Source organism: Lissotriton helveticus, chromosome 2_1 (genome assembly GCF_964261635.1).
Source record: "Lissotriton helveticus chromosome 2_1, aLisHel1.1, whole genome shotgun sequence".
Taxonomy (NCBI): Eukaryota; Metazoa; Chordata; class Amphibia; order Caudata; family Salamandridae; genus Lissotriton; species Lissotriton helveticus.
Genome location: NC_136059.1, coordinates 623,591,239 through 623,663,327, shown reverse-complemented (window position 1 = coordinate 623,663,327; position 72,089 = coordinate 623,591,239).

Sequence of the window (72,089 nt, the reverse complement as noted above, 5' to 3'; positions counted from 1 at the left end):
TCCTTTTTTTATTGTTCGCTTTCAATTTGTCAGAAGTACTACCTCGCCTTCTCTGAAGGTGTACAGCTCATATATTAGTATGCTAATCTAAATCATTTGGTTGTGTGTGATAGGTTGCACTTACAGTACGTTCTATTTGTAAAACCTTAGATAACTCTCAATTAACCTAAACAAATAGGTATAATTATATTTGGCAAGCAAAATAGGAAATAGCATTGCATTATACAAATGTTAGGCCGACATTGGTCACTCACTTCATTCACAAACTCCTTGCCTTGATCTGTGAGGAACCCATTTTAGACGTTTGGACTTCAATGATCTAGAAATTGAGAAATATTCATGAAGGAAAATTAAAAGACATGTCTTCAAATAGAAATATTCAAAACCACATTTTCACTTTGTATCTAAAGTGCAGGCTGAAAACGTGTAACGAGCATTTAAATGAGAAACATATAGGTTTCAGAAACAAACGTCTATAAGACTATCACAATGGAGATTTACATTTTATAAAATTATTTATAGAAGCAAGAAAAATTATAACTCCCATTGTTCAATTTCAAATGACATATTTGGCCAATAAAATCGGGAGGACATGCTTTTTTTTTGTTTTGTTGATACTAGAATGACAACTAATTCTACAAAACATGACAACAGCACAGTTATCTGTCTGGAAACACTTGAAATACACAAATGCTCATCTCAGAATGCTTTTCTATCATGAAATGTTTAAATCAAACCTGATAACTCCATTAGGTCCATTGCAATTTCCGGCTGATAGCATATGGAGAACAGTCAGTGGATCTGGTGTGTTGATTTGTTGACCACCACCTGGGATAGTGCATGGGCAGGAATAAACAGCTTGTGGCGAGCAGTACGTCCCATGGTTGAGACATCTGTATGATGAGCTAGAACAGGGGGCAAATCAAGTTTAACGTTATTAAAAAACATGGAGAGCGTGCTAAAATACAACATTTACCAATCGATTACATGTGCACTGCATGGAGAGGAAGCAACACGTGGCGCACTACTTAAAAAATGTAAGGCGGCAGGATTAAGTGATTTGCCCAGAAACATCGGCTACCAATGCAAGTTATTCGACGTATAACAGTTGGAAACCATGCTAAAATACACTCTTGCCGAAAACATTACTTTTGCAATGCATGGAGCATGTGACGCACTGCTTACACAAGAAAAACTACATCGCATTAACTTGATTAGCGCGTAGCACACTGCTGTGGGAGTGGCCACGTGGCGCTTGGCAAATTAAAGAAACGCAGCAGGATTAAGTGATTTGCGCAGAACAAAGGATAGCAAATTATTAAAAAACATGGAGAGCGTGCTAAAATACAACATTGGCCAATCGATTACATGTGCACTGCATGGGTAGGAAAGAGCACGTGGCACACTAGTTAAATAATGAAAGGCTGCAGGATAAACTGATTTGGCCTGAAACAACAGCTACCAAGGAATGTTATTCGACATATAAGAGCTGCAAACCGTGCTAAAATACACTATTGCCAAAAACATTACTTTTGCAATGCTTGGGGCACGTGACGCACTACTTACATGAGAAAAACTACATTGCATTAACTTGAACAGCACGTAGCACACTGCTGCGGGAGCGTCCCGCGGCACTTGGCAAATTAAAGAAACGCAGCAGGTTTAAGTGATTTGCACAGAAACAAAGTTTACAAAGTCAACTTTAACGATATAAAAAAGCAGGAAAGCGTGCTTAAAAACAACATTGCCATATCGAACAAAAATTTGCATTCACGCGGTACTTAAAGATTGTTCAGATAATCAATTTAATTATCCTTTAAAAAAGTGCTCACCTACGAAGATCTGGATACGAACACTATCAATGGCTGTGACTGCGGAATAGGAAAAGTTCGAGAAAGTTGGAAGGTTAAAAATGCTTTGCAGAACGATTATTGGTTGAGCATGATGTCACTGGGTGTGAGAGCTGTGATTGGGCATGTTGTAATTGAGCATGCGCAAATAAAATGAAATACGTTAGGGGTACACGGCCAGGTGGTGGGACGTATTGTGCGCATGCACAATATTAACACGCATGTGCATGGGATTGGAGACCCCCCGCGGTCCCCAATGGTGAGGGACAGCCCCAGGGGATGGGTTCCCCGGGACTACAAGTGGCGTGGGAGGAGGGCCAGGAGGCCCCATTAACAAAAATACATTTAAAAACAGGCCGGCCCCAGGGAATGGGATCTCTGGGGCCTTGAAGAGGCCTCAGAAGGGGGCTATGCAGCCCTCCTCCATAAAAAACAAAAAAAAAATTTGCCCATGCCCCGGTGGATGGGGTTTCCGGTGCCAGGAATTGGCCACAGGAGGGGGGCTACTCGAGTTTCTTCCCATAAAAAAATGAATACGGATACTGCGCGCATTCTCATCGTACCATAAGCGCACCCTTCCGATCATGCGCTGAATGCTAATTGGCTGTCAAGTGGTTATCAACATTTGAAACTAGAAACTGTTGGCAGTCATTTTATGCCTCGGTAGAAGGGAGGCTGAAGAAGTCTGTGAAATGTGTGTTTAAAACGTGAAAAGGGGAAGGGTAGGCACACCCTGACCCTCTAGGTCTCCTCGGGGGTCCCAAAATTATTATTTTTTGGGAGGACAAATAGTGGGGAGTGCGTATGATCCGCACATTCTAGCGATATTAAAAAAAAGAAACTTGGGCTTCCGCGCGTCTTTCCTAATTTGCATTCATTCAACTGTTTAGAGGAAATGCAGCAGTGCTGAATCCAGGATCCACCACTGAGTAAGAAAAGGTAACGATAACACTACTTACCTGCTAAGTGAATTTCCTTCCCTAGGCTAACATTGACTGGTTTCACCTAGAAATTCTTCTAAGTGTGGAGTTTTGCACCTTTAAAATATTCACCTAAAAATATCCGAACAACGAATTCCAATTTACTCACTTGTTATCAGGAGAGAAACCAGTGCTGCATCTTTTAGCCCAGCACTGACCCAGAAAAGTAATTCTAAGCATACGTACAAGTAACTTCTATTTCCTTCCATAGGAATCCCCTTCCTATGAAAAAAAAATTAATACATTTAGATTTGCGGGTGAGGCCCTGTGGGATGGGGTCCCCAGGGACCAAAAAAATTAAATGGAAGGGGGGCGACACAATGTAATGTAATTTAAAAAATAAAATATCTAAAAATAAATAGTTGCACTTTGAAATGCGGGGGGTATCATACCGGAGTCTCAGGGCGCCCGCAATGGGCCCCCGCAGGGAGTCTCCGAATGAAAGGCATTCCTCAAAGCCCATCCTAATATGGCTGGCGGTGTCTGATAGACACCGCCACCATATTAGACCTTTTCCACCGCGGTCGAAGCGGCGGACGGTCTTTCCATCCGCCGCGGTCACCTCGCCATACTAATATGGCGGAGGGAAATGGGTGGCAGCTGGGTGGCGGGCGGGAAAGGATGTCGGGCGGATCGCCACCGCCCGCATGGCGGTGGCGATCCGCCTGACATCCTAATGGGCCCCATTGTTAAATGTACTCACTATATCTGGTGCCCCCGCAATCCACTGCTGATGATGTCACATATTACATCATTCATGACATGGTCAGTGACATCACTGATGACATCTCAAATTACATCACTCATGACATCACTGATGACATCATCCAGTGAATGTGGTTGCTTCGTTATTTAAGTATGTATTACATGTAGCAATTTGCATTGAAGAATGAGTGGATATATAAATATAAATATCTGGATGGAGGATTTAGTAGCAGTGTGATTGACTGTTTACTTGACTAATTTAAAGTGTCCCACTAAATATATTGGATAGTGACTAAACTGTGTGAAAATCTGTATCACTCTGTCAGTTGTTGTGTAAACTGCTTCTCCAGTTGGTTACTAGCTTTTTGATAGTCTATATTAGTTATTGATTAGTTAACTGAGTATTTGCATGGGAGAGTGAATGTGTCGTGGTTCTTTGGGGTATGTGTGACTGCACAAAGATGTGTGAATATTCGATTCAGTAGGTATATGCAGTTAAAACTACATGTTATAACAGTTGTTTGGGTGAGTGAATATCTTTATGGGTGTGGTGATAAGCAAATATCTCTCTCAATGGTACATGTCCAACAAAGTAGAAAAATAAAAGGCAGTATATGTGTCAGTTGTTGTTTATAAATAAGCATACATAACACTCAGTGAATGTATGCGTGACTGTACGGATAACTGTATACTTGTAATATTGATTTTATAACACTCTAAGTATAGGTTACTATCTATATGAATAGATATAGTAGTGTTTGTAAAAGTGTATAGCAAAGTAAATGAAAGTATGATCCATCGTTTGCATAAGTGAATAGGATGACTTCATAAGTGAATAGGATGTGTGCTGGTGTGTAATGTCGATATAGTTGTATAAGTATATTTGATAGTGTTCTATTGATCATTGACTGCATGTCTGAGTGAATCTGTAGGTAAGTGATTAGATGTGTGTATAGATCTAGGAATCACGTAGTAGGTTTTTAGAAACTTGTATTTCTGTGTCAATTGATTCAAATATGGTATTTTGTACTTTACAGTGAGGGCTGATAAGTTATACTAGTGTATGATGAGGTGTATCTGATTGTCACGTGGATAATGTCATCAGTGATGTCATCATTGATGTCATTTGAGATGTCATCAGTGATGTCACTGACCATGTCATGAATGATCTAATATGTGACATCTTACAAATAAACAGAAGAGGGGAGGTAGAGTTATAGAGCAGGATTCTTACTTCACAAACTTAATTGTATAAACAAAAAGAATCCTACTGGGGTGTCAGGGAAGTGTTCACCACAGTGATATGGGAGCACTAGGGGCCAGATGTAGGAGCCAAAATACCAGTCGGTAACGGCCGATTGCGGCCGTTACCGACCGGTATTCAAGAATTGGCATGTAGGGGCCCTATTTTACCGATTCGGTAAATTTACCGAATCGGTAAAATACCGAATCGGTATTTTTACCGATTCGGTAACTGCAAGATGCAGGTGGGACTCTTCTGAGTCCCACAGGCCTTACAGATTCGGTATTTTACCACCCAATCCAATTGAGTGGTAAGATACCAAATCCAGGTGTGCATGCACATGTGTGCATGCACACCTATGCCATGTGACAGACAGACATGCCCTTAGGGCATGTCTGTGTGCCACATGGCACACATGCCTGTATTCGGGGTGCTAGAGGGTGTCAAAGTGACACCCCATGCACCCTTGCAAAAATCGGTATTTACCGAATCGGTAAATACCGATTCGGTATTGCCAATTGATTCCTATGGGCTTCAAGGCCCATAGGAATTAATGGGCAATGCCGAATCGGTATTTACCGATTCAGTAAATACCGATTTTTACAGATTTGGTAATTCAATTACCGAATCTTCCTGAATCTCCTACCTTCATATTTACCGATTCATAAATACCGAATCGGTAAAATTTGGTATTTATGAATCGGTAAATACGCTTTTCCTACATCTGGCCCTTAGTATTTTATAAAATACCCCTCACACACCAAAAGGCCCCTTGATGTCATGCTTCATCATAGGGGTCGTCGCACCCCTCTAACGGGATGCGGCGTGCTTCGACCTACGACTACGCGGGAGCACTTATAGTAATGACTATGTGTGGTGCATGTGATGCATGTGATTAGGGATATTTTATGTGAGTGGTGGGATTTAGTGAAGGATTAAAAAATACCTGGCTCGTGGGTATGTTAGAATTTTTTTTTTGTTCATAACCCCGGGCTGGTACTATTAAAAGAAGTGAAGTGCGAGGATGAACCTGTCGTGTTAATGGACAGTACCTCTCGTGTGCGTCGACATGTTTCGGAGACAGAGCTCCTTCTTCAGGACGGGGGCACAACTTCCCCACCTTACTCACGTTTCACTAGTTTCGTCACAAAATTGTGTTGTATGTTAATTAATAAAAAGTGACAGAAATATGTGTGTAAAAATAATAAAGGCTACAATGTGCCTACAGCGGTATGGCTCAAGTTCAATGCAAATTGCATGACCTGAGAAAAGAAAAAGGAAAAAAGATATAATGGTCACCCTGGTATCGTTTAGCTCAGACAGGTGCAATCACCTGGAACAAACCATGCGCTCAATTGGCCCTGTAAAAGAAAACTAACAAGACATACAACACAGACACATAAACACTCCAAAGTTACAAAAGATGCTATGGTCATACTTGTCAAGTATTGCTTGCATTCAGAAACGTCTGGGGGGTGATTGCTATTGTGCAATCTAAGTAAAAAACAATATAGGTTTTAGTATGGTTCCTTACTTACTTAGTTTGTTTTAGAAATGCTTGTATTGCACACTCTATACTCACGAACTCGGGATGAGTTGTCCTCCGTCTTACCCCACACGCTACTCCGCCGAACTGAATTGGAAAGCTCGGGGTGTGTGGTATTTATACCCGGTTCTGTGTTAGTGGCTTAGCCTCATTGGTGTGAAAACCGGATATGAGTATGTGCCCATAAAATGGTAATCCGCCTTTAATTGGGTGTTTCTAGTTAAAATAGGTTAATTGCAAGTCCTTATTTGGCAGATCCGGCAAGACTCTGCAAATTTTCAGCCCCGTAGTTCTGTGTGCGAGGTGTGCGCATGCGCATGGTGCGCCCGCTATGTCGCGCATGCTCAGAACAGAGCCTCGGTATTGCACATGTGCGAGGGATGGCAGAATCTCCCAGCGCATGCGTATTGCGTGTCCAGCGCTCCTTAATCCTCTCAAAAACGGAGACTGGACCGATTTAACTTAAATTTCATCCTATACTGGGAAAGAAACTCTTGTAATTATACAGTCACTGCTTAGTAAGCTCGAGAATTCATCTATCGTTTCCTAAAATATCAAAATGCAGTGATAAGAGCAATCATGATGGATGCAGAAAGTGTATTATTATGCATGTGCACACATTGTCATCCTATCCACGTCAGTAAGTTCCTTAATCATGAGGAGGGTAACGAGGTTGGTTAATTAGATAGCTGTCCCCAAGGGACCTCATCATTAAGTCCCTTAATGTGGGTGCCCAGACGGAACACCCATCTTTGTTCCTTCTGGAAAAGACCCACCTCTGATGGCAGTTGCTTGATAATTGTCCACCTTAAGTCATTGACAGTGTTGAGCATTAAGGTAGTGTGTTGCCATCTTTGTTGTGCTCTTTTTGCAACGCACATTGCTCTTTTGCTTGTTCATGCGCATTTTTACAGCCCTCGTGGTCATCCCCACGTATCCTAAACTTCATGGACACGTGATCAGATAGACCACGTTTTTGGTATTACAGTTCGTCATTTTGCGCTGCTCCCACGTAGTGCCGTTCCTGAATGTTAATGTAGTGCTTTTTTGTGTCAAATGACAACTGCTGCAGTTTTCACATGGGAAATGACCTTGTATTCCTAGGGCCGATTGTCTTGTTTCAAGGATAGGTTTGGGTCGTGTGTGTACTAATATGTCCTTTAGATTCCTACCCCTACGGTGTGCGAACATCGGTTTTTCCAGATTTAAGGTACCACATGTGAGAATACCCCAATGTTTGTTAATGATCTTGGAGACTTCATTGGACATGGTATTGTAGGTCGTGACACATAATGGTCGTCTGACTCCTGGTTTTGCTGCAATAAAATATTTGTCTGAGATCACACAATTTAAGTGGGGAAACCACAATTTACCAAAAAACAAACATTTAGAAAGAGGGTCCAGAGGCTAGATTAACGACCCTGTCAGACATATGCCCCAATAATATGCATGAACAACAAACAGAATGTCTGAGGGTCAACGTGAAATACTAATGTGTGTAATGGAAGGTACAATAAAACAGGTTGGGTGAAAGTGCAAAATGTGATACACAACACAATCCCACAATTGGGAAAAAGTGCCCATCAGTTCCCAAACGGTTCCGCCCTAGTCATCATCTGGGCTCTCCTTACCCAGGAGAAAGTTGTTCAATGTATGTAAAAGTCAAATAATGTTGAAATGACTTTTATTAACTAAATGTAAATAATACATAAAATATGTGATGGGTGGAACCAAAATATATTATGTTTGTAGTAAATATGGGTAACTGTTTTGCAGTGCTCAAATGTGAATAACAAACGTGTGGTGTAATAAAATTAGGTAGAGATTGAGTCAAAGGGAATCAATTTTAATAGTTTCTCTCAACTCTCCCAATGTTAAAAATTATAGAAATATGAATTAACTGGCAGATTTAACAAAATATCCGCCTGCAAGTAGGGTCAACATGTTTCAGCATCGGTGACTATGAATGTGTCACTGCTTTCATCAGGACCTAGGTATATACAGCTACTGCAATAAAGTAAAAAGAATACCTTAATGATTTCGGGATATTCCTTATTCTTCTCCAACCTGTTAGAAATCAAAATTGTACCAAACACAAACATCACATCAGCGTGACACGGAAATGAACAATATTAGTTTGTCCAAATCTTTTTAGCAAATTAAGTGCGATCTTAAGTGAATATGGTGAAAATTCCATTATCCCACGTCACACCCGCTTACCTAATTGGTAGGAGGAAGGGTCATCACCCCACCTGGCAGCTGCTCAGGTGTGTGGAGCACCGCTCTGGTAAGAAGACAAAACATAAACAGGACTCACACAGACATTCCACAGGTAAAGACCAAGTCATGGTCAACATATATCTCGATATGAATTATTGTAATGCATTGACCTGTCAGATGTTGAAGAATGGACTTGGTCAGCAAGTGCTGGTCATGCGAACTGCTAATAAACTGTTAAGTACACTGACGGGGTATTTCTTTAGTAAACTGCCGCAGTATTTCAGCTGTTTTCAGAAAGCCCACAGATCGTGTTAAGCCAAATAATTATACTGTTTGGCAACGAGTCTCAGGCTAAAGCGATACATCATACTTAAAAAATGATCACTGTTACTCGCTCCGGTCTTTGTGAGAAAAACGCTCTGGAAACCCCATTACCCAAATGTTGCAACTGACTGTTAAAGTAAACTGAAAGCGGTATGCCTTTATTAGACTGCCGCTGTTCGTAAAAGCCTCCTGATCGTGCAAAGCCGAGTAGTTGTGCTGCCCTGAAATCCAGCATCTTGTTCTTAAAAGCGATCGTTGTTCCTACCCCGATCCTTGCTCGGGTAAAGCTCAAAACAACTCTTACCCCATTGGTGTAGATACTCGAAAATAAGGTGACAGGAAAGGACTAACCTTTCCGTCGGTACACCGGGCGTCCCTCTGTGCTCGCTGGGGGGGCGCCGGTGTTCGCGTGTCAGGCATCTTTATTGTTTTCACAGATCACAGCGGTCCCACGTGACTCACAGTACCACGTGGGAACGCGGACTACAAAACCCCAAAAAGTTTGGGAATTGTAGTTTATTAAAGGAAAAAGGTCAGTTTTTTGCTGAAAAACGACAAATCCTACTCGGACTTGTAACAGCATTCACTGTAAGATCGGTTTTGTTTTTAGAGATGATTAACTGTTGGACAGGTCTGTCTGGTAGTGCACCCATTATAAAATATTTTTAACATGATTCTGGTAAATGACATCTTACTCAATGGTCACATGGCCCTAAAACTACAAACTGCTAAGTTGATGGGAACTGTAGTTTTTCCTTTGTGAATGAGAATATTTATATTAGAGCACTACTGAACATAGGAAAAATCTTACATTTATTACATGTGAAGGAAATCTTTTTAGAAGTGCCAGGTCGCATATTTTAGGACCTTTATAGAATGAAATGCGGTTATTTGCATCAGTTGTACCTCACTTCTAGTTGGGCAGTATCAGATGTAGGATGAATTCCATGTTTCATGATAGGTACTCAGATCTCCTGGATATTTACATATTTTTGAATAGGGGAGTGACCTGCAATAAACTCATTGTAGCCTACAAATGTATTATGAGTCTTGCTGCATTCTATATCTTATAGGAGTGCTGTATAGTCATTCTGATGGGGAGATTCCTTTTGTACCTAATTAGAGAGACATCCACGGAATATCCTCATTCAGGCCCCCTTTATCACTATTCATTTTGTAAATCCATTTTTGTTCTTTTTTAAATAAGTACCTTGTGATGTCTGCTTCATGTTCCGGAATGGTAGGTTGTTCAACAGTCCATTTGAAATCGTTAGGGCCATGACCAACCTCCAGAAAATGCGCTGTCAGTCGAGCTGCCTGCTTACGGCAACGTATTGTGCTTTTATGCTCAGATATTCTTAGTTTTATCTTCCGAGTGGTCATGCCAACATAGTACAGCTGGCAAGGGCAGGTGATCAGGTAGATGACATTGTCACTATTACAATTTGTGAATTTCCGCTGCTGCCATGCTCTGTTAGTACCGATTTCCACAGACAGAGATTTAGAAGTCTGTGGACATGCCGCACATGTCCCACAAGGATGGTGGCCTGTCACTGCAGGCAGATCCCATAGAGTCCCAATCTGACGAGGAGTCTTGTTTCTGGGTCGCGTATGAACCAACTTGTCTCTCAAGTTTGGACCTCTTTTAAAGGAAAATAAAGGACGTTGTATCAAATCACCCCCAGTATTCAGGATGGACCAGTGTTTTAGGACGATCTTCTGTACTGAGTTGGATTTAGTGTTAAAAGTGTTAACACAAGTGATCCGGTCCTGCTTTTCTTTTCCAAAACGTAATTCCAAAAGAGCCTCACGATTGTTATTTGAGGCACGTTTTTTGGCCTGTCGAATGGTCTTTTTGGGGAATCCTCTATTCTGCAGTTGTTGTTCGAGATTAGAGGCATGTTTTTCAAAAGTTCTTTTTTGCGAGCAATTCCGTTGGATCCTAAGGAATTGGCCAAAGGGTAAGTTGTTTCTTAATGACCGCGGATGGCAACTCTCATAACTGAGAAGTGAGTTACGGGCCATTGGCTTCGTGTACAGTTCAGACTCAAGCCCAGTGGATGTTGCCAGAATAAAAAGGTCAAGAAAGGGCAATTGGATCTTGCTGTAGTCAATGGTGAACCGTAGAAATTGATTCTGTCTGTTTAGCCATTGATGAAAAAGATGAAGGTCCTCCGCTGTGCCACGCCATACTACCAGGACATCATCGATGTAGCGCTTCCAAATACGAAGCGAATGATGAAAGGGGTTCCCAGGTGTTAGAACTATTTGCTGTTCGAAGTGGTGTACATATAAATTCGCTAAACTTGGCGCAAACACGCTGCCCATGCTGGTCCCGGCAATTTGGAGATATAGCGTATCTTCGAACTTAAAATAGTTCGCTTTCATGGCAATCTCTGCCAAGTTCATGATGAAAGACACTGGAGTGATGGATTCTAATTCATTATGTTCAAGAAGTGCTCTCACTACTTCCAAGGTTTTGTCTTGTGGAATAGATGTGTATAATGATTCCACATCAAAGGAAACCAAGATGTCTGTGGCAAGATCGAATTCTACTTCAGGCAAGAGTCTGAGGACATCTTTGGTGTCCTGCAAAAACGTAGGCATCTTTTTGACCATTGGATTGAGGAAATAATCCACGAAAGTCGAGAGGGGTTCTAAAAGAGACCCAATTCCCGATATTATCGGGCATCCAGGTGGTGGTCTTTGGGGTTTATGTACCTTTGGTAAGGTGTAAAAGTAAAGTATAGTGGGATGGGTATTTCTTAGAAACAATGCTTCTTGTGGAGTTATCCAGCCTTCCGTCGCTACCTCCTCAACCAGATGGCCAATCATAGTTATTAGTCTCTCAGTTGGATCGATTAGTAAGGGAACATAGGAATTAGTATCTTGCAATTGACGCGTGCATTCTTTACGATACGCGATGTTGTCCTGCAAGACAATGGCCCCACCTTTATCCGCCGGTTTTATTATAATTCCCTCATTAGAGGTAAGGCTGCGAAGAGCATCTTGCTCAATCTTTGGTAAATTGACAAAAGAGTTTGTCTGTGACCGAAAGAGGAGACGCATGTCATTTTCAACAGAATTTTCAAAAGTGATGACTTTCGCTGGAATGCCGGCGAGTGGTGGAGAAAAAGTGGAAGGTTTCCATAGTCCCGTATTTTTATCCGCAAACCACAATTTATCCAGGTTCTCTGGTTTCACTTTGTACAAATGAACCACAATATCTACCTATTTGCCTTTCCTTATGTTAAGGATTTATTTGTACCTTAATGTGTACTTTTCTGTAGTTTTTATATAGCACAAACTTGACCCAAATATATTGTAGAGTTTTACATGAGCACCAGGTACATTTCACAAGGTCACCATTAATTGCTTGTAGCATTGTGGAGATTAAGGCCCTTATTACTAGTTCAACCACTGCTGCACCAGCGATTTACTACCAGTGTATCACAAGTTGTGCTGTCTGAAACGCCGACCGCGGCCAGGCCAGTCTACCCAGCAGGATCGTGGCAGTCAGTAATGAGGGCAGTGCGTCCAACGACTACGCCTGGTCCATGGTCCACCTGCCAAGCATTTTATGACTACACAGTCATACTTGCGGTCTCACAACGGTGCTCAACAAACAGTGGTTATCCAACAGCAGTTGACCACCGCAGTATGCTTCAAAAAGAAAATACAAAACAGTGACTATTAGATGGATTGAAAATCTAAAAAACTACAGACCTGATGTGCTTTAGGAAGTGGTCACATCTGCAGATCACACTATAGAAGACACCCCCATCCCTGACCAGCATCCTTTACTTCCTAACTACAGCACATCAAGGCAGACCAATAGCCAGTCATTTTCACTGCTACATATTTTCATCTTTCCATTTCGCACTCTCCACCACCTCGAACCTTTTCTTTTGGCACCTTTTTACCTCTATCACTTGTTTGTTTTTCAGTCCCATACTCACTCACATTTTTGTATTCTTCACATGCCTGCTAAAACCCCAGCGTCACTGAGCAAGAGTTGACAGGCTTGAATGCAACCATTAGAGTAGAGCAACATAGTTTTGGGTCCCAAGCCAGCAGATTCCTCTCAGTAGGAAAACAGAAATGTGGGATGGGTTAGCCAACAGAATAGATGCTACTGGTAACACCCTGTGCCCACACGGAGACATTAGGAAGAGGTGGCTGAATGGGCCAAGTACAACACCATCAACTGGAGGCTTAGAGGACTGGCAGTGGCCCTCCCAGCACAGCACAACAGCTCTTACCCTGGGAGGAGAAGGTCTTGGCCAATCTGCATACTGAGGGCTTGTCTGGAACTGTGTGGGGTGTGGACTCTGGTAAGTTACACTTTAATAACTGCCACAATATCACAGAGGCCTGTTTGCTTTCAACTCTGCTGCATTTCCTATTCTGTTCTCCATCTACTTTCCTAACATGCAATACTCAATGTTTCTGAGATGTTGGTCTGTCTGTGACAAAGTGTATTGTTGCATAAAAGATCACATGTATCCAAATTCAGGATATGCCACATGTGGCAATGCTGTCAGTTAGTGCATTTATATCAAAATATCTATACAGTACCCATTAAATGTGTGAAAATGTATGGTCCATCCAAAAGGCATGTTGTCAACAGCTATGGTATACTGTCAAGTGTTGCTAAAGTGGCATTGAACTGACTACAACAACCATGAGGCCTTGGCACTCTAACTATAACACAGATGCTACACTCCATTTGCCCCTTCTCACTTGTCAGCCATGTTATTACTGATCTTCACTAGTCAAGCATGTTACCATTACTCAAGTGTTGCTGAAGTTATATTAAACTGACTACAACTACCATGAGGCCTTGTCACTCTAACTCTAACTAAGATGCTACACTCCTTTTGCCCCTTCTCCCTTGTCTGCCACGTTACTACGGATGTTACCTAGTCAGGCAGCTTACCATTGCTCAAGTGTTGCTAAAGTGACATTGAACTGACTACAACTACCACAAGGCCTTGTCACTCCAACTATAACCAAGAGTCTACACCCCTTTTGCCCCTTCTCTCGTCTGCCATGTTACTACTGATCTTCACTAGCCAGGCAAGTTACCATTACTCAAGTGTTGCTAAACTGACATTGCACTGGCTACAACTACTATGAGGCCGTTTCAGCTTGGCCTGGCCACTGCCACATCATTTAGATTGCACTTCTGCCTATGATGTAGGTTGTATATGTGTTTGATGTTTTGAAGTTGGATATTTGTTTCTCCACATATGGAGAGTGTCAAATTGTCATACATTTTTGTATAGTTCTGCATGGCCATATGTCCATTTAGCAGTGTGTCCCCTACTGCTACCTTATCAAGATGTTTGCCATATGCTGGTAGTGCTGTGTTTGATTTCCTAAGTTGCAACCTAACCATTGCCTACACATGCATGTTACTTGGTTCTGCTATTGTTTCTCCCTGATATACTTCAGTTCCCAGGTCCAGTGCACATGGAGTTTGTCAGGCATGTGCAAACCTGTACTGTGCCCCAGGGTCTCAACCTTTCAGAGTTCCCCCTGTTTGAGGCATGGCTATCCTGCAGAGAGTGTTTCCAATATGCCTTTAAAATGTTTCTCACACTGATTCTATGCTCTCCCATTGACTGACCGTGCCTTTTCATGAGGGGTGTGTGCGAAGGTCTAATACAGCAATGTTGTAGCAGATAAGGTGTGTGATGTTACTGACACATCTACACAGATGTTTCTTTTGTATCACAACAGAACATGAGATGAGATGTGTGCAATCATGTGAATGTGTCACATTTAATATTGCATTGTGGTCATAGTTGGAGTGACAAGGCCTCATGGCAGTTGTAGTCAGTTCAATGTCACTTGAGCAACACTTGAGTAATGGTAACCTGCATTATTTTAAGTGTAGATCAGAAGTGACATGGGAGACAACTTAGAAGAGGCAATGGAGTGTAGCATCTGGGTTCTAGTTGGAGAGACAAGGCCACATGGTAGATTTAGTCAGTTCAATGTCACTTGTGTATTAGTAACCTGCATTATAAGTGTAGATCAGTAGTGACATAGGAGACAAGTGAGAAGGGGCAACTGGAGTGAAGAATCTCGGTTATAGTTGGAATGACAAGGCCTCATGGTAGGTGCAGTCAGTTCAATGTCACTTGAGTGACACTTGAGTAATGGTAACCTCCATGAGTAGTGAACTTCAGGGGTGACATGGGAGACTAGTGTGAAGGGGTAAATGGAGTTTAACATCTGGGCTATAGTTGGAGTGACAAGGTTTCATTGTGGCTGTGACGAGTTCAATGTCACTTTCCTAACACTTTAGTAAAGGTAACCTGCATGAGTAATACACTTCTTTAGTGAATTGAGCAACACATTGAGAAGGGGCCAATTGAGTGTAGCATCAGGGATATAGTTGGATTGACAAGGCATCATCGTAGTTGTAGTCAGTTCAATGTCACTTGAGCAAGCAACACTTGAGTAAAGGTAACTTGTTATTTATAAGTGAAGATCAGTAGAAACATGGGAGACAGGTGTGATATTGTTTAGGAGGTGGTGTTGTGGAACATAAAATAATGCAAACATCTCTATCTGTGTACATAATGTGCAAACACATGTCTATTTGTGTACAGTGTGTCTGTGCAGTACCAGTATTTTGGCCTAGGAGGCCATCCTACAGATGTACAATAATGATACAATGATGAGGGTCAACACTGTGTGCACTAGTGAGTTATTTCCATAAATTGTCAATATAATCCTTCGAACCACGCTCAACTCCTTGTGGCCCACCGTAAAACCACTCTAATTGCAAAAAGATACGATATAGAAGGAGCGCAATGTTGTAACAAAAATCATAAATGAATGATTGTATTCCATTAATAATCAAGTACCACTGCAAGCTTCCATTTTGATCCAGGCTTTTATTTGTTTACGCTATCTTTTTTCAAAGATGCTTTCTTCAAGAAGAAATTAACAGGATATACAATCAAAAGTACATTCAACAGCCTACGCATTTCGTCCCTCATGGGACATCATCAGGGCTGTAAAGAAAAAACATAATATGAAATCCGCACTCATAATACTTGATTACAAGGTTGTACATTAGCAATTCTAACATCACCCATCTTGATGTGAGTTCTTCACAACAAGTATATAAATATTGGAAGCCTGCCTATATGACACACTAGAACCCTGTTCACTTTTAATAAAACCAGCCTATATCAAAAACGACTTCAAATATGTGCATTTACATGCATCATAGTTAGATATACAGTTCTTGATAGACAATGAAACACATTTTTGATACCCTAATCTCTAACGATATGGAATTCTACAATCCCAATTGATTATCCCCCAGATGCATCTAGAACCCATGCTGCTATTCCTTAATAGCGTAAAATAACAATTAGCTATTAAGGAATAGCCAAATGCAATGCATGAAGAAATCACAAAAAAAATAGCGATTTCTTAAAATTCCTTAATTGCAACTCGCAAATTGCGAGTCGCAATTAAGGAATACCTCCCCATTCATTCCTATGGGCCTAGAGGCCCATAGGAATGAATGGGAAGACATTCTCAATTTGCGAATCGCAATTAGCGAATCGCAAATTGAGAATGCGATTTCAAGGGTGCAGGGGTGTCCAAAGGACACCCTGTTGTGTCCTTGAAATTGATCTGTGCATATATGTTGCGCACACACATGATCTTAGGGCATGTGTGTGCGCAACATGGAACTTTGAAAAATGCACTAAAGTGCATTTTTCATAGTTTTTGCAAATTACACTTTGCGAGACCTATTAGCGAAATCGCTATATTTTAAACTTTAATGCATTGCATTTGAGGAATCTCAATTTGAGATTCCTTAAATGCAAGTAATCGCAATTTCGCGATTACTTAATTTGCGATTTTTGCATTTGGGATGATTCATCCCAAATGCAAAAATACCGGTCGCAAAGGGGCAGATTCTGAGAATCTGCCCCTTTCCAAGCGGATTTTACATTGATGAATCTATGCCTATTTCACCAAATTCAATGTCCCTACACCCCTCAATATTGCTCAACTCTCACCACCATATCCATTATAAAACTACTTCATATCTCAAACCAAGAACTCCTTGTGCATTGGGAAAAGTTAATTCTGGCATATATCTACCTTAATCCATGGATCCCAATCCCTAATCACATTCCTATAAACCTTCCTTCTATCTGTGAAAAAAAGCTTACAGAAGGTTTGTGGGAAGAGAGCTGCAAACACTCCCCTCCCAAGGTCCCTTGTTGTCTCCCTTAATTTATACTTGTCCCTTTCAGGCCGAAAAAACCCTCACCTCAAATCAATGGTGATATGTTCTTCACTAATGTCCTCACTCAAAATGCTGAACACCTGGGCAATCAATGACGGTGTCAGAGTGAAGAGCGGTCGTCAATCAGCCTCACGCCTGACGTGTACGAAGGTCATTATTGGATATTTATAATTGAGATTAAGTCTAAGCAAGTTATTTTAGCTGGCATATATGACATAGCTTTGCGAAATGAGTTCCTTGTGAACATTGTGTTTCTTGCAACCCAGCTCACAAGGACGTATGTTTTTTAAAATCAGGATACTCCCAGGCACAGTCATCACGCTAAAGGACACTTGTCATGAACTGTTCTTCCCTTTCACAACTTCTGTTTTTGTGGGAGATATTCTATTTTATCTACTTGTGCATATGGGAACACATTTATTGATATGTGTTTTTGTTTCCATGAATTGTTTGGCTGGAATATGTATGTTGTAAGCCTTTATTGTAGTACATTCTCCAGCAGGACGGTGGAAACCTTTTACATCTTTCTCACTGGGGGGCAGATTTACAATGAACTAACGCAGCGTGGTGCAGCAAGTCATTTTTCTGCACCGCGTTATTTTTGAAGCACAGGGATTCAACATATTTAAAACAATATGTTGCGTCTCTGTGCTTCCCCCTCCGAGGGCTTCCCTTCCTGCACATAAAAAAATCAGAAATGGCATTTTACAAATTCTATGTGTGCTGCATTAGCACACATAGAACTTGCAAAATTTCATTGATTTAAATAATTGTTTATGTACAGGAAGGGACACTTTCTTGTACATAAACAATTATTGGAAGACATTTCCTTGTGCTATGTGTGCTGCAGAATTCAGCCCGCATCTCCACCCCAGCACTTCATGGTTAATCCAGCTTTCAGTTGAAGCCCAAAGCCAGGAAGATGGTTGCCTCATGCTACAGTCTGCTTAAAATGATCGGTAAAGTACTTCCCCTACTTCCATTCCCCGCAAAAAAGCTACTGATACAGGCCCTGATTCTATCCAGGATAGATCTCGGCAACGCCCTCTATCTAAGGGCCCCCAGCGCAGTGGTCACGAGACTTCAGATTGTTCAGAACTCAGCAGCAAGACTGCTTACCGGCACTGGCCACCGCTGTTCTGCAAAGCACGCACTGCGCTCCCTGCACTGGCTCCCGGTGCAGGAGAGAATCAATTTCAAAGCCCTCTGCGTAGCCCACAAGTCTCTGGAAGGGAACGGACCTCCCATCATCAAAGCTTTGATCCGTCCGTATGAAGCCTCCTGAAACCTTTGCTCCAATACGCTACATCTGGCAGAAGTGCCCAGAATCAAGAGAGCCAGAAGCGGGGGCAGGCTTTTCTCACCGCACCCACCCATGCCGCCGGCCACACGCTGGACCCCGTCTTCTCCACAAGCACCCACGTCGCCTTCGACCACACCACCGAACTCCACTGGACCGACCAACACTGCATCCACTTCACCTTCAAGAAACCAACCACGCACCACCGCAACCAACAGCTGCCTCGCCGCCGCTGGAGCTAAGTCACTGAAGACCAGCTGATCACCACCCTTGCCCGAACCCACACACCGATCTCACCAACCCAGACACCACAGCCCGCAACGTCAGACAGTGGATCAACAACTGCGCCAACACCCTCTCCACGCTCAAGAAACCCTCCAACATCCACGCCAGCAAGAGAGCCATCTGGTTCACCGACAAACTCCAGACCTCCAAACGCACATGTCGGAAACTGGAGAAAATATGGCTCCATGAACGCACACCAGACAGCCACGCAGCCCACAAGGACGCCACACGCAGACATCACCACCTCATCAGATTAGCCAAGAGATCCTCCTTTAAAGACCGCTTGGATAACAACGCCCACGACAGCGGAGAGCTCTTCAGCATCGTAAAGGAACTCTCCAACCCCAGCGACAACGCCAAAGACATCCCACTCTCACAAGAACTGTGTGACTCACTAGCCATCTTCTTCCACCGCAAGATCGCTGACATCCACAACAGCTTCAACACCACGACCGCCCAGAAAACGTCAGACTCCACCACCCCTGTGAACACCACCAGCGTCATCCACCAGACCTTCTGGTCCAACGTCAACGACGACAAGACACACAAGGTCATGAACTCCATCCACTCAGGATCTCCGTCAGACCCGTGCCTACACCACGTATTCAACAAAGCAGACGCAGCCATCGCACCCCAACTACTGAAGGTCATCAACATCTCCTTTGAAACAGCGACATTCCCAGAAAGCTGGAAGCACGCCGAAATCAACGCCCTCCTCAAAAAGGCCAAGGCGGACGCCAAGGACCTCAAGAACTTCCGGCCCATCTCCTTGCTCCCGTTCCCAGCAAAGGTCATCGTCAACAAGCAATTGGCCCGCCACCTGGAAGACAACAACATCTTGGACCCATCCCAGTCCTGATTCAGATGAAACCACAGCACCAAGACAGTCCTCATTGCAAGCCAGCTCTGCTCCGCCAGCCTCGCACTCGCCGCTGTCCCCCAGTATCCAACGAACGACCTCCGGCGGCATATCCTTCTCCTACCTCGCCGCCAAGACCTGGAATACCCTCCCAACCCACATACGGCAGACCCAAGATCTACTCGCCTTCAGAAGACTCCTCAAGACCTGGCTCCTCGAGCAGTAACAGCACCCCACCTTCCCCTCAGCGCCTCGAGACCCCCACGGGTAAGTAGCACACTCTATAAGTACTCTGATTGTACATGTACATGTATTTATATAGCGCAAATCACCGACACGGTATCTAAGCGCTTGCTTAGGGAACCTGTCCTGGTATTCCCCTGTGAGAAACCCCGGCAGGGTGTCCACAAGGTGAAAGCCAGGCATCCCACCGCGAGGGGCTGTAGTGGAGATTAAGCAAGCTATTGCAGAGTTGCAGAGTGTGACCCCGTGAGTCGAGTAGGCGCCGGAGCGAGAATTATCGAGTCCGTGGAATTTTTTGAGCCCGAGACCCGCCGAGGCGGGGAATCGAACCCTGGTCCACGGTCGATCTCAGCTTCCGGCTCTGCCGCCTCTAACCACTGAGCCACGCTTCTCCACTACACTGATTGATATAATGCTGCCAAACTTTGGAACACTCTCCCACTTCACCTTCGTAGGGAACGCAACCACCTCACTTTCCAAAAGCATCTGAAAACCTGGCTCTTCCCATAAACTGGTCAAACTGTCTGTTTCTGCTCAGTGCTGGGATGCTCCCAGGTAGCCATGTGCTTTACTAGAACCAATTTAATTTAATTTAATTTCAAAGAGGGAAAAAAACGAGGATAAGTTAATAAATTTCTCATTGTTGCACCTCCCTAGCATTCAGACACATTTCCTGATTTACGATTTCTTGTAAATCCGGAAATGTGTCTGGTTCATTGGGTGTTGAGTGAGAACACCCACAGCAACACCCATGGAACGCCCCTTTCACGCAAAGTGCTGTGCGTAAAGGGGCCGTATTTACAAGGACAAGAATAGCCACTTGGCTTTTCTTGTCCTTGTACATATGGGGCAGAAAAATGCGCTGTTGGTGCATCACAAAAGTGACACACTGGCAGTGCAAGGGGCTTGTAAATCTGCCCCTAGGTTCTTATGGAAGGTAGTGCTATATTCTGCTCAGAGGTTATGAAGTATCAGAGATTTTGCTTATTTATGTCTTCGAAGAGTAGGCCTTCCCTCATGTTCTGAAGTCTATGCTCTGTTTCTCTCATGGCCCTAAAGGCCAAAACCCACTCATGCACTATACAATCAAACTGTAGATGTCTTCAATACAAGTTTCATCACCTTTGGAGGCACCAAATGGTATCTAATCTCCTAAAATGTTTCCAGTGATTCCAAATTTAATCACATTTTAATTCCTTCTCCTTATCCAAAATGTGTCAGAATATAAATACTTTTACCTTCGGCACAAACTCATACTTTGTGCACCGCAGCAAATACTTCCGTCTGCTTACTACCTGCAGTTTTTCATCCCCACCACCAGGTTTGTGGTCTGAGAGAGCCAATGTTTCTCTTTTCAGTCATTTAAACTGATTAATCCAAAGGCTTCTCAGTTAAGGCTCCTACGTGCGCTACGTGAGGTCTCTTCCTTGCCAGCCAGATCCAACAAGCATGTGAAAATGCGCCCAGTGAGTGCTAGTGAGAATTCAGACCTTTCTGCGTTTGACTTCTATCATAACATGAGAAAGGGTGCCAATTCTATCACAACCAAGCGTTCCTATTATCATATCGACTTGATTGTATGCCCATAATGAGAATGGTGGTAGAGACACTTTCACTTGGTTTGCACAGGGTTACAATAAGACAGAGAAGTCTGAAGCTGAGCTGATTCATTAGGGCAGGCTCAAGTAAGTGAAAATCCACCCTAGCCCTGCCTGACACATTTATTTTTGGTTATGCGTTCAACATGATTCATATCAGACATACTAATAAGCATTTCCTTAAACACATTTCTAAAATGTCAGCAGAAGAAACCTCAGTGGATTGTTATAAAGAATCACTATTGGAAACCAAAAACTTGACCATGACTCAGAGAATCTTTGTTATTTATATTTTCCGATTGATTTAAAGTTAACTCCCAAATGACTAACGTCGTGGATAAAATGGGTGATTTGTTCACGAGGAAATGCACGATTCATAAGCTCTGCTTTTTATACATTTGAACTGGGAGCTAGCACTGTACTCTGGGCATACGCATTTTACCCCACAAACTGAGAAGTAAGTCACAATGAGCAAGGAACGACCCAGCAATTGGCAGGTACTTGATTATCGGTTGCACAATGTGTGCATGCACACGATTCCTTCATAGAAGCAGTAATGGTTCGTTTCTTGTGTCCAATAAATGGGGACCCCAGCCCTGACATCTTTCTCACATACGGGCATTTCACTGCTCCAAGCCGTGATGTCCAGTTGCAGGCAGGTCTGTTGACCAGCACAGCTGGCACCTTCCATTATGTCCTTCTGTGGCCATTACATCTCAATCCAACTCTCCCCATAGTGTTAAACTGACATCTATAAAAATTTGAATATAATTCAAAATGAACATGATAGTCCATGCCATCAGGCTATGAATTACTTTTTGGAATTTCCAATTGCAAAACCAGTTTCCAAAATGGGTGTCAGGAACCAGGAGCACTACACCAGATTAAACTCCTAGGTAAGATTTCTTTTAATTGATTTTGGTTAATTTGGTGTGAAGGTGCTTGTAAACTATATATGGATTGCTATAATAAGCATATAAAAGGGGTTCTGAGTGGTATTTAGTCAAAATACAGAGTTGGAAATGTCGACTTACACTAATATTGACTTTTAAATATCGTGGCACTGAAATATCGACAGCAAGAATAATATGGTCAACAATATCGACTTTAAGATAAGAAATATTGATTAAAAACATATATAGAAGTCATTAATATCATTTCCGAAAATATAGGGGCCGATTATGATGGCCACCATAGAGTAGGAGGGAACCTCCGCATGGCCTGCGGAGTTCCCTCCTGTGCAATTAGGATGTGACCACCACCCTGGCGGTCACATCTTCTATTTTTACCATTGCGGCGGGTGCGGCTTCAAGCTGCATCCGCCTCAGTGGTAAAAATGCATACGTGCGGTGCCTGCCGATTTCTGCATACAAATGCAGGGGGGTACCATAGGTACCCCCCCATGTGCACCCCTCACCCCACTTCACCCAGGGGGCTCGCAACGGGCCCCGCAGTAAAGTTACACATGCTTTTCCACGGCGGAAAACCCGCCGCGGAAAAGCATTTTCACAGGCCATCCTAATATTGCTGACGGTGTCTGAGAGACACCATCACCATATTAGAGCTTTTCCGCCGCGGTTGTAAGCCAACCGCGGCGGAAAAGCGGCGGACGGAAACCAGGACCCACCAGCCATCCTAATGTGGCGGTGGGTCTTTGGTGAGTCCACAGAGGATTTTCCGCATCCTCCGGGCCGGCGGTGGCTTCCGCCGGCCCGGAGGATGCGGAAAATCCTCCATCGTAATAGGCCCCATAGTTATTTTAAATATAAAAAAAAATAATTAGTGTTATGTATTTTAGTATATATTTTGAATGTATCTGATGTATTATTCTGTGAATTGTTTATTTTTTTTAATATATGTCTTACATTTTTAGTAGTTATTAATTTTATTTTAATAACGTTTTGTGTTTTTTAGTTTCATAGCGGGTTGTTGGTTTATAGGGGAATAGGGTGGAAAGTAATTTAATAATAATAAATTAATGAATATTTTTTAATAATGAATATTTATTTAATTGAGATTTTAGAACGTTTATGGTGTTTTTAATTTTTTGGGGTAAATTTTAGGTGCGGGTTGTGGGGTTTATAAGGGTAAAGGGTGGGAAGAAATGTAATTCTCAATTAATTAATAACAAGTTGTTAATTAATATTAATTAATTAATTAATAATTGATTACGGTATTTTTTTGTGTTTTGGTTTTGGGTTTATAGGGTGTGGAGTAAATTCATTTTACTTACTTTATAATTAGCTGGTAAATACTATTAGTTATTTAATTGATTTTTTTAATTGTGTAATTAAATTCTCCACAGTTTAATTTTAGGTGTAAAGGGTGGGAAGTTAATTAAATGGTATGTGCTTTAATGTGTTTTTTTTAATTAATAATATTTGTTTAATTAAGCATTAATTATGTTAAATATGCAATTTTTTTTACATTTCTGATGTGGGTTGTGAGTTGTGTGATGTTATAGGCTGGGAAGTAAATAGACTACATTTATGTAATAATTAATGTTTTTGTTAATAAATAGTTTCTATTATAATATGTATTTATTTAAAAACATTTTTTTATTAATTATAATATTTGTAGGTATTTGTGATATGTGTTTAACATTAAAATGTTTTTCTTTTTTTATCGTTAATTTTAAATATATTTGTATTTACATTTTTAAAATATTTATATATTTTTTTACTTAATTTAAAAAATATTTTTTTTATTCTGTTGATGATATTTTATTTGGTTTTAATTTTGAAATGACTGCAGTACAGTAAATTTTACCCCTCCAAAATCCAACACTTTCCCTATTGATGAACTGAATGGATTGGGATTAGTAAAGTTGATCCCTCCGCTATCCAGCACTTTCGCCACTGTTGCTGTCACTGGAGTGGGAATAGTAATTTTTACCCCTCCGTTATCCAACACTTTCCCTACTGCTGCACTGTTTGGAGTGGGAATTTTAAGTTTAAAGATTTGTAAATAGTTTAAAGTTTTAAATAATAATAGAATGTTTTTTTAATAGTTTTGTATTGGTATATGAATATATACCAATATATATATATATATATATATATATTCACTGAAAAAACCATAGGTTTTACACCAGTTATAGTTAGCTGGAAATTTTACTCGCATAAAACCATTGAAATTCCCACGTTATAGTTAGTTGGACTCACTATAACATGCGGGTGCAATGCACTGCTGATGACGTCACATATTACATCACTCATGACATGGTCAGTGACATCACTCATGACATCACTGATGACACCATCCAGTGAATGTGAGTCTTTCTGAAAAATAAATATGTGTTATATATGTATATGTAAAAGTTGATGGAAGAATAAATGTTTAAATAAGTGTTTATATGGATGGTGTTTTTTTTTAATTGATTGGTCAACTGGTTTATTAAGTGTATCTCAGTGAATACATATATTAGAGAGTAATGTTTAAATATTTAAATATATGTATTAGTGTTTCACTTTGTGTATAAGTGGCTGCATGGGTTGGTGAGTAGGTACATGTGTATGTATATAGGTTATTAGATGTTTTTCTTAGTATCAGTATGAGTGTTTGTATGGTTTGGTGGAGGTATTACTTAGCACATAGATGCATGAATGACTGACTCTCTCTTTGTATGTGTTTTGAAGACAGCATATGTGCAGGACTGTATGGGTGGATGACTGTGTATATGTGTGTGTTACTGAGTGAATGAGTTTCTCACTAGTTTCTTTATCAGTAACTACATATGTTTTAATCTAGTGTATGTGAATATTGATGTATATAAGTGAGTATATCTGAGAGTAAGAGATTGTAAGAGTTCCTATTTAAATTAGTATGTGTTTCTATAAGTGATTGTTTAAGAGAGTAAGTATGTGTAAGTTTCCTTAGAAGTAAAGTGATAGTGTGTGTATAGCTGTATATGCAAATAAATGGATGTTGAATAGTTAATTTGCATGTGTGAGTAACTTTTGGATGACTGTCGGTGTGTAACAGGATGTATAGGTGTATCACTACATATGATGAGTCAGTATATGTATGAGTGACTATATTGAACTGTTGGTGAATGAGTGCATGTGTATATAGATGGTGGAATTATTGAATTGGTTGTTGTAAGTGATATGGCTAACTCCATTTTTTTGTAAATTTTAGTTTCTATTTTTAAATATTTGTTTCAAGGGTTACATTACAGTGAAAGGAGGTCTGTCACTCTGTCACAAGGATGGTGTCATCAGTGATGTCATGAGTGATGTCACTGACCATGTCATGAGTGATGTAATATGTGACATCATCAGCAGTGCATTGCACGCGCAAGTTATAGTGAGTCCAACTAACTATAACGTGGGAATTTCAATGGTTTTATGCGAGTAAAATTTCCAGCTAACTATAACTGGTGTAAAACCTATGGTTTTGTCAGTGAATTTATTAGGTTTTTTAAATGCTAATTCCTAACTATAACTGGTGTGAAACCTATGGTTTTTTCAGTGAATTTCAATGGTTTTTTAATAGCAAATCTTTATAGGTATAAAAAATGATACATTTTAAAACGAATTTTATATTGTATAATTATGTCAACATTTTTTTTATTTTTTATATTTAACTTGGGGCGCACCTTGGGGTGCGTACCGGGGAGCGTCCCGGGAGCGCTATTGCCGCGAACGAAAACAACATTGTGACATATCGCGTACACGCGTGATGCGTCATATGACGCACAGCGTAATCGCAACCGAAAGCACGCGATCGCATACGATCGCGAAACGTCCTGACGCGCTTACGCTATGCACCCGCGGGCGCGCCCCGGAGCGCGACTACGGGCGCGCCCCTGGGCGCGTAGAGTAAGCGCGTCGGGTCATGTGACTTGTAAATAACACTTTCTATTGGTGCAGAACAGGTTTGGTTTCTAAATGAGTAATGCCTGGGTCTTGTGACCAGCCTGGGTCTTGTGACCTGAAAATAACACTTTCTATTGGTGCAGAACAGTTTTGGTTTCCATATGAGTAAAGCCTTGGTCTTGTGACCTGAAAATAACACTTCTGATTGGTTCAGCACAGTTTTTTTTCCAAATGATAAAAAACCCCACCTTTCTTCCTCACTCTGACTTTGCCCTTTGACTGAGGAAGACCTGTTTTATCTACAGAGACAATTCTTTTGTACTTTGAAATGGCTACTGTAGCAGCAACAGCTGGAGCATCTGCACCACCACCACCACCACAACCACCAAGAGGACCACCACAACAATACATTGCTGGTGGAGAAGAGGAGAAGGAGGAAGAGGAAGAGGAGGAGGGGAGCAGATGGCTGCCGGAAGAAATGACCCCATACAAGCCAAAAGAACACATTGTATGGGAGTTTTTTTCACTTCCAGAGGGCAACAAAAAAGTTAATGCGACTAAGGTAACATGTCGAATCTGTGGTGCAGAACTCTCAAGGGGCAATCCAGATAAAAAATATTCATTTGGTAATAATACCATGATTCGGCACATGACCCGGAAGCATCCTGCTAACTATTCTCGTGCAGAGATCAGGGAACTGGCCAGTCACCTCCCCCAGTGTTCAAGGACCTGCTCCAAAAGAAAGCAATCCACTCAATCGGGACCAGGAACATCAGAGGTGATGCCTTGTATCCAGGAACGATTTGGTACTTTTAGAATCACTTGTACTGAATGTGGCAAGCTCATCGCCTATGGTGAAAAGAGCGTAAAGCTGATCGTCCTTGCTGGTGAGAATCACATTTGCCTCAAAAAAAAGAAGTCATTTTTTCCGTTTTTTGTTTTTTGCTCCAGTTGAGCCATTTTCAATTCCCTTTCTCTTTGTTTCTTCCCATAAGAAATACAAAAAAAATATAAAACTTTTTTGAAAAGCCAAAAAAAGTACAAAATGTTCAAAAAACATAAAAAAATATAAAACAACAAAAAGAATAAAAAAACAGTTCTTTTTAGAACTACCTTTCATTTATAAAATTAAACCTATATTTTTAAAGGATCTCTGTCAATTTGTTGTCCTTAGGGTACGCGTAAAATAGATTTCTTTTTTTATGAAGCAGTTAGCATGAGGGAAGGACACAAAGAGAGTTATGTTAAGAGAAAAAGAGCTACAAGATGACCACAGAGGAATTGTTTATTACATAGTAAAAAATAGAGAAGGTGTAATGGATGAAAGTGAGAAAAGTAAAATGACTAAAAGAGCAAAAGAAAGGAAGAGAGAGGAAGAACACTAAAGTAGAGATAGTGTGAGACTGTGATTGGCTGTTAAAAGAAAAAGAAAGGACAGTAAAAAATGGAGAATGAAGGGTAGTGGCAGAACCATGATAAATGCAGAATGATGAGGGAAAGTGAGAAAAGACCAGGTAGTATAAGTAAAGAGGGGTGAAAGAGGGAGAAAAATTAAATTAGGATAACACATGGGGAGTGACAAAGAGAGAGGACAAAGAGAGTAAAGGAAACAGTACCTGAATGGGCTTGAGTAAAACAGCAAAAAAAGATAGGTAATGCAGTGTGTGTGACTTATAGGAAGTCAGTGGGTGTAGGTCGGGGTGTGGGTGTGTAAGGTGTGTCTGTGGGTGTGGTTGTGTGGAGTGTTTCGGTGTGGGTGGAGGTGAGGGTGTGTGAAATATGTGTGAGAAGTGTATAAGTGTGGGGTGTATATGTGTTCGATGTATGTGTGTGTATGGAATGTGTGTGTGTTTGAGGAGTGTGTGTGGGAGGATTTTTGTGTGTATGAGGTGTGTGTGTGGTGTGTGAGTGGGGTGTATGTTACAGGTGTGTGTATGTGTTGGGAGGGGGATGAGGTGTATGTGTAGGAGTAAGGTAAATAATTAAGAAAAAGAGAATGAGTGAAGAAGCAAAGGAAGGGAACAGAGGGTAAGTGAAGTAAAGAATCGTGATTGAAAGAAGTTGAATATGAGAGGGGAATAGGGAAAGGGGAGTAAACATGTACAATAAGAATATGTGAGGGAAGCAGAGTAAAGACACAGGAGTGAGGTAGATTGAGAAAATGTTAGTGACCTTAAAGCAAAGGGTGATGACAAACTACATTTTTTTAGTCATACTTACCATATAATAAATGTAACTTTAATTAATTTTTTTACTACACTTTGTATCTGTGAAAGAGAGAAGAAAAAATAAGTTATAATTAGTAAAATATTTATTTTAAATTAAAAGATACAAATGAAGAGGTTAAAAATCATAACGCTCTATTTAGAAATAAAGTTAGAGTGAAGGACACAGAAAGGGACATAAACTAAGGTAGAAGGACAAAAAGAGAGAAAAAGAAATAGAAGGAGAGCAAATTACAAAGAGTAAGGCATATAGATTCACTGACAAAAAGAGAGAGAAGAACAGAGAAATGAACTGAAGGTAAGAAAGATACTAAAACAATGTGAGTTAGCAAAACTAAATCAGGAAACAGAAGTAAGTAAAAAGATAATGACTGAGACAGAAAACAGTCTAATTAAGGATGCATTTAGAAGAATGAGGATTAGAAGATAACAGAGTAAGTGAAGAACAGTCATAGAGTGAAAGGATGAAGGGAGACAGGATAATATACAACAATTGAGGGAAATGGACAGAGGAAGTTATAAGGTAGACACACTAAGAGAAAAACTGAGTGAGGTGGAGTACAATGAATGAGAAAAGGAAATGAGTAAGTGAGCAAAAAGAAGGAAAGAGAGGAGAAGACGACTAAACCAGTGGTACTGAGAGAAAATAATTTGGTGATAAAAGTAAAGAGAAGGACATTGAAAGAAAGGAAATGAGGGATAGTAATGGAACCAGAGTAAAAGAAATGGGATGAAGAACGATGAGAGAGGAGCAGTGAAGTTGTTGTAAAAGAAGTGATAGAAGGTAGATAAACACAAGTGAACATAACACAAGTAGAGTGAGGCACTGAGGACATAGAAGTAGTGAACGAAAAATAGAGAGAAGAGGTCAAAAGTAAGGAACAAACAAAGATAAGCGAGGGAGAGTGGATGATTTATAGTGATAGAGTGCAATAATACTGCTGAGTGAGTAAACAGGAATTACTAAAAGAGCAAAGGAGGAAAATACGGAAAAGATAAGTAAAGCAGAGAGACTGAAAGCTAAAAAGTTATGCAAGGGAGAGACGGGATGCACACAGTTGAAATGAGAATGAGGGGTTGTCAAAGAAGTGGAGTAAGGGAACGGGGTTACATAGAGTGAGAGAAAGACATTATAAGTGAGTAAAAAGAGTTGAAAGAGGATGGAAAAAGGAAAGTAAGTGTCAGAGAATTGGAATACAATTTAATTTACACAATCCAAAGTATAAAATAACTTGTACAACATCTTACATAGTTTATTTTTGCTGTTCTCAGAATATATTGAATTTCACTTAAAACAGTGAGTTCAAATTACTCATCATATGACAGCGGGAAAAAAAAACACAATCTAAAAGATTGTGTTTTAAAAAAAACTTAAATACTGACAAATGACAAATGTACGCTAAACTTAGATTGACTTACTTTTCCTTGAGGCCAAATACTGTATCATGGTGGTCCTTTTCTTGTTGGAAAGTACTTTGCTGCTCACTTAAAAATCCATTTCATCGACTTTCTATAAGAAAAGCTCCAAGAACATCTGAAATATTTTCAATATTTTCATATACTCCTTTTTTTCAGTCATGACTCTTTACTCATTCCTGCACCTTTCCATTTGGCCAAATAGTGTCAGATGTATGAGTATATGTTCAAATTAATTCTAAGGCACTCTGAAATGACCTTTTTCCCGACGTTCTTAAAGAAAGGCTCTACAACATTTTCACAATATTTAAGTATTTGTAAAACCATCTCGGACTCACTCATGTTCATTATTTTGTATAATACTAATATCACTTACTATGAGATCCACTTACAGTACCTATATGACAAGTCAATTTTTTATATTACCTGGATCACTTTTACTCAGAATATATTTTTAAACAGCAAAATAACCTTTATTAACTGCTCCCGTCTTCATTGGCCAATTACTTTTACCTACATTTTGGCTGTAAAAACACTAGGTATGAATTTATAAAGCCAAAAGGCAAACGTTGTTTGAAAGTCAAATGAGTGTCGTTACATTGGGTCCAACCTTTAGAAGTTTTTAAATAGCATGTGTAATGCCCTGATGTTGTAGAAGGACCATCATGAAAAATAATAGCTACAGTTGCAAAGGTTCTTCTTGATATCGACAACTGAGAAGCCACGAACTTTTTAATAGAAGTTGTCAATTTAGTTCCATCAGGTCTACATCGTTGGAACATTAAAATGACATAGTGACCATGATTTTGTAGAAATAATGTGGACAGCATTGTAGACTTACATTGGGTACACACCATATTGTGATCCGCTGCTTTAACTAGATTATTAAAAGGCACTGATTTGCAGTCTGGTAAAGTCAAATATATAAATCTTTCAGAGTTTATTCTAGTAGTACTTGATGAAGCACAGTTATCACAGTCATGTTGCCATTGATAAGAAAGGTTAAAAAGATTTTTTATATCTACTCCTTCATCTTCCAATACATCAAACATATACATTAAAAATTCCTGACAATCCTGCTGAATTATCTGTGAAAATTGATTTTGACCTGAACAAGATTTCTAATTTCTGATCTATTTTTCCTCTATCACTACTACATTTCTCTAACACAGAATTCAATAAACAGCACAATGTTTGTTCCCGATTTTCGACAATCTGTTTTTGTAAATTTTGAAGAAAAAAAACAACATTAACTACTACATCAGCATAGCAGTTGACACCAGAACTGTTTTCAAACTGAAATCCAACAACATCCTCAACAGAATCCTTTTTCCTTCTGCTTACAATTACAGTTTCATCTATTTTTTGTCTTTTTGCTACTACCTCACTGCAATTACTCTCATTTCTTCTTTTTCGGCCTACCACACGTTTTTCAATCAGAGGATATTGAGGCAAATGTGGAGCATACTCTCTTCTTAACATATTGTATTCTTTAACACAATCTAGATCAGCACAAATCTTTGTTTCATCACACTCAATCAAGTACAATCCTGATAAAGTTCTGACTCGTGATAATGCCACATATGCCATACCCTCTTTAAACACAGAACTTCCAATGTTCACCAAAGCACTATCTACACTTAAACCTTGAGATTTATGAATTGTCATTGCATATGCCAAACAAATAGGAAACTGTTTTTGGCGAACATATAAGTCTTTCACGAGCAAAAATCTAGCTGAACAATGACAAATTTGTTCTATTTCATCAATACCATCAAATTAAATTTTTAAAATTTCAATTCCAACTCTATTTTTGTAATTCACAAAACCAACAACATGACCCATTGCTCCATTTACCAGACCTCTTTCAACATTTAAATTCCTTCTCAAAATGACACGACAATTCAAACACACATTCAGAGTCTTTTCAAAACCAGCAGTTTTAGATATACTCTTCTCTAATGAATCCAATTTTGATTTCAAATTTTCAGACAAAACAATTGTTGCTCCCATATGCTCTATTTTATCTGTAGCTTCCAGTTTCACTATCTCTTCATTTTCTAAATTTAACATTTTGTTGTTGAACATGGAACATTCTTTCAGAGTTGGCATCAAACATATGGCAGATTTCCTCTCGTTACTTTTCTTAAAAATATTCTCTGGAAGAATGTTTTCATTTGGGTACAAATTTGAAATTAACCGTCCATGTAAAGCTTCTTTCCCTTGCTGACTTGTTTTTCCTACTCTTACGTCTTGTAAAATATTTTTATAATCTTCATCCTTTGCCTGCCGCATATTTTGAAGCAGTTCTGATTATTTGAAGTTTAACCATATATTAACGTTTCCAATGCTTCCTAGGCACTTCCTGGTATCTTCATGCATGAGCATTTTGAACACAGGTTGTCCTTTCACTGGAGTCAACTGCAGAAGATCTCCAAAAACAATAATATGTTTTCCTCCAAATAAAACATCATAGTCTGTTCTAAGAATTTCTTGCATTCTCAAATGCACAAAAGCAAGCATTATATTTGACACCATGCTTACTTCATCAATGATAAGAAGTTTCATTTTCTTCAGGACTCTCGAAACTTCGGAACACGCATCTCCAGATAGCTTGTGATATTGCAATTTGTTATCATGCTCCACTGGCAGCATCAGTAAACGATGTAAAGTAATCCCTTTAATATTATGTGCTGCCAGCCCAGTTGGAGCGGTAACAACACAAGACAGCGGTGATTCAGTCCTTTTCTGCAGATAAGATGCAATTGCTTTAATCAGAAAACTTTTTCCAGTTCCTGCTTCTCCACTCACGTACAATCGGACAGGCTTAAATGATGTACATGAGCACTCTTTCTTCTCATTACTCAATCCATGTTCAACCTGTTCTGTGACTTCGTCATATATCAGTTTCTGCTCAAGGTTTAATTGTTTCACCAAATCTTCTAAATTAATTACATCCTCTTGAGCTTGCTCCATAGCTCTTTCCACCTCATCCATGGCAGTGGCAGCTTCATTTTGGATAATTGGTCCTCCTAGTGGATCCTCACTCAATGAAGCAGAACTCTGACTGCCTTGAGAACTGTCTCTCGCAATCTCTGCAGCAATTTTTGCTTCTTGCTCTATTTCTTCATTCAACATTTGCAGATAATTTGGAAAAACAGGACATTCAATGGTATCCTTCGTAGCATTAAAAGAGTCTTCATAACAGAGAAAATCTCCAAGTAGTTCCTCTTCTTCTCGCCAGGGTTTAAAGAGTTGCAAAAGAGCCAAATAATAAAATTCTCTTTTATCTGGATTTTTGCAACTCAATTTTTGATGATTAATCAAATGACATTTTTTCTGTTTCACTAGACATCCTTCACATCCAATGACTTCATATATTCCATTATTGATATCTTCTCTGATGTTCCTCTTATAAATATATCTTTGCAGAACTTCATAGACACAAGCATTCTCAAGGTGAGGACTTCTATTTGGATAGTATGTATCCAACATGTTTGTCTTCAAAATATCTGTACTTTCTGGTTCTTTCTCCGCCAAATACTCTATCTCTTGTACAGATTTCAAAACTCGATTTCGTGTTGCAGCAAGACCTAGACTCACCGAAATGATGGTTCTAGATTTCGCATAGAGACTTGCTGACGACAATCGATCAGAACATTCATATGCTCCAATATCTCGATGCGACGACATCTTCAGACTGTAACTGTATAATTTCTTGCTTAGGCTCTTTTCATGTGAAATGTCCTCCCACATTTCCTTCAGTTCTGTCTTTTCTTTTTTGTGATGTAAGACGTCACATATCGAGCCACAGCAATAGAGTTGTCAGCAACGAATTGAATATCCATGTTAGCATTCCACATGGACAAAATCACGGGGTTGTAGTCGTTGATGTACTTGCACTCTTCGTTTTTTTTTAAATTGTATGTATTTTTTGGTGATTTCCTCGTCACAGTATGTCGCAGAGAAGACATCAAATTATTTACTCTTCCTTTAGAAATCACTTGTCGTGGAAAGCCGAAACGACATTTTGTGTAGAACTTGTCCTTGTTTCTGAATTTTCGATGACAGTACTTTCCACAACGATGGGATTGAAAGCGTAAAACGTGTTGCCTTAAACTGTTTTCTTCGGTAGTTTTCGGAACAGCACATGTTGAATATTCTTCAATGAAGCTCATCACTGTCTCATCCGAATCTGTTCCAAATTTCGGTGCATCTTTAATCCATAACAACATATGTATATGAGGAGCACCTCTCGCTTGATACTCCTTTCTCCCAAAAAAATCCAAAACCTCTCCAAAGGGAAGATTTTTTTGTTGGTAATAAAAGACATCATAGCTTCAAATCTATGATTGAAATATCTGCATACATTCACTGGATCCAAAGAACACAGTTCTCCAGGTGTTTTGAATTCTATATTTTGTATATTTGCATTTGCCTCTCGTAGAAATTAAAGTAAGTCCTCCCATGCATACTCGGCACAGCTAAGAGTGAGGAACCATGTAGGAGTTCCTAAGTTTCTTAGCATATATTTTAATTCCCCATGACGACAGTATCAATACTCGTTTATACCACGCTGACATGCCATGAGATTGATTAGATGAGATTCTAAAATATTATCTTGCAGATTCACTTTCTCCATAAAGTCCCTCGCCGAAACATTTTGAAGATGTGCTCCACTTTTCAGTATATGGTTTACTGCATAAGAAAGCCCAGACAAGTCACTTTCATACAGTAGATGAAACAAATAGGGAATGCATTGACGAAACCTTGGATCTTCAGCATATAATCTTACAGTTCGATAATCAGATGCAGGAATTTGAAGTGGTCGATCATCATATCGTCCACCTCGACCTGTTGGAAATAGCTGTGGAAAACAACGAGCTTCCAAACTTTGTTCCCATACACTAATGGGACTTCCTTTTGCTGCTTTCATTTGAAACAATTCAATTGCATTCCCCATTACTTCTTTGGAATGCAAAGGATGAACAGTATAATGTTCATATATTTCTTCACTTCTAGACACATCAACTTTTTCAATTTGGCCACCTGAACAATCACTGTCTTTATCTGCAGCTGTTTCCTTTGCTGCAACACATACGTCTTTGTAATACTCATTGTTTTTGACTAAATACAAAGTTGCCTTTTTGACTTTCCTAACATCCACTAAATCTTGCCAGATTTTTTTACTCTTTGTCGGAACCCCATTAACTAGAATAACTAAAGGTTCCTCTTCTACTTTTTCTATACCAATTGTATCAATATTTTTTTTAAATCTAGGGGCAAATAAACAACTCTTCCCTTTAATCCTCTCTGCAAATCTGTAGGAGGCAATTTCCCTATCTTAGGCTCCATGCGAACAATTGCCTGAAAAGGATGGACACATTGAATCAAAATAGACTCATATGTATTTAAATCCATCAATTCACGGGGAATGTCTACCAACTCCAGATTATTATGAACAGCTCTAGCAGGCATTCTGTTTTGATTTAATTTATCATAACAATATTTACAAATACGCTGATCAGAACTCAAATCAAAACAATTCTCCACCCACAAATAAGTTGCAAAATCTTTCCACTCATAATTATTCATCTTTTCACTTTTTACATATAAATGAACTAATCTAGTTTGATGCTTATAATGACTTCGTCGACAACACACACAAGTAAAATTCGGCCTTTCACTTGATTTCACCTTAAACCTGGTAATTTCCTGCTCAAACTTTTCTGTATTTGAAATCTGTACATTGTCTTCCACATTACCTTGAATTGCTGTGTCAATTTCTACACTGTCCTCTTTTTCACCAAAATAACAAATCTCAATTATTCCACAAATCTTCTTCACATCTAATTCAGTTCCATGCAAAAGAGCACTGTTTAATTGTTTAAGCTTAAGTGCTGGACTTTTTGCATAATACAACATTCTCACTAATTTCCTCATTTTGGTATGATGCACTGCTAACATCCTAAAATGATGAAAAACACTCTGACAGACTTTTCTAGAAAGACACGCCAGTGAATGCCCTTGCAAACCTGTGTTTTCTCTCACTCTGCAAGGATCTAAGCCTTGCAACAACTTCACTTTCTGCTTTAGAGTTTTCTTACTATATGTACGTAAGAAATGACAAAACAAATCAATTGATTCCTGTCGCACACTACAAATACGACTACACTTCCAAGTGTACACTGGACCCTTAGTACGTCTCCCTAAAACTTCATCAGTTAACACCTCTTCTAGTTCTCTAGGCACAAGTTTCTCTTTTTCAATCGGACAACCGTCTTTCACTTCATATGCTCGACCACTGGTGTAACTGCATGCACTAAATCATTATCCTGGAAGTAACTCTCCTCATTAAAAAATGGCTCACAACTTGAACTGTGCATCCATTCTCCCGAAAAAACTTTACAAAAATTAGTCTGATTAAGTACTCTTTTCCATCTACTGTTTGATTTGAAAACATCAATTGTCTTGTTAAGTGTCCTAATTCTATTGATTATTAAAATAAATAATTTTTTCTTAACTTCAAAAGCCTGATCAACAATCTTCTCTACACTTTTCTTTTTCTTATAAAAAGCAGCTCTCTGTTTACCTTTCCTAATGTTTTTTAACAAATTTAAAACCACCCTATTGCGAAACATTCGTTTACGAATGTCTCTAAACTGATTCTGCCTTCTATTCCTATACATATTATTCTCTCCTGCTCCAGTTGTAGAATTCTTTCAGGGTCTCTCCTTCCTTTTCAAATTTACTCTCTCATTCTCTTTTTCTACATGCTGTCCATCATTTTTTTGCGATGTACATATGTTACGTATGAAAGACTTAGGGCCCGATGGAGGTAAAATAGATTTACCGATTTTTAATTACCGAATCATACCGATTCGGTAATTAAAAATCGGTAAATCTAAGGGGTGGAGATGTAGGAACATCCAGATGTTCCTTTTACCGAATCGGTAAAAATCTGTATTTACCGATTCGGTAAATACCGACCGGTAATGCCCCATTCATTCCTATGGTCTTTGAAGCCCATAGGAATGAATGGGGCATTACCGGTCGGTATTTACCGAATCGGTAAATACAGATTTTGACAAGGGTGCAGGGGGTGTCACTTTGACACCCTCTAGCACCCCCAAAAAAGATTTGGGGGCCATGTGGCAGGCATACCTGCCCTAAGGGCAGGTCTGCCTGTCATATGGCACAGGTGTGCATGCACACATGTGCATGCACACCTGAATCGGTATTTTACCATCAAATATATTTGATGGTAAAATACCGAATCGGTAAGGGTTGTGGGACTCAGAAGAGTCCCACCTACATAGCAAAAATACCGAATAGGTAATAATACCGATTCTGTATTTTACAGATTCGGTAAATTTACCGATCGGTAAATTTACCGAATCTGTGAAATATGTGGCCCTACATACCGATTTGTAAATACCGGTCGGTAACGGCCGAAAATACCGATTTTCGGCCGTTACCGACCGACCTACATCGGGCCCTTAGTTCTCTTACCAGGAGCTTTGTTCCTGTTTTTTGAAGTATTTGTTGTGGAAGAGTGCTGTAATTCCGTTGCTCTTTTTGTTTTTTTGCGGTTATCTTCTTTTCTTCGCCTTTCTCTTGAAGGCATTTTGTCTTACTCTTGAAATCTTGATTTCAATCTGTGTTAAAGAAAAAAATAGCACATTATAGATCACTATTACCAAACAACAAAGCAATGACAAAAACCAAACAGTCTATTCAGGGTTACAGATCAAGTCAGGATTCTCTAGGGGTGCAGAAGAGGTGAGGCCTGTATTGAAGAGTGTAGTGGAACACAGCTCTGTCCACAGGTACAAAGTAGGTGAGACCTGTGTCTAAGAGTCCAGTAGGGGATAGACTTCATGAAGTCTAGTCCACTGCACTCTTATACAAAGGCTTCACCACCTATGCTTCCCAGGAAAGGCCTCTCTCCCACTACAGTCTTGAACATAGATCTCACCTCCTCTGTCCCTCTGGACATGCCTCACCTCATCTCCACAATCTACTTCCTAATCTCAGGTGAAACAGGTGACATGATTGTGAAAAGATCAATTTTTTTTTATGTAATCATGCACACACAATTTATTCTGTCTCAAAAATGTAAAACACATTACTTTGCCCTATAAATGTTTCAGTAGTGTAATGAAAAGCTTATACATATCACCTTATCTCTGTTTTTCAAATTTCATTCTAAAAAAAAATTATGAGGCCTAAGCAGGACTGCTCATGTGATGAATCCTGTCCAGGGGATCACAAAACGTGAGGCTTCTGTCCAAGAATGCAGTGGACAGGACTAAACTGGAGTAGTGTGCAAGAAAAAGATGAGCCTCATTTATAAAGCCATGCGTCAGTTTTGCGCTACTGATGCGTCACTTTTTGTGACGCATTGGCGGAATAAAACATATGCATTGTTGCACCATATTTAAAAAGTGACGCATGTAGCTAGATGCGTCATTTTTTAAACCTCTGCACCACATTATACCTCTGTCAAGTGTAATGTACTTTACAATGATGTTACCTGTGTTAACTCAGTGTAGGAAGCATATTGAGTTTGTTTGCATAGAGGAATTGTATTTTGTAAAATAGTGAGGTTTCAAGAATGACATGGAATGCTTGTACATAGGACCTGTGCTGTGTTTCCTATATATATGTCAAAACGATTTTGGGGAAAATGAATGGCTTTTACATTTTTGAGTATAATGTGGCGCAGAGGTTTAAAAAGTGACGCATCTACCTACATGCGTTACTTTTTAAATATGGCGCAAAAAGGTACATGTTTGGGCTTTCCTGGGGAGCGTAGGTGGTGAGGCTTGTGTCTAAGAGTGCAGTGGACTAGGCTTCATGAAGCCTATGCTTGTACATAGGCCCTGGTCTGTGTTTCCTAAATGTGATGTCAAAAACGATTTTGGGGAAAAGGAATGGCTTTTACATTTTTGAGTATAATGTGGCGCAGAGGTTTAAAAAGTGACGCATCTATTTTTTTTTTTTTTTCTCCAAAATCGTTTTTGACATCAGATTTAGGAAACACAGCACAGGTCCTATGTACAAGCAACTGCCTCACAGCAGGGATAAGACTGAGGCAAACGCTTTCACATGGAGCTTTCCCCATGTGATAGGATTCTGACACCTAAGAAGGAGTGCAGATGAGATGAAGACAGTCCAGGGGAGCACAAAAGGTGAGGCTTGTGTCCAAGAGTGCAGTGGAAAGGACTAAACTGGAGTAGTGTGCAAAAAAAAAAGAATCTCATTTATGAGGCCCTGCGTCAGTTTTGCACTGCTGATGCGTCACTTTTTGTGACGCATCGGCGGCATAAAACATGTACCTTTTTTCGCCATATTTAAAAAATGACGCATGTAGGTAGATGCGTCACTTTTTAAACCTCTGCGCCACATTATACTCAAAAATGCAAAAGCCATTCATTTTCCCCAAAATCGTTTTTGACATCACATTTAGGAAACACAGCACAGGTCCTATGTACAAGCATTCCATGTCATTACTGAAACCTCACTATTTTTCAAACTACAATTCCTCTATGCAAACAAACTCAATATGCTTCCTACACTGAGTTAACACAGGTAACATCATGGTAAAGAGTCAAATTGACGCCTGTGTCTAAGAGTGCAGTCGGGGATAGGCTTCATGAAGCCTAGTCCACTGCACTCTTAGACACAAGCCTCACCACCTACGCTCCCCAGGAAAGCCCAAACATGTACCTTTTCCCGCCATATTTAAAAAGTGACCCATGTAGGTAGATGCGCCACTTTTTAAACCTCTGCGCCACATTATACTCAAAAATGTAAAAGCCATTCATTTTCCTCCAAATCGTGTTTGACATCACATTTACGAAACACAGCACAGGTCCTATGTACAAGCATTCCATGTCATTACTGAAACCTCACTATTTTACAAAATACAATTCCTCTATGCAAACAAACTCAATATGCTTCCTACACTGAGTTAACACAGGTAACATCATTGTAAATAGTCAAATTTATTTCTTTAAACATGCACACATTCTTTATTCCTTTTAAAAAATGTAAAAGCCATTCATTTTTCCCAAAATCGTTTTTGACATCACATTTAAGAAACACAGCACAGGTCCTATGTACAAGCATTCCATGTCACTACTAAAACTTCACAATTTTACAAAATACAATTCCTCTATGCAGTAAAAACTTTTTACCAAGCATTATCAAAAAGCATGACACAAAGCAACATTAAAAAACCACAATTTGCTTCCAAATCTTCTCCATAGAGTATACAAGTCTCTATGTATATTAAATGAATCATAACTCACCTTTACAAATGCTCTAGGAGATTCACAACAGTGTCAGATACACACACCAATATTTCTTTAGCAGAGCAAAAGGTATGTTCTCCAGGCACTGCAACCATTAATGGCACAGAAAACCTCTAATTGTACACACATATTCCTCATGGTAACCAATCAAAACTCTTCCCTCTCTATTTTCAAATCAACACCCTTCCCCCCCTCAGCCCTTTCTACCTGTTACCATAGCAACTCCCTCCTCACTGAGCTCCCAGGGTTAAAAGTTTATTCTACAATGTTGCAAATCAAATGAGCAAGGGTGTTTGACCTCTCAATACACCAGCTTATCTGGTGCAATGTTTCTTTAAATGACTTTTTTTATAACCATTCAAATTACTTCTTACACAGAACACAACCATGCACCCTAACTTTCAGTTTTCAACTATCTCAATCTACCAATCATTGCTTGTGATTCAAGAGCACTGAAACTCCACAGTTTTTTTTTTGCAAACTCCTACTGTTCCAACTGCCATTTTATTCCTACACTTCATCTGACTGCACCAGAACCTCCTCTACCATGTATTCTGTCTGGATTATTGGACATAGCTATATCCACTGGGCTCAAAGGTATGCAGCTACCTGAAATTTCCACAACCTTGATTTACTAAATGTGAACATTAAATGGATTGGCCAGAGAGGATTGAAATGTCACCAATTGATACCATTAGTGAAAACCTTTTTGCATTTGCCACACCCTAACCTCATAATTCTGCACTGTGGTGGAAATGACTTCGGCACTTTGACTGGGGTAGGTCTGGAAATGCTTTTAAAGGACACCTTTGAACAATTGATGGCACTTTTTCCTCAAACTGCCTTGGTATTTTCCAAGATATGCCAAAGGCAGAAATGGAACTGGTCCAACCAATTTTGTCCACAATTTGAGAAAGCACGGAAACATGTGAATAAATCTGTTTCTGCTTACATGAGAGACTATGGAATGGGTTCAATATACAACAACAACTTGCGTTACAACATGCAAGATATCTACAGAGGAGATGGTGTGCACTTTTCAGATGAGGAGAATAGAATATAAGCATGGGCGTAAAATCCGCTCCGCTCGCGGATTTTTCGGATTTTCGGCAAATTCGCAATCCGCGAACTCTCGCGAATTTGTCGAAAATCCGTGAATCCGCTCGCGGCGGATTTTTTGCTTGGTTGCGGCGCGCGGCGTGGTGCACGGCGTTCACTTTCCGTCATTAAGCGTTTGCCGAGTTGTTTTTCTCGATCATATTTTGCGAGTGCTGCACCATTTTGGATCTTGCTGCGTGATCCCGCGGGAGTTTGGCGCCCGCGAATACGTAATCGCGGCTTGCCACCTTGCACAGCACACCTCGCGAGAGTTCGCAATTGCGAACACGTAGTTGCGGTGGAAAGGAACAATCTCGCACTCGCGAAATAGAGATTTTGCAATTCTGCACAAGAAATCCACCAGCAAACAGGATAAACCTTCAGAAAATGATGATTTTTATCAGAATCACTCCTCAGGTTGACATTTTCATGGCCTTTTTTTTTGCAAGGAGTCCATTTTTGGGGTGGGAGGGAAGGAAGTGCCCCACAGTCTCCAACTTCCTGTTCCTGTCCAGCAGGCTCCTCCCAGTGCTTTGTCCATCTCCTGGTCACTTTCATTTGGATCTGGAGCTGGAAGGATTACTTTTTGTGGGTGCTGCTGGATATTTGGATTTGAGGCCTTTTTGACTTTCTTTGGATCACTTTTGGATTAGAAATCAACTTTCACAAGTAAGTTTGTTTGGGGCATTACAGTTGCTGCAACTACAATTTTGGAACTTTTTCAGAACATTAAATACATTATATTGTGGGTAGCCACAGTATCCAGTAGGACCAGGGTTGGTTATGGGTGCATGATACAACTGTTTTGTTGAATTTAAACACCATTGAGGCCATGGATGGGCTGGGATTGTGCTGATTATTGTTGTTTTTGTCGTTTTTTTGGGGCTGCTGGTGGGGCCCTTTGCCCAGGGGTGGTGAGTGTTGCATGGGCCTAGTCTTTCTGTGGGGTGTCTTCTTGAATTTAAACATCATTGAGGCCATGGATGGGCTGGGATTGTGCTTATTTTATTGTATTTTGTCGTTTTTGTGGGGCTGCTGGTGTGGCCTTTTGCCCAGGGGTGGTGGTGCATGGACTGAGTGTGCCTGTGGTGTGGTCTCACTCTCTTTAATGTAAACATCATGGATGGCATTGGATTGTGGTGATTTTTGGCTGTTTTTCTGTTTTTTTGGCGTGTACTGTTGATGTGGACTGGCCATGTGGGTGGTGGTGGTGGCCATCTTGAGTGCTGGCTGGTACAGGCAACATGTGCTTGGGGTGCAAGGGGCCATTTTGAAGAGAGGCAGTGTCTGAGGCCTGCACTTATTTTGCCTACTTTTCATCCATTATGCCCAGGGGTAGTGAGTGTTGCATGGGCTTAGTCTTTCTGTGAGGGGTCTTCTTGAATTTAAACACCATTGAGGCCATGGATGGGCTGGGATTGTGCTGATTTTATTGTTTTTGTCGTTTTTAGGGGCTGCTGGTGGGGCCCTTTGCCCAGGGGTGGTGAGTGTTGCATGGGCCTAGTCTTTCTGTGGGGTGTCTTCTTGAATGTAAACACCATTGAGGCCATGGATGTGCTGGGATTGTGCTGTTTTTTGTGTTTTTTTCGGTTTTTTGGGGCTGCTGGTGTGGCCTTTTGCCAAGGGGTAGTGATGCATGGACTGAGTGTGCCTGTGGGGTCTCACTCTCTTTAATGTAAACATCCTGGATGGCATTGGATTGTGGTGATTTTTGGCTGTTTTTCTGTTTTTTTGGGGTGTACTGTTGATGTGGACTGGCCATGTGGGTGGTGGTGGTGGCCATCTTGAGTGCTGGCTGGTACAGGCAACATGTGCTTGGGGTGCAAGGGGCCATTTTGAAGAGAGGCAGTGTCTGAGGCCTGCACTTATTTTGCCTACTTTTCATCCATTATGCCCAGGGGTAGTGAGTGTTGCATGGGCTTAGTCTTTCTGTGAGGGGTCTTCTTGAATTTAAACACCATTGAGGCCATGGATGGGCTGGGATTGTGCTGATTTTATTGTTTTTTGTCGTTTTTTTGGGGCTGCTGGTGGGGCCCTTTGCCCAGGGGTGGTGAGTGTTGCATGGGCCTAGTCTTTCTGTTGGGTGTCTTCTTGAATGTAAACACCATTGAGGCCATGGATGTGCTGGGATTGTGCTGTTTTTTGTAGTTTTTTTGGGGCTGCTGGTGTGGCCTTTTGCCAAGGGGTAGTGATGCATGGACTGAGTGTGCCTGTGGGGTCTCACTCTCTTTAATGTAAACATCCTGGATGGCATTGGATTGTGGTGATTTTTGGCTGTTTTTCTGTTTTTTTGGGGTGTACTGTTGATGTGGACTGGCCATGTGGGTGGTGGTGGTGGCCTTCTTGAGTGCTGGCTGGTACAGGCAACATGTGCTTGGGGTGCAAGGGGCCATTTTGAAGAGAGGCAGTGTCTGAGGCCTGCACTTATTTTGCCTACTTTTCATCCATTATGCCCAGGGGTAGTGAGTGTTGCATGGGCCTAGTCTTTCTGTGGGGTGTCTTGAATGTAAACATCATGGATGGCATGGGATTGTGCAGATTTTTCTGTGTTTTGTCGATTTTTTGGGGTGTATAACTGAACTGATGTTCCTCTGTCTTCCATTGCTTTTAGGTGCACAAGACTCAAGAGAACCACCAGTGCCAGGAAGAAGTCCTGCAGCGGTGTGTGTGTGCAGCATAACGTCACGCGACGTCACGTCGGGACACAGACAACTCTGCAACTCGTGCAACTGCTGCCTGCTGTTCTGACCTGCTCTGAAGAAGATGGCCCCAAAAAAAGTTACCCGCAGCTCCTCTAGCAAGAAAGTTGCCAGTAAGGAGCAGAAGAAGCAAGTTACCAAGGAGACTGGTGTGCCGGCCGCCCCTTTTTTTGGGAGTAAAAAAAAAAGTATGCCTGCAGCAGCAGCGGGATCTGCTGGGGACCAAGCTGGGAGCAGCACCCCCGCTCCATTGGGCTCAGTGCCACCACCACCACCAAGCCAACTTAAGTCCAAGCCCTTCAGTGCTGCAGAGGCACTTAGTCTAGTTGTTCAATCACCATCGACCAGTGATGTTGGCTCATCGCAAGAAAGTAGCAGCAATGTCCCTCAATCAACACAGGTTGTTGTAACTCATCTGACGAGTGTTGAACAACCACAGCCGCAACAAAAACCACATGTGCAAGTACAAGCCCAAGTACATGTGGAAGGAGAGGCAGCGCAAGGAGATGCGCAAGCAGAGGTGCATGGAGGGTCACAAGTGCCCACAATAGTTGTTCCTCCCGAAGTAGGGGCACATCAGGAAATCCACAATCAAGGCGAGGTATCATTTGAGGAAGACACCCCTCCTGATGATCATTCATTGTCTTCCACACCCCTAGCAAGGAAGAGATCAAGGGTGGTGTCTAAATCTTCTTCAAGCACACCTCCTTCTGATGATACTGATCAAAATTGGGAACCAGCACCACTGCCGCCTGAGAGTGAGGCACATGATCTGACAAAGGTAGTTAAGTGCAAAAGGAAGCTCGTCCAAAGTCTCAGAGTTATGGAGTGTGATGATGAGGCTCAACAAGAAGTGGCGGATACTGCTGCTGATGAAGACTCTGACAACGACGACCCAGTCATCATAAAGGTCACTGCAGCCCCAGCGGGCATGCAGCAAACAGACATTTTGACCCTAGCCCGAAAAGCTGCTGAGCGTGATGATGATGATGTTGTCGACGAGGAGGCAGTGGAAACACCACAATCATTGGAGTTAAGTACACCAACTCGTACCGCTTCCATATTTCTTTCACACAAGAAGGGACCTCCATCCACCTCGACCTTAATTAGTGGCGGTGAAAGTGCACAACGTACAAAAGTTGGGCAATCCAGATCCTCCACTTCATCTGGCATTAGCAGCATGACCACCACCACCAGTATCGCCGCCTCCTCCAGGCCCCACAGACACTTCAAGTCCCCAGTTTGGGACTTCTTTACTGTTTGCCCAAAAAGGGAAAAGTTCGCCATTTGTACCCTTTGTAAGCTTGCAGTTTGTCGTGGTAAGTCAGGTACCAACTATGGTACCAGAGGCCAGAGAGGTCATCTTGAGAGACAGCACACTTTCCTATGGTTTACGCACCTAAATGCGATCAAGGAAGCTCGAATTGGAAGTCAAGCAAACGTTGATGTTGCATCTGATGATGATGAGGAGGAAGAAGACGTGTCAAACACTTCACTTACACCCATTACCCCTGTCAGCAGCACACCCCATGTGAGGCACACTAAGGGGTCGATTAGGATCGCGGACGGACTTGAGTCCGTCCGCAACCCCTGAGGAGGAGGGAACGTCCGCATGGGCTGCGGCGTTCCCTCCGATCAAATTAGGATGTGACCGCCAGGGTGGCGGTCACATCCTCTATCTCTAACATTGCGGCGGGTGCAGCTTCAAGCTGCACCCGCCGCAATGTAAAAAATCCATGCACAGCATTTGCGTGCACAAAGCGGCAGGCACCGCGCGGTGCCTGCTGCATTGTGCACGCAAATGCAGGGGGGTACCATAGGTACCCCCCATGTGCACCCCCCACCCCACCTTCACCCAGGGGGCCCGCAACGGGCCCCCGAAGTGAAGGTCCGTATGCTTTTCCACGGCGGTAAAGCCGCCGCGGAAAAGCATATATTTTCAGACATCCTAATATGCCTGGCGGTGTCTGATAGACACCACCAGACATGTTAGTGCTTTTCCGCCGCGGTCGCCTTCCGACCGCGGCGGAAAAGCGGCGGACAGATTATCAGACCCACCAGCCATCCTAATTTGGCGGTGGGTCTTTGGAGTCTCCGCCGCGGTTTTTCCGCATCCTCCAGGCCGGCGGACACTTCCGCCGGCCCGGAGGATGCGGAAAAACCGCCATCCTAATCGGCCCCTAAGAGTGTTGGAGCGAGTGAGACACCAACACGCAAAAGTTCACCAGCGAGCATAATTGGGTCAATGAAGTCATTATCATCCCGTAAATGCTTGTTCCAGGGCAACATTAGAACCATGTTTTCTTCAGACGCGCCATATGAACGCAACCACCCACTGACGCGTCTGTATAACACTAAGCTGGCTAAAATGCTAGCTGTGGACCTTCTCCCTTTTTCTTTTGTAGAAGCGGTAGGTTTTCTAGAATTAGTGGCAACGCTCTGCCCTAAATGGAAGGTTCCTAGCCGGTTCTATTTTGCCAGAGTTGCGGTTCCAGCACTACATGAAGATGTGCTGGAGGCGATTGGGGCAGCTTTGCAGAAGAGTGCTGTTCACGCAATACATCTGACAACAGACATGTGGACCAGTGGCGCAGGCGCTGATTACATGTGCATCACTGCACACTGGGTCTCTTTTTCAGGTGTTAAAGCAAAGCTAAACGCAGGTGTTGACCCGGACTAAGTTTTTAAAGCTGCTCGTAAACATGCAACACTAGCCATGTTTTGCTTGGAGAAAAGTCACACATCACAATACATTTTGGACGAGTTTAACAAAAAGGTCTTTCACTGGCTGTCCCCAAAAAAACGCAAGATTGGTTATGTTTCCACGGATAATGGCGCCAATGTAGTTAAGGCCATGGCGCTGGGTGACTATTTCAGAGTGCCGTGTTTGGCGCACTGTATCAACCTGGTAGTTCAAAAATTCTTGAGTGATAAAGACAGTCCAGCGTGCGAGGTAATGGCCACCTGCCGCAAAATGTGCAGCCATTTCAGCCATTCTTTTAAGGCCCGGAAGCATCTGAGGAGCCTGCTACTTGAACGTCGAATGCCAGTGAAAGCACTCATCCAGGAGGTGGCAACACGTTGGAACTCAACCTTATACATGCTTGAGCGTCTGTATGAGCAGTATACGGTACTCGATCACTATTTCTTAAAAGAGGGTACAGCTCAGAAGGACCTGCGGATGGGTGCGGCGCAATGGGACATAGTTAAAAGCCTGACAGACATGCTTCGTCCTTTTGAGTTCTTCACGCGTGCAGTCAGCCAGGAGGACTGTAATTTGGGAAAAGCTACCCCATTGTTGTGCATGCTGGAGCAGCAACTGAAGGCGGTGTCTTCTGAGTTAGAAAAAGATGAAAAAAACAAAGACCCTTTTCTTTTGTCGGAGAAATTATTAGAGCGCCTACGTGGTGATGAACGTCTTAAAAAGATCAACTCAGAACAGCATTACATTTGTGCTACTATTCTCGAACCACGCTACAAAAAGGCGCTGGCAGGCCAAGCATTCTTTCCTTTTGCTGATGAAGATGTTAAAAAGTACAAACGTTGGCTAGCCTGGTCAGGCAAGAGGTTTGAAAAAGAACGGCAGGATATTGACGGAGAAGGCAGTACATCAGCATCAGCATCAGCAGGCCATCCCCAGTCAAAAGAATCCACTTCTGCACCTGTGGCTGTGGCACAAGTGACCTCTCAGCCGTTAAAGACACCGGCAACCGGATCATCTGCACCACACACAAGAGTAACAGTGGCTGCTGAAGCGGATTGGCTAACTTTGCTTGGGTATGGTTCTCAAAAAAAGGTCACAGGCACAGCAAAAAGTAAACAAAGTGGAGGAACCGTTGAGGACCTTGAGTCGATGGTGCAGGACTATCTGAATGACTCAACAGAGGTCTTTCTTAATGATGAGCCATTGCAGTATTGGCATGGGAAAAAACAATTGTGGCGACAGCTCTCCAACCTGGCTATAAACTACTTGTCTTGCCCACTCGCAAGTGTGTCTTCTGAACGTGTTTTCAGTGCTGCTGGTGGCATTGTAACTCCCAAACGGAGCCGCCTCTCGCCCAAAAATGTGGAGAGGCTAACAATGATCAAGATGAATCAGCACCTCATACCACCAGATTACAAAGTACGAGAAAGCACGCAGCATGAAGACGAGGAGGACAGCAACGTAGATGAGGGAATTTGTTCTCTGTTCAGTGACGCTGACCTCATCCTGCCTGAATTCGCAGAGTATGATGACGAACTCTTATTCTTATTCCGTGACACCGAGGCCTGAAAATGAGACAATGAATCAAGACAATAACTTTCTTTTTCGTCCTTATTCACTTTTATTCCTGTGTGTCTGTCTTTCTTTGTTTCGCACAGTTAATTTAATTCTAACTTTAATCACCTAATCACAAAAACAAGCCCATCAGCAGAACTGTCTTCACTTGTTTGCTTATTGATTTGAAGGTGCCGCAGTCTACATTCCTCATGTTCACAAGTTCAGAAGAACATGCTCCTCTATCCTCCTCCTCCAGACTCCTATTTCCCGCAAAGCAGAGGGCTGGATTACGCCCAATGAAGAAAGACTCAGCACTTTTGGAGGTGTTCTACTTCTTTGCGGGTGAGTTGACAGCTCTGGGCCCATTGCTGTGAAGCTCTAATAACGGATAAAAGTGTTTTGGACCAAATATGAGGCGGAAATTTCTTGCAGTTTTTGCTGACTTGCTTGCCTTTGAGGTGCTCTTTGGTGGAGTTCCGGGTGTTTGTGGGTGATTTTTGGGGTCTGGGAGCACTGCTGCGACAGTCTAATCTTGATTGCATTTGCTTTTCAGGAAATCCGTGGTGGAAAACAGGAGTTATGATGATGACCTAGCTGCACAGCGCGTTTGGACCGAAGGCCGAGAGATATTGTAAGTATGAGATTTTGCTTTTTAGCTGTTTGGGGGTGTTGTCGTGTGCTTTTTGGCGGGTGGGTTAGCGGGTCTCTTGGGGCATTCCTGTGAAGGTCTAATAACGGATAGAAGTGTCTAGGACAAAATCCATGCAGAATTTTTTTTGGGTATTTCTTCTGACATCTTGCTCAATGTAGCGTTTTCGGGGGCCTGTTTGAGGGGCTTCCTGGTGTTTGTTGGTGGGTTTTGGTGTCTCTGTCGGAGCACTGCTGCGACAGTCTAAACTTGATTGCATTTGCTTTTCAGGAAATCCGTGGTGGAAAACAGGAGTTATGATGATGACCTAGCTGCACAGCGTGTTTGGACCGAAGGCCGAGAGATATTGTAAGTATGAGATTTTGCTTTTTGGCTGTTTGTGGGTGTTGTTGTGTGCTTTTTTGCGGGTGGGTTGGCGGATCTCTTGGGGCATTCCTGTGAAGGTCTAATAACGGATAGAAGTGTCTAGGACAAAATCCATGCAGAATTTTTTTTTGCTATTTCTTCTGACATCTTGCTCAATGTAGCGTTTTCGGGGGCCTGTTTGAGGGGCTTCCTGGTGTTTGTTGGTGGGTTTTGGTGTCTCTGTCGGAGCACTGCTGCGACAGTCTAAACTTGATTGCGTTTGCTTTTCAGGAAATCCGTGGTGGAAAACAGGAGTTATGATGATGACCTAGCTGCACAGCGCGTTTGGACCAAAGGCCGAGAGATATTGTAAGTATGAGATTTTGCTTTTTAGCTGTTTGGGGGTGTTGTCGCGTGCTTTTTTGCGGGTGGGTTGGCGGGTCTCTTGGGGCATTCCTGTGAAGGTCTAATACCGGATAGAAGTGTTTAGGACAAAATCCATAAGGAAAAACCTTTTGGCACTTTTTGTAACTTAGGGTTCGTTAGGGTTAGCTAACTATTATTTTGACCATACTTATTTATCCTTAAAAAGGTGACTCAGACAGAGTACGCAATTTCAACAATATTGTACTGTCTATTAGGGAAATCAAAGTGTGACTTTTTGCACCACACAGCGTACATACCTTATATTTATTTATCAGTGGTATTGTAATAGCACTTCCTGTTTTCCGTTCAATAATTACAGGCCGGGTTTCAGTCAACATCCGCCAGGCAGGCAGTGGACAGGGTGTCTTCTGTCAGTGGTCACCAACATTGATGGACGAAGCATCAGCTGGAATGGAGGAGTGCCGCTAATAAGAGGAATTGTTTGCTGCATGCAACTTACTTACCAAATTCAACAGGACAACTCCAACAACATACAGAATACAGATACAGTATCCATTGTTTTCTTCTATGAGTGTGACTGCATGTGGTTAGCTTTAGTTTGTACCCAAAGATTTCTTTATCTTCAATTATTGTTTGTCCATGCTGTGCTTTTTTTTTCTTCTCTCAACAAAACCTACCCAAAAAGAAACCCCCATTCCCATCCATTTTCCAAACCCTAACCCTCTTCCCCCGGTCTGTGTGGTTTTGCTTGATGTCTGACTAAATGACATCAATAATTCCACACACTTGCTGGGGAGGATAAGGTCATAGCAACAGGCTGGTGAAGGAATACGAGGATATATTCTAGCCTTACTCAGCTTCAGTACTATTTCTTGTAGTAGTAGGAGCCAATGTCAAATAAATTCAACGCAAGTACTAGTTATACTTGCAATACTTTACCATTTGTTAGGCTACATTGTGGCACTGTTCTAGTGTACTGTCACCTGCTATATTCTCGATCGTACCGTAACCGTTGTAATGCTACAGTAAGGACAAACCAGGTTTCGTTTTCTTTTTTTCCATAGGCATGCAACTGCCACTGTGTCACACCACTAGTACCACCGCAATGAGGAAATTTCATCCGCCCAGGATTGCCAACCTTAATCCCCATTTCACGTGGAGCCAGCCCTGGGCCTAGCCCTAATTTCTAACACAAATTACAGGTAAGATAAGCGTTTGGTGGGAGGTAGTATAATGGAGTATGAGGACTAGACGAGAGATTGACGGTAGTACTACTAAAGTCCTAGGACTCTTCAGGAAAACAAACTTACTGTTACACCCCCACCCACCAGACTGAAAAGCAGTAAAAAACAGGTATGGTCAGATAAAGTTTAAAAAAGTATATTTATGTAGCCCTAACAAAATAATCTCCCTCAAGACCCTCCCTAACCCCAACGATTGTCTTTGAAAAGTCCCAAAAAGCACCCAACTCCCAAATCCCACCCCCCAAAAGTCTCTAAAAAAAGGGCAAGGGACACTCCACTACTGGAGGGTGCTGGTGAATTTTGCGGCCAGGGCATCATACTCCTTGCGGAGGGTGGCATGCTCGAAGCGGAGGCCCTCCACCAAGTTCTTGTACCTATGGACCTCCTGCTCCAGGTAGGACATTCTCACTCCTAGGCGGCGCTGGGGTGCCTTGCAACTCCTGTGGGGGGCAGCTGGCCTTTTTGCTGCTTGGCGGTGGCGGTTGGCTTTGTTAGCCCGGCTCCGTACCGCTGGAGCACTGCGCTGGCTGGCAGCCCGTGGGGTCATGGAGGAGGATGCAGCTGTCCCAGTCGAGGATGTTGTGGTTGCACCGGTCGACTGCGTGTCCTCCGACTCCTCCAGGGCCACCAGCCGCCGATATTCCACGACAGTGGCATCCAGCCTCCGTTGCCGGGCCATTCGAGCCTGCTCCCTCCGTGATGTCGATTTGGAAGGAGCAACTATATGAAGAAAGAAAGACATAGTCTGTAACCAATGCTCCTTAACATTAATAACACAAAGTGATTGAGCCGAAAGTTGTGTCACAGTACAAGTAGCAAATTGAAAGCACAGTACATAACTATTGAGGACAGTATCTTTCTAACCTCCCACTTCTGCATCCTTGCTCTAACATTAGTGGTAGTTTAATGAACAAATTCTACGACCACTATGGACTTCCATTACAGTCGACTATGACAGTACACCAGTCTTATTCTTCTTCTTCTCTCTTGTTTCGGAAAATTGGTACGTTATCTTATGCAAGCCGGCAGAATGCCAGCGCAGTGAACTTGCACCCGAGAAAAACAGACGCACACCATGATGAGTGAGACAGACTTGCGTTACTGTACCGGTCCAGTACATGCAGGTGGTGAAGCTATTACTTTCCTATTACGGGTGGCACTGAGAATACTCTGTTACAAGGGCTACTGCTTAATTAATTTACCTTTGACCCTACAGTGCAAATGAGTACTAGAAAAGGAAAATGAAGAAGCTAAATAATTAGATTATCTATCACTTCACATGGGATGTATTTGATGACATATGGGATGACTTTAGGTGCTTTGCTTATTATTGAGTGAACAGTGATACACCCACACATGGATGACGTATTACTACTAAACTAAAGTTATTAAGAGAGGTACGGAGTGTCCACCGTAATAACCGGATATCTGCTGAGCTTGCAGTTGCAATACAAACTATTGCTACTATTCATGGTAGTATTGGACAAATTTACAATTTCTTTTCCTTGCCTTCCCTACACTGGAACGGACGTGCGGGTGCGGTGTTACATGCTCTTCAAGGTAACACTTAGTTCATCCAGTGACCATCTACTCTCTCTAGATACACATGTGCTATCTAAGAGTCAGATAATACCATGCTCCAGGCATCCATCCATTCAAAGTATATGCACACATACAGTTTATGTTTCACCCACCCAGGCTATTGTCCTTCCACCCATCCTTGCTTCATCATTGACCCAGTCATGCACCATACCATATTCTTTCCTTCCCAGCCACCTCTGGGGCCAAGCAAACACATATCATTCTTCTTTGCCAGCCATCATAACATTTCTCGTCCTTCCACACTTACTTACACCCTTCTTTCGCTTTTCGAATATATAGCTTACCTGTGCCCGCCACCATCGTGTCAACCCTCACAGGCACATTGGTGTCGTCCGGCACTCGCACCGCCTCCTCCCCAGAAGTGTTGTCCTCCTCATCCACCACCTCAGCGCTGGCCCCGCCACCAGATGTTCCACCTACAAAGTACATTTAAGAATGTTAGAATACACCACTCACTACTATATAATATTTGGTCTAGGAGGAATAAAGAAAGTTAAAAAAAACAAAATACAATGTAATAATTTGTAACTGTATACTCTACAGTAAAAATGTCCCTTTTTCCAGGGAAGGCTGTTGTCTTGCTGCACTTTTTGGCACAACTGATGAATGCTTGCTTTTTATTTTTAACACACAACACTTTTTCTCCTAACAGAAGCTTGACTTCTAAGAACACGATCAGGGTCAAGCTCAAGTTCAAACCAGGTGAGAGCTCAGCTCGACCACAAGAAATGTGTCCAATTAATCGTTAGCACTAAGCACTTTTCCATTTTCAGTTAAACGGTTACTTTTATGACAAAGTTGATTTTAATAAATGTGTTTAGTTTTAATAAAGCTTTTAATCTTAAATAGACTCTGTGGTTTTTGGTCCTCCAGACTAGAGTGGATGAGCTAAAGGTTTTGGAATTTTTGCAAGCATGAGTGCCTCTGACACTTCTTGACTGTGACTCCGTACTATTGCCCTGCGTAGGATAATCTAATGATCATTGGGGATCAATCATCGGTGACTTAGGGAGCTAAATGACTCTGCCACACTATCTAGTCAGTAAGGAGATTGGGGGTTCTTCAAAGTCTGATATCACTGAGGTATGTGGAAAGAAAGTCTACCTGCGCCTATTATAATTGATAAACAATGCACTATTTAGTGTTCATAGTTCGGTTTGTGCAGATTTGTCCCTGCAACAGTAGTAGAATAGATTGTCCTCCTATCCAAAACAAAAGTAAAGTAGTATCTTATTCTTTCTTGGTGGTCATTCACCTTTTTATTGTTGGCAATTGTCAAAGCATAAACATTTAGAAGACTTGAAAAGACATTATGGACAATCCCAGAGGACTGCACTCAGTGCATAGAGCTATTGCTGACTAGAATGGGAGTCCAATGGAATTGCCAAATGTGCAATCTTAGTTAGCTACACACACAGACTAATAAGAATAATCTAGTAATACCACAGGGAGTCATAGTCGAGGCAGGATAAGAATTTAGATCCAGTCTACAAGAAGATCAAAGACGATTTAGAAAAAATCGAATGAGGAACGCTAGGAAAAAATAGGTACTCTTTATTAAAATTAAAACTTACTGGGGCCAGCAAAGGAGCCCTCGCCTGCCCGATCCTGGCCTGCATCCTCCTGAACAGCACCCTCCTCCTGTGTCCTCTTGCCCTTGGGGGGAGCTGATGTACAACATGAAAGAAAGAAAGACCAGAAAACATGGATGAGATTTGTCAACCAAATCAAACATTTCAAAAGAACTATAACAAAATATTTTGGAGAAATAGCAAATAGATAGACAACTATTCCACGGGATATATTGACCTATCTCATGTGGTATACTACGTTATTCGTATTGCCTGATTTGCGGACCGTTGACTTTCAATCAATCAATCAATCAATGACACTTATAGAGCGCGCTACATACCCGTAGGGTCTCAAGGCGCTGGGGGAGGGGGGGTGCCGCTACTGCTCGAACAGCCAGGTCTTCAGCTTCTTCCTGAAGGAGAGGTGGTCTCGGGTCAGGCGCAGGTCGGTCGGGAGGGAGTTCCAGGTCTTGGCGGCCAGGTAGGAGAAGGACCTTCCTCCTGTAGTCGCTCTTCGGATGCGGGGGACGGCGGCGAGGGCGTGGTTGGCTGATCGGAGGTGGCGTTTGGGAGCGTAGAAGTTGATCCGGCTGTTGAGGTAGCTCGGGCCTTGGTCGTGTAGGGCTTTGTGTGCGTGGGTGAGGAGGCGGAAGGTGATTCTTTTGTTGACGGGGAGCCAGTGAAGGTCTCTCAGATGTCCGGAGATGTGGCTGGTTCGTGGGATGTCGAGGATGAGTCTGGCTGAGGCGTTCTGGATCCGCTGGAGTCTCTTCTGGAGCTTGGCGGTGGTTCCGGCGTAGAGGGCGTTGCCGTAGTCCAGTCGGCTGGTGACGAGGGCCTGGGTGACAGTCTTCCTGGTCTCGGTGGGGATCCACCAGAAGATCTTCCGTAGCATGCGCAGGATGTTGAAGCATGACGAGGAGACGGCGTTGACTTGTCTGGTCATGGAGAGGGAGGAGTCCAGGATGAAGCCCAGGTTGCGTGCGTGGTCTGTCGGTTTGGGTGCGGTGCCCAGGGCGGGAGGCCACCAGGAGTCGTCCCAGGCGGAGGGTGAAGAGCCCAGGATGAGGACCTCCGTCTTGTCAGAGTTCAGTTTCAGGCGGCTGGTCGTCATCCACTCGGCTACCTCTTTCATCCCTTCGTGCAGGTTGGGTCTGGCGGCGGCGGGGTCGTTGGTCAGGGAGAGGATCAGCTGGGTGTCGTCGGCATAGGAGATTATGCTGAGGTTGTGTTGGTGTGCGATGGCCGCGAGGGGGCTCATGTAGACGTTAAAGAGGGTGGGGCTCAGCGAGGATCCTTGAGGGACGCCGCAGATGACTTCGGAGGCCTCTGACTTGTACGGTGGTAGGCGGACTCTCTGTGTTCTTCCGTCGAGGAAGGAGATGATCCATTCCAGCGCCTTGTCCTGGATTCCGACGTTGCTGAGGCGCTGTACTAGGGTGCGGTGGCAGACAGTGTCGAATGCCGCGGAGAGGTCTAGGAGGATGAGGGCCGCTGTTTCTCCGTTGTCCATCAGGGCTCGGATGTCATCGGTGGCGGCGAGGAGGGCGGTCTCGGTGCTGTGATTGGCTCGGAAGCCGGACTGTGAGGGGTCGAGGGATCCATTCGTCTCGAGGAAGGCGGCCATCTGCTTGTTGACGGTCTTCTCGATGACTTTGGCTGGAAACGGGAGGAGCGAGATGGGGCGGTAATTCTTGAGTTCGGTGGGGTCCGCTGTGGGTTTCTTGAGTAGAGAGCTGAGTTCGGCGTGCTTCCAGCTCTCAGGGAAGATGGCGGTGTCGAAGGATGTGTTGATGATGTCTCGCAGGTGGGGTGCGATGACGGCGTCGGCCTTGTTGAAGACGTGGTGAGGGCAGGGGTCGGTCGGTGATCCGGAGTGGATGGAGTTCATCGTGCGGATGGTGTCTTCGGTGCTGATCGGGGTCCAGGCGTGGAGGGTGGTGGTGGGGGGTGGTTGTTCGGTCTTGGAGTGCGTTGGTTGGTTGTTGAAGCTGTTGTGTATGTCCGTGATCTTGTTGTGGAAGTATGAAGCGAGGGAGTTGCAGAGGTCTTGCGATGGGGTGATGTCGTTGTTTCCTGCGCTGGGGTTGGATAGCTCTTTCACGATGTTGAAGAGTTCCTTGCAGTTGTGTGCGTTGTTGTCCAGCCGGTCCTTGAATGCAGTTTTCTTGGCGGCGCGGATCAGCTGGTGGTGCTTCCGGGTGGCCAGCTTGAAAGTGATCCTGTTGTCCGGTGTGGGATCCCTTCTCCAGACTTTCTCGAGGGCTCGACAGTTCTTCTTGGAGCTCTTGAGTTCGTCGGTGAACCACGGGGCTTTCTTGCTGCCGGGTCTGCTGGGCGGGGTCCTCATCGGGGCGAGCTCGTCCGCGCAGATGCTGATCCACTTCGTGAGGTTGTCGGCGGCCTGGCTGGGGTTTGCTGAGCTGGCAGGAGGGTGCTGGCTCAGGGAGGTGGCGAGCTGGTCTGCTGTGATCTTGTTCCAGCTTCTGCGGGCGGCCTGTTGCTGGTGGTGGTGGGTGGTCGTTCTCTTGAAGGTGAAGTGGACGCAGCTGTGGTCCGTCCATTGCAGCTCTGTGGCGTGGCTGAAGTCGATGTCTGTGCTGGAGGAGAAGACTGCGTCGAGTGTGTGTCCGGCGAGGTGGGTGGGGGTGGACACCAGCTGCTTGAGTCCAAGATTGGCGAGGTTGTCGAGCAGGGTGCTGGTGTTGCGGTCGTTGTTGTTCTCCAGATGGAAGTTGAGGTCCCCCAGGAGGATGTAGTCGGCGGAGGGGAGGGCATGCGGGCTGACGAAGTCGGCGTTTGTCCTCGCTGAATTGTGTGCGTGGTCCCGGGGGTCGGTAGATCAGGGTGCCTCTGAGGGTGGTGTTCGGGTCGGTGTGGATCTGAAAATGCGGGTGTTCGGCGGTGGTCAGGGTGTGGTCGGTGCTGGTCGTGAGGCGGATGGTGTTCCTGTGGATGATGGCGATGCCTCCTCCCATCTGGTTGGCGTTGCGGTCCCTCCGGACGATCTTGTAGCCCTCTGGGATGGCGATGGCGATGTCGGGAGCTGAAGAGGCGTTCATCCAGGTCTCCGTGAGGAAGGCAACGTCAGGGGCTGTGGCGTCTAGGAGGTTCCAGAGTTCGATGGCGTGTCTGTGGACGGAGCGGGTGTTGAGCAGGATGCACTTGAGGTGGGTGCTGCTGGTGTACGACTTGGCGGGTGCTGGTGCGAGGCAGGTCCGGATGCAGGTGAATTTGCAGGCGTGGCAGCTGAAAGGTCCGTGGGTGCATCGTGGTGTGGCTTGGTGGCAATCTGGGAGTCGACCGGTGTTGAGTGCGATGAGGGTGGCGGCGGAGTACGTCAGGCGGGTCGGTCGGGGTCTTCGTGGGACAGGGGTCCTGGCCCTGGGCGCGGTCCAGGCGCGGACGGGCGCAGACGGGCTTACCTTTGGCGCGCCTTCGGCGCACAATCGGCGCATCCGCTGTGCGTGACCGCTGCGCGTTCGCACGGTCGCCATATAAGGCGAAGTGCACGGGTGGGCGGGGCAGCTGGGAGGCGGGAGCGGGGAGGGTACAGAAGGGAAAAGGGGCGTGGTAATCGGCGGTGGCAGGAAGCGGGGAGGGAGAGCGGGGTCGGCGAGGTAGGCGGGCAAACAGGAAGGATAACGCAAAAACGGGCACAAATTTACAATATTACAATAACAGCAGGCACAAAGGGGAGAAAAACAAGACCAAGGCAGAATAAACAAACAGTAAGCGCAACACCGGCGGGCGAGCACGGACCACGCCGCTCGGCGGAGGGGGCGTGGTCAGCGGCAGCGAGGCAGGCAGCGAGGCAGTGTAGGCAGGGCAGAGGAGCACACGCAGCAGCTGGTGGCCGTGCGGCGCGGGGGTGTCCCACAAGTGGGTCACACTCACCTGCGTCGCACGGTCGCCATATAAGGCCAAGTGCGCGGGTGGGCGGGGCAGCTGGGAGGCGGGAGCGGGGAGGGTACAGAAGGGAAAAGGGGCATGGTAATCGGCGGTGGCGGGAAGCGGGGAGGGAGAGCGGGGTCAGCGAGGTAGGCGGGCAAACAGGAAGGATAACGCAAAAACGGGCACAAATTTACAATATTACAATAACAGCAGGCACAAAGGGGAGAAAAACAAGACCAAGGCAGAATAAACAAACAGTAAGCGCAACACCGGTGGGCGAGCACGGACCACGCCGCTCGGCGGAGGGGGCGTGGTCAGCGGCAGCGAGGCAGACAGCGAGGCAGTGTAGGCAGGGCAGAGGAGCACACGCAGCAGCTGGTGGCCGTGCGGCGCGGGGGTGTCCCACAAAGTTCCTATGTAACTCAATAAACAGACTACTAAAAAGGTTTGCCTAGGCCTGGCAGGCAGCAGTCCGCAGCACGCAAAGTGACAGACAAAGTCCATCCTGCTTGCAGATCAGTGAATACTCAAACTATCAATCCACCGACCACCACCACTATTTCTTCTTATAGCCATGTGTCTAAAGGAAGGACTGGACTTCAGTCTGTTGGGGCTGATTTAGAAGTCCCTTGCGGCTCATTTTCCTCCATTGTTGCGTGACTTTTGTGACGCAGCGGCAGAACAAAAGAGTAGCCATGGTGCGACGTATATATTAAAAAAAACGCATATGGGAGATGCATCACGTTGTAAAGCCCTGCACCATCAGGCGGCGTTCCGGCGCAAGGGAGGGCGTTCCTGCGCAGGAATGAATCCTAAAAGTGGGTGAGGGAAATCTACAAGATGTCAATCAGTCACTTTTAGGACAATGATGCGTTACTCAAACCCTGCGCCTGCTTGAAGCCGACGTACGGCTTGATGCAGCATTGGGGAGATAGGGCACCCCAGAGCATTGTTGGAGCTGCGCCATCGTTGGCACGGAACTCCAGCAATGCGCCGCCTTTACGTCACAGATGCGTAAGGCTTCTGTGACGTTTTGGGCCAATGGGTGGTGGTGGCATGGCGCACAATTACTGCCGCATTCCTGCTACTTTGCAGGGATGCGCCGGTAATTGAAAATATGACCCTTAGTGTCTAGCATTACGCAGTTCTTTACACTACACTCATACATAATTTCTCAGGCCCATGAAATGAACACAAAATACAAAACAAATAGGCATAGTAGCAAGCAAGGCTACTGAGAAGGAGAGCAGTGCACCTGAAATGCATAGAAGATTTTGAAATATAATTTACCTAATGTAATCGGCAGCATTATTGCTCTTGGTAAAGAACAAAGATTTGCAAATAACAGAGCCGGATAAAACAGATTAGTGATGAAATAGCTAGAAATGGCTACTACTACTCACCAAGCCCGGGGACCTCTACGCCGAGCGCGTCCAGCAAGTCCCGTTCCCGGTCCATGACATCCGTCCAGCGGTGGGTGGCCTGGTTATAGGTGCGCCGGACCCCAGAGAGCTTAAACATGGCCCGGCACACCTTCTCCCACCGCTTCCGGCGCTCCCGGATGCCATAGCCAGTTGCGATCTTGCCGCCTCCCAGGATCGTCTTGGGGAGGCGGCACTGGACGTGGAAGATGAGTGCGGCCACCTCCTCCGCGCTAAAGATCTCCCGTGGCATCACTTGCTCCCCCCTCAAACGCCCGCACGGGAGCCGGGCATGGGGTGCGGGACCCTTCCCCTTCTCAGGGTGCTTCCCGGCTCCCTTTACCATGGTCTGGGCAGAAATGAGTTAAATAATAAAGAAGAAATAGAATAGGGAAGAAGAAAATAAAAGAGTTTAAAAATGTAGTTTAGAATTAACAAAAAGTAGCAGAAAACACAAAAATATAGAGCTAGAAAAATAGAGGGATAGATAATAAGTAAAATAGATCAAATAAACTTCAAAAAAAGCAAAGGATGGCAGAGATTCAGAGAGGATACAGAAAGCATGCCCAGAACCACAACAATGAATGAGAAACAAAATGGCCGCGCCCATTCACGACCGCGTGGGTAAGTTCGCGCAAGATTTTCCTCGCGATCACGCGCAAAATTGTACTAGCGAGCAGCACACTTTGCGAGATTACACATAGCGGCCGGAAACGGAATTACGTCATGCAAACAAGATGGCCGCGCCCGTGTACGACCGCTAGGGTAACTTCGCAAACGTATAGCTACAAGCGCCTTGCGAACACGCAAAAAATCACGCGAACATACACGCCGCAAAAAAAAAATTGTATTCGCACGCATTCGCGGCTTCCGAAATCGATCTCGCACGGATTCGCGCCCCGCAAATCGCGCGAAATTGCAGAAAAACGATTTTTGCTAAACTGAAAGCAATCAGCAGGTGCAAAAGTTCAAACTTAACATTAGTAACCATTCACTCTAGTGCTTCCTGAGGGGCCCCTCCAGAGTTCAGTTGCCTATTTGCAACTATTCCATGACCCTGCTATGACCCAAACAGCAGGCTCATAGAATAGCTACAAGTAGACCATAAAGGTCCTGTGAAAAAAAATTGCACTGCAACAGAAAGCAAATTACAGATAAGGAAGGAAGCAGGTGCCAGCCAGACTGGAATTTTCAAAATCACTGACACATTAATCAACCCCAAATTAATTCATGGCAGTTGAAGCAGGGCAGGTGTGCTTGCTTTTTTCCACCCCCATAATCTACAGTGATAAACAAACTTAATGGGTGGCAGTGAGGATGTACCAGAGGGTGGCATGGGTGTACCAGAGGGTGGCAGTGGTGAAACAGAGGGTGCTGTGAACCTGTGATCATAAACCAGACGTAGAAACAACATAGTCGCGGCCGTTGCGAGCCGAAAAGTAAGTTCGCAATTGCGAAATGGTCCACAAATCCTCGCGAACGCTCGCCAACACAAAAAACGTAAAAATCCGCAAATCCGCGAGTTCGCGGATTTTGCGGATTGCGAATCCGTAAATTCGCAAATTCGCGTACGCGAGATCCGCTAGATCCGCCCATGCTTAATAGAATATTCCTCCTGAATTTAAGACGGTGCATTGGTACCTACTTGTAGGTACCTAAATCAGCCACAGAACCCAAAAGCTCTTTTCAGAGCTACCCTACCTCTGATCACTCCAAATGATTATCTTTTTCTAACTTTTTTCACTATTTTTCACCAAAGTACGCTCCCCGGTACGCTTCCCGGTGCGCGTACTGGGCTCTCCCCAGCGAAAATTTAAAAATATATATATTTTTTTTGGGCCTATATGGGCCTCCTAAGACCCCCTCAGAAAACCTAGAGAGTCAAGGAGTGCCTACCGTGCCCCCTTATACCCATTCCCAACGTTGTTTGTCCGCCATTTTCTGACTCAAATCTACCGAAACACAAAATGGAGGACTCCCGTAGCGCTGCCGGTACGCGTGCCGGGGCGTGCACCCGGAAGCGCTCCCCAAAAAATAATAAAAGTTAATTTACATAAAAACCACTGGAGACACTTTCACCAAATATAGAATAGGCCATACTACATACCAGTCCATACCATTTTCCCAAATTTGGTGGAATACCATTGAGCCATTTGAGCTGTAGCACTGTCTAAATATCCTGAGGTAAATTACTTCAAAAAAACACATCTGAAGTGTTAGAATTGACAACCAATTAAAATGTTACTTTCATTTTCTACTTTTTTTTCCTGACATTTGATTGGTTATTGACATGAATATATATAAAGAAAGAGTGGAAAACCCAGCCATTTTGACTACTACCTCCTGAATTAGATTTCAAGAAAATTTTCACTGAGAACTTAAACTGCTTTTTGAAAAGTAAGTTGTTATTTTGAAAACTGAAGTATGTTGTGCACTTTAAGTTAATTTGGAAAACTTTTTCTGATAGTTTTATACTATCCCTCTGTAATAGTTATAGATTTAGATAGACTTCTCTGTTATAGTTATGGATGGATTTAGGCTATTCTTGTATAATTATGAATTTACTTAGGCTTCATCACATACACTTTTTAATATTTCTACTTCCAGTCTGATACCATACACTACCCAAAGATAAATTCACTGTTAAAAAATCCAAACTATCTGTCTAAACTGAAACCCAACAGTGCCATATTTCTACAGATTTTTTTTTTAATGCAAATTTCAGCACCAAAATGGAAGGAGAACAAAATGTTTCCTTTGAAATTGTCGAACAATGAAGAAATCATTGAACCCAATGACTTGGAATTCATGGATGAATCACGGGACCATGAACTTCTACAATGTGTAGAATCTGTGGATTTGTTAATTCAATATGAGGACGTTTCTGACAGTCAAATGATAGAAGTTATGTTTAATTTAGAAAAAGAATCTGAAAAATAAATGTATATTTAATAATTCTAAAATTGTTTGAGACATTATTCTTAAACTAGTTCCAAATTGATTATAATGTAAAGTCAGACTTATAGTATACTGTGCAACTTTTTTGTGTTACATAGTAATTTTGCTCACAGATACTTCCTTTCTCCCACTATATTATCTCCAATGTGTATTTGACATCTCTTTTTCATCTCCTGCCTCCATGTTCTTTCTGCTTTCCTGACAGACTATGGTATGGATTCCATATACCACAATAACTTCTATAACAAAATGCTAGATATCTACATAAAAAAGGTGTACATTGAATTTAAGACTCTGCATTGGTACCTACAAGTTGGTACTTAAATCACCCACACAACACAACAACTCTATGCAGAGCTACCCTACCTCTAAGCACTTTAAATTATTATTTTACTGTTTCACTGGGTTTTCCCCATGTATGGGGGGGGTGAGGTGTGTGTGGGAGCTGTGTGGGGGGTGTCTGTGAGGTGTGTGTGTGTGTGAGGGGGGTGAGGTGTGCGTGTGGGTGTAGGTGTGTGGGGTGTGTGGGTGTGGGTGGGGGTGTGGGTGTGTAAGGTGTGTGTGTGGGTGTGGGTGTGTGGGGTGTTTGGGTGGAGGTGTGGGTGTGGGAGGTGTGTGTGAGGGTGTGTGGGGGGGTATGTGTGTGGGATATGTGTGTGTGTGTGGGATGTGTGGATGTGTCTGTGAGGTGTGTGTGTGTGTGGGGGGGAAGTGTGTGTGTGGGGTGTGTCTGTGAGGTGTGTGTGTGTGGGGGGGTGTGAGTGTGGGTGTGTGGGGTGTGTGGGTGTGGGTGTGGATGTGTAAGGTGTCGGTGTGGGTGTGTGGGGTGTTTGGGTGTGGGTGAAGGTGTGGGTGTGTGTTAGGTGTGTGTGGGGAGTGTGTGGGGGTGTAGGGTTATGTGTGTGGGGTGTGTGTGTGAGAGATGTGTGGGTGTGTGTGTGTGAGGAGTGTGTGTGTGGGTGTGTGTGTGGTGTGTGTGTGGGGTGTGTGCGTGTGGGTATGTGTGGGATGTACTTGTAGGTACCTAAATCAGCCACAGAACCCGAAAGCTCTTTTCAGAGCTACCCTACCTCTGATCACTCAAAATGATTATTTTACACTCATTTCTTTCACTATTTTGCCCCATGGTACGCTCCCCGGTTCGCTCCCCGGTGCGCGTACCGGGCGCTCCCCCCGTGAAAATAAAAAAAAAGTACATTTTTTTTTTGTCCCGCGGGACCCTTTTATGGCCCCCACATCAAACCTAGGGGGTCAGGGGGGGTGTACCCTGCCCCCTTTTGGTCATTTCCCCCTTTTGTTTGTAGCCACCTCTTGTGTCTCGGTCCATATATATATATATATATATTTATATATATATATATATATATATATATATATTCACTGAAAAAACCATAGGTTATAGACCATATATAGTTAGGGATTAGCATTTCCAAAACCTTATTTTACTCACACAAAACCATTGAAATTCCATATATAGTTAGTTGTACTAACTATATATCGCGCACCCGCAATCCACTGCTGATCATGTCACATATTACATCATTCATGACATGGTCAGTGACATCACTGATGACATCACTGATGACATCTCAAATGACATCACTGATGACATCACTGATGACATCTCAATGACATGACTGATGACATCACTGATGACATCTCAAATGACATCACTGATGACATCACTGATGACATCTCATTTGACATTACTGATGACATCACTGATGACATCATTCATGTGATAATACGATGAACTTCTTCAGACTCTAAAATAACCTTAGATACACTCAGTGTAAACAGACACTCACAGACTGTCACTCATCCATGGAGTTACTCACACACCTACTCAGTCATGCAAAGAATCAATTACACCTCCATTTCCTCAACTATACAGTTATACATACCTTACTTATTCAAACATATACTAACACATATTTACTCTCTTTTACAATCCCTGATACAAGTTCACAATGATCAATACAGCCACTCACACATTCACGGACTCTTATGCACAGTTATTTATATATGTCAACTCTCACATGTACTGTGTTTTACATATGTTCTTACTTTGACATGTAGCACTCAGATATCCATTCACTCACCAATGCACTCAGTCAACCGCCCATACACCTGTTTCCACATGCACTTTTGAATCCATATATCTAGTGAATCAACTGCTTACACATCTATGCACAGTCATACACCTCCCAGCCACCCACACACACACTCAGTCTCCCATACAAATACTTGGGCAACCAATCAATAACCCATATACTTACTCATATAGCTACTGATCAACACATGCAGCAGTTTACAGAACAACAGACATAATGATGCACAAATTAAGACAGTTTACTGACTAACCCATGCACTCAGTGACACACATTTAATCACTCACTCATACAGTCAGTCACACACCTACTAAATCCTTCATCCAGACACTTATACATCCACTCATTCTTCAATATGTAAGACATTTGAGATGTCATCAGTGATGTCATTTGAGATGTCATCAGTGATGTCATCAGTCATGTCATTGAGATGTCATCAGTGATGTCATCAGTGATGTCATTTGAGATGTCATCAGTGATGTCATCAGTGATGTCACTGACCATGTCATGAATGATGTAATATGTGACATGATCAGCAGTGGATTGCGGGTGCGCGATATATAGTTAGTACAACTAACTATATATGGAATTTCAATGGTTTTGTGTGAGTAAAATAAGGTTTTGTAAATGCTAATCCCTAACTATATATGGTCTATAACCTATGGTTTTTTCAGTGAATTTTCAAGGTTTTGTAAATGCTAATTCCTAACTATATATGGTCTATAACCTATGGTTTTTTCAGTGAATTTCAATGGTTTTTTAATAGCAAATATCAAAACCTTTACAATGTATTCTTCTTTAAATCGAAAAATATTTTTTACATGTTTTTAATACAATTTTTTTTAAATTATGTTTATTGTTTCGCTCCCGGTACGTGAACCGGTTAGCTTCCCGTTAGCTCAATTCGGAGCCGCGACCCGGTCCGCGAACCGGTAAACGTTCCGTTTGCGCAACTGTCGCGTTAGAAAACAACATCGTGACGCGTCGCGTCAGCATGACGTTTCACGTTCTCGCGTGATACGTCATATGACGTGCTACGTTAGCGTACCCGGAAGCGCAGCGGTACGCGAACCGGAAGCGATCCGGGGCGCGGCGCCGACCGTGTAACGTAAACACAGCAGGTCATGTGACTCGGTAATAACACTTTTCATTGGTTCATTTCACTTTTGGTTTCCTAATGATGTAATACTAGGTCATGTGATCTAAAATGAACACTTTTCATTGGTTTAGAACTTTTGCTTTTCCCAAATGATGAAAACCCCTCCTTCTTTCCTCACTCTGACTTTCATCTTGGTGAGAGAAAGACCCTTTATTTACACTTTGACATGGCTTCATTAGTAGCTTCAGCTGGTTCTAACCCACCACCTCCACCAAATCCAAATAAGAGAGGACCACCTGCTGAAGTAATTTTGCAAGAAGAGGAAGAACAGGAAGAGGAGGAAGAGGAGGAAGAGCCAAGGTTTTTGCCAGAGGAGCCCAGGAGGTACAATCGAAAAGAGAATTACATTTGGCAATTCTATAAATTTCCTGAGGGGCAAAAAAAAGTGAATGCACGCTACGTGTTTTGCCGTATATGCGGTGATAGATTGTCAAGGGGAACTGAAAAAAAATACAGTTACGGCAATCACACTATGCATCGGCATATGAGTAGGTGGCACCCAAATAATTATAGTGCTGCCCAGCTACGTGATGAGCAACAAAATCCCCTTCCAATGGCAAGAAGATCGGTTGTTCCAGAGGTGTCGGGACCAGAGGCGAGGGAGATGATCCCAAACATTCAAATGTTGTTTGGGCACGTGAAGCAAGTGTGCGTGCACTGCGGCGATTTCATCTGCTACAGGGAAAGTAGCATCATTTTGATTATGAGAGCTATTCAGAATCATGTTAATGTTTGTCCGAAACGCCCCAAAAAATAAATTCTTTTTTTTTTGTTGCTCCTGTTGAGCCCTTTACAATGGATCGTTTTTGTTTCCCCCCCCCCAAAAAAACCAAAAAAATTATAAAAACGTTCAGAAAATACAAAAAAAGTAAAAAAATGTTCAAAAAATAATAAAAAAAATATAAAACAACAAAAACATAAAAAAAAAGTTCTTTTCAGAACTACCTCCCCGTTATAAAAAAATTGGTAGAATATTTGGAACTCTGCCAACCTCTATTTCTTTTAGTTCGCTCCCCGGAGCGCTACCCGGTACGCGTACCGGAAGCTAACCAAAAAAAATATTTTTTAAAAAAAAGAACAGTAAGTATAAGGTAAGAAAACAGACAGTTATGTGAAAAGAAAGACAGCTCTAGGGAGTAAACAAGAGATACTGTTACCTACAATCCACTGCTGATGATGTCACATATTACATCATTCATGACATGGTCAGTAACATCATCAGCAGTGGATTGCGGGTAACAGTATCCTTAGTTTACTCCCTATAGCTGTCTTTCTTTTAACATAACTGTCTGTTTCCTTCCCTTATAGTTACTGTTCTTTTTTTAAAAAATTTTTTTTGATCAGTCAGAAACAGTGACATTAATAGAAACAGAGAGAGTGAACAAGAGTGAAGAACTATGGTCCTCCTCAGCCACCCTCAGAAACCCAAGGGGGTCAAGATACATCTACCGTGCCCCCTTCTACCCATTCTGAACATTATTTGCCCTCCATCTTGTATCTTGATTCGACCGAAACACAAAATGGTGGACTCCCGTAACGCTGCTGGTTTGCGAACCGGGCCACTTTCCGGGAAGCGGTCCAAAAAAAAAGGTGGGAAAGTAATTCACAGACACTAAGAGTAATAGAGACGGAGTGAGTGAACAAGACTGAGGAACTATGAGAACAGAGGGACTGAGAAAAAGAGTGGAAGGAGTTGAGTAAGTAGGTAATAGAGAAAGGAATGAGGAAAGTAGCAAAGGCAGGAAACTGAGGGTTAAAGAAGTGAAGCAGTGGATCTAATAGTAGGTGAATGTGATAGAAATGTAACGAAAAGAGTACAACTATTTACCTTATAATTGCCGTTAAATTACTCACTTTTTATTTTTATACTTTCAATCTGTGAAAGAGAGAACCAACATTTGAAAAATATTAAAACATGTATTTAAAAATTACAAAATGACAAGGGAAAAGATTGAAGGACAAATAGTTTTTCAACAACTTTGACACTGACAGAAGCTTCTGCTTCTCCAGGTCCCCTACACAGTCCTAAAGATATACATTTTAAACTAACAGTATCTTGATACAGATGAAGTGAGGCCTATCTTAAAACATGGTGCATTTTTTGCATTGCTCTTGTTTCAGAAAAGTGTCGCTTCAGGATGCCAATAACATGTCTCCTATCCAGAGGTTTGTTTAAGGTGAGGCCTACTCAGAGTTCAAGATGAGATTTACACTTGTTGAAGTGTACAGAGGAGATAATATCTGTGAAAGTCTACCAATGAAGTGAGTCATGTCCACTGCACTCTTCAACAAAGTAGAAACCTCCTATGTTTCCCTGGACAGACCTAAACTTGATCTGCACAATGTGATTCGTAATGATAGGAAACACAGGTGATGTAATTGAAATACGTGCAATTTATTTTGCTCATTTCTCAATCACATCACTTGCGTTTCCTTTGCTTAGGTATCTCATTGTGCAGATGTAGTCTAGCATATGAAAGAATACGCAGAAGTGCAGCACTGCATGCAACAACTTTGACACTTACAGAAGCCTCACCTTCTCCATGCCTCCTACACAGTTCTACATATACATCATAAATGCAAACAGTACAGAATTAATTATACATGTTAAATGGTTTATTTTTGCTGTTCTCAGAATGTATCAAAATTCACTAAAAACAGTGACTTGAAGGTATTCATCATGTAACAGCGGGGAAAAAAAAACACAATCAAAATGATTGTGTTTAAAAAACCCATACAACATCAGAAATCAAAATCCAGAACTCCTTAAAGTTAACTTACTTTCCATGACGTCCAAGGATGTCCTATGAACAGCTTACACTCTTTTGTGCTGTTATTACTTTCAGCCCGCCACTTTCTGAAAGAAAATCTCCATCGTTTTTAAAAACACGTTACATGCAATAAATGACTTCTTGCTCTCTACCACAATTTTCCAGAAGGCCAAATCTTGTCAGAGCCATTTATAACTCTTGGATTTCTTGTAAGCCAATCCCGTCATTTGGCATTTCCGCAACTTTCAGAATTAAAATGTTGAAGATCATTTTCACAATCCTGGAATAGTAATATCTTCCCCTTCTTGCTCAGTCATGTTCTACTTTTCCTATGACACTGATACAAGCAGACTTACACTACCTCTATGACTACTACAATTATTTAATTCTCTACATCACTTTTAATCACAAAGCAATGTAAAACAGTAGACAGCATTGCAGACTTACATTCCCTCTACTCCATGTTTTGATTGGCTGCTTCAATTAGTTTATAAAAAGAAACAGTTTTTCTGAACTCATTCAAAGTGCACGTATTTCTCCATAATGTCCAGTCCTATGGTTAGAAGTTATGTCTCTGAACTACACTTATCCTCAAGGCCAAATTGTGTAGGAGCCATTAGAACTTCTTGAAATTCCACAGAGCACATCCCGAGATTCTTTCCCTAAAATTTTGGTTTTAAAAACACCAGGTAAGAGTTTTTAAGGTCATACGGCAATTTTTTTTTGAAAATTAAAACAGAATCATTGCAGAATGACCAGCCATTTCTAGACTTTAAATAAGCTGTGTAATGTCCTGATGTTATTGAAGGGCCGTCATGATATATAATTGCTGCAGTTACAAAAGTCCTTCCTGATATTGACAACTGCGAAGCTACAACATTTTTAATTAAATTTGTCAATTTTGTTCCATCAGGCCTACATCGTTGGAACATTAAAATGACATACTGGCCATATGTTCGTATAAATAATGTGGACATCATTTCAGATTTACATTGGCTACACTCCATGTTGTGATCAGCTGCTTTTACTAGCTTATTAAAGGAGACTGATTTACTGTCTGGCAAAGTTAAATATATAAATCTTTCTGAGTCTACACTAGTAGTACTTGATACCATACAGTTCTCGCAGTCATGCTGCCATTGATAAGAAAGCCCAAACAGCTGATCTACATCTACACCTTCAGCATGTAATACATCAAGCATATACATTAAAAACTCCTGACAATCTTGCTGAATATTTTGAGAGAATTGTGTTTGGCCTGAACATCTGTCTAACAGATTTCGAATTTCAGACACACTTTCTATGTTTCTTCTATCAGTGGTACATTTCTCTAACACAGAATTTAACAAACTGCAAAATCTTTGATCAGAATTGACCACAATCTCTTCTTTTACATTTTTTAGAGAAAATAAAACATTAACCACTACATTAGCATAGCAGTTGACACCAGAACTGTTTTCAAACTGAAAACCAACAACATCTTCAACAGAATCCTTTTTGTTTCTGCTTGTAATTTTAGGTTCATTGACTTTTTGTCTTTTTGCTACAACCTCCCCAGTATTGTTCTCATTTCTTCGTTTCCGGCCTACCACACGTTTCTCAAACAAAGGATACTGAGGCAAATGTGGCGCATACTCTCTTCTTAACCTATTGTATTCCTTAACACAATCTAGATCCGCACAAATGTTTGTGACATCACACTCAATCAAGTACAATCCCGATAAAGTTCTAACTCGTGACAATGCCACATATGCCATACCCTCCTTGAACACAGAACTGCCAATATTCACCAATGCACTGTCTACGCTTAAACCTTGCGATTTATGAATTGTCACCGCATATGCCAAGCAAACAGGAAACTGCTTACGGCGAACATATAAGTCTTTTACAAGCAAAAATCTAGCAGAACAACGAGCAATTAGCTGTACTTCCTCAATGCCATCAAATTTAATTTTTAAAAATTCAATTCCATCTCTATTTCTGTATTTCACAAAATCAACAACATTACCCATTGATCCATTTACCAGACCTCTTTCAACATGTAAATTCCTTCTTAAAATTATACGGCAGTTCAAGCACACATTCAGAGTCTTTTCAAAACCTGCAGTTTTAGATATACTCTTCTCTAATGAATCCAATTTTGTTTTCAGATTCTCAGACAAAATAATTGTTGATCCCATATGCTCTACTCTATCAATAGCTTCCAGTTTCACAATCTCTTGCTTTTCTAAATGCAACATTTTGTTGTTAAATTTGGCACATTCTGCAAGAGTTGGCATCAAACATATTCCAGATTTCTTCTCAGTAATTTTCTGAAAAATATTCTCAGGCACAACATCTTGTTCTGGATATAAATTTGACAGTAATCGTGCATGTAAAGCTTCTTTCCCATGCTCGGTCACTTTTCCAATTCTAACATCTTGTAGAATAGTCTTGTAAACTTCATCCTTCGCCTGACGCATATTTTCATGCAGTTCAGCATAATTGAAGTTTAACCATATATTGACGTTGCCAATGCTGCCTAGGCACTTCCTGGTATCTTCATGCGTGAGCATTTTGAACACAGGTTGCCCTTTCACTGGTGTCAGCTGCAAAAGATCTCCGAAAACAATGATGTGTTTGCCACCAAATAACACATCATACTCTGTTTTGAGAACTTCTTGCATCCTCAAATGCACAAAGGCAAGCATGACATTGGAAACCATGCTTACTTCGTCAATGATAAGAAGTTTCATTTTCCTCAAGATTCTTGAAACTTCAAAACAAGCATCTCCAGATAGCTTGTGATATTGTAATTTGTTGTCATGCTCCACTGGCAGCATCAGTAAACGATGTAAAGTAATCCCTTTAATATTATGTGCTGCCAGTCCAGTTGGAGCAGTGACAACACAAGACAGCGATGACTCTGTCCTTTCCTGCAAATAGCATGAAATTGCTTTAATGAGGAAACTTTTTCCAGTTCCCGCTTCTCCACTCACGTACAGTCGGACAGGCTTCAACGACGTACATGAGCACTCTTTCTTATCATGACTTAATCCATGATCAATTTGCATGGTAACTTCGTCATATATTTTCCTCTGCTCAACGTTAAGTTGTCTTTCCAACTCTTCTAAGTTAACCGCATCCTCCTGAGCATGTGCCATGGCTCTTTCCACTTCATTCATAGCAGTGGCAGCTTCATTTTCAATAACAGGTCCTCCTAGTGGATCCTGACTCAATGAAGCAGAACTCTGACTGTCCTGAGAACTGTCTCTGGCAATCTCGGCTGCAATCGTTGCTTCCTGCTCAATTTCCGCATTCAACATTTCTACATATTTGGGAAAAGCAGGACATTCTATGGTCTCCTTGGCGGCATTGAAAGAGTCTTCGTAACAGAGGAAATCTCCAAGCAGTTCCTCTTCTGCACGCCAAGGCTTGAAAAGTTGCAAAAGTGCTAAATAGAAAAACTCCTTTTTTTCAGGAGATTCGCCACTCAATTTTCGATGGTTTACCAAGTGGCATTTTCTTTGCTTGACCAGACATCCCTCACTTCCTATTACAGCATACACTCCTTTCTCAGTATCTTCTTTGATGTTCCTCTTGAATATGTAATTTTGCAGAACCTCATACAGACAAACATTCTCGAGGTGACTGCTTCGATTTGGATAATATGTATCCAACATGTTTGTCTTCAAAATGTCGGTACTGTTTGGCTCC